Below are 72,089 nucleotides of genomic sequence, written 5' to 3'. Positions count from 1 at the left end.
TATTGTTCTCAATTATTGTGGATGAAACAGATGGTCAAGGATTATGGTATTGAACAAGATACCATGGTGCTTTATTGTGACAACATGAGTGACAACATGACGTCTAGATTCAAAAGTATACCCTTGACATATAAATGTGACTTTTTCTTGATTATGAGTTATTATAATCAATTTTGTCATCTTGTAGTATATTGTGTCATTTCTGATTTATTCACTCTCTCGACTTATATAACGTATGTATATTCTTGAGTGAGCATGACATCATGAAATATTTTCTTAGATAGCTCACTATTGACTTTAATTTGTATAGTTTGACCTCATGCTTAGTCATCGGTAATGTGTTCATAAATGATCAATGAAAAGGGCTACAATGAGTTAGTGTGAAAGCCATCTTGTTTAGAGTCTAGTTTGACTCAGTACATTGCTTGAAAGTTTTTCAAAAAAAAAGGGGTGGTTATATGCAAATATCTGTTTACACATTGTTCAATATGTACTACAAGAAAAGGGCTACCTACTCATGTGTGAAAGCCATCAGTGCACCTATATGGTTTCAGTTAAAAAAAAACAGGAAAAATTCTTGTCAAGTTCTGGATAATAAGGAAAAGTGCAAAATTATATACTAAGTCGGTTTGACTACTATATCGCATCATTGTTTAAATAGGAAAGTTTGTTTAAGAAGATTGTTTCATGTTGTCTATGCTCAACTTGCATATGCATATTGTTCTGATCAATCAAGATTAATTTATAATTTGAGTGATGCATTAGAGTTGAACATAATATGCTCTTGATGATTTGATTGATTTATGTACGATTTATTTCATTTGACTGTCATATTCTATGTCTTGAATCTATTTTAAATTTTTAGAAGTGCATCTCCAAAAATATTTTTGATTTTTTTTATATTTATTTTACTGATTTAAAAAAAAATGATGGCGTTCGAATGTAGGCTTCTTGAGTTCGAACGCAGGCTTCTTGAGTTTGAACGCAATGACTGGCGCGTTTGAACGTGCGGACTGGTGCATTCACGTTCGAACCTAGGGTTTTCATCTTCCTCCTTTCAAACCCTAAAACCCCTTCCTTTCCACTCTCCCAAAATTTCAAGATCTTCATGCTTTTTCACCAAAATTTTCACTCCAAACTCTTTCAAAGGCTATTTCTCCTTTGGATCTAGAGTTTTTTGTTTGAATCTTCAAGTTTTTCATCACATTTTGCGAGGTATGATCGTAAATACTTTCTTATTTTTTTTATTCAAATTACCTTCTTGATCTTTGGTTGATTTTGTGCGTTTTCGAGTTTTGATCACGATAGAGTTTATATCTTGATGTTTCTTGAGCGATTGAACGTTACAAAATTGTTTTTTTTCTAGTGGAAGATAGATTTCACTTGCAAAACTGACATCTGTGGCTCGCATGTTACATCTCACTCCGAAGACTCGTGATACGATTCAGACTTCACCGATGTCGTCTCAAGCATGGATTCACTTTAAGGGTGTCTTTGTTTCTTGATGTTTAATTCTTAAAAAAATAAGCTTTCTGTACGTCGCGTTCGAACGCGGGTGAAGTGCGTTCGAACGCAGTTGTGAACGCCTGTATCGCGTTCGCAAATCCAGAGAAGAGGGAAATAGGTGCGTTCGAACGCGATCGAGCGGGTTTGAACGCGGTTGGTGAAAATAGACTATTTAGGGTTATTTTTGAATTGTTTGGTTAGCCTCTAAAGGATGTGGATGGCAACCGTGGAGTCATTATTGATGAATTGAGTTTTTGCCTTGTCTCCTTCGTCCTCTTCGCTCCCGTTCTCTCAATCCCTGGCAACGTTGCTTCTAACCTCCCTCGACCGACCAATCACCTTTAGTCCCTTAGGGGGGCGGCCCACTCCTCCCCCTTCTTCTAATCTATCCCATACTTGCCCTAACCCTTCCATCACCCATAACCCTTCCATCACCACTTATTCACCGGTGCCACCCAATTAACGCCGATCCACCACCATCCACCATCATCTAGGATCACGTGCCTCCATCCATGGATCCTAAGACAACCTCCCCAATGTTCGTCCACTAATCAGATGATATCTCGAGATCCCAACCTCCGATTTGCCTGAAACTTGATTTGTTGAAAAGCTCTTTTTTAGGGCTACAATATATTAAAAATATCACATCAATCTGATAGCAAAATCTTTCAGGATATATTTTTAAAGTTCCGTGTCAGATTCTGTCCAAATTAGGAAATCGGGAGAGATCGAACCTTAGCCTAAAGGGGAGATCGTATCAAGCTAGTATCAGAGCCACCGTTCCTCGGACATGCACTTTCTATGACGACCACCAAAGCCATGGTTGCATGGTGAGATGAGGAAGAAGAGATTCTCCCAATAGAGGAGGGGGAAACGATCGCGGGGACTTCCACCCGCGGAACCGCTCGACTAAATTGAAATACGGAAGAGCCTAGTGTTCAAGCCATGTTGGGATCTCTTTCTAAACAAATGGCCATCAACAATCAGATGATGATGGAGATGATGCGAGAATTAAGGGCGACAAGAGAAGCCATGGCGAACGGGAACACACCATCAACGCCACGACACGAGTCCACTCCCATGAACCCGCCGCAATCGGTTCAGAATTTACAATCACAAGAGCCACTGTTGCCACCACCTGATGGGCAAAGACAAGCAAGGATGGTTCCACCAGGCCCAGTTGCAGGTGAGCCCATCCGACAAGCTAACCACTATGGAGATCACCTTGGAGATCTAGATCCGTGGGCGGGGCAATACGAACATGAACCATGGCGAGTTAATCAAAATCGAAGGAGCGATCATCAACCATTCATGGTGCATCCTCCTCCGGTTAGACAAGGACTTGGACATGATCCGGATTGAGACAACGGCATCCGTGGGCAAATTGTGCGTCTCGAATTTCCCAAGTTCAAATGTGGCGATCTGATTGATTGGTTGTATAGGGCAGAGCAATCCTTTGCATACCAGGGTACGGCGGAAGAATACAAGGTGACGCTTGCGAGCTTCCACCTTGAAGATGCGGCGCTTCATTAGTTTCGAGCAGCCAATGCTAATGAGGCTATCGAAACATGGGCTGACTTTTGCGCCGATATCACGCGGCGATTTGGAGCGTTGGGATATGAAGACTTTGATGCTCTTCTCTCAAAGACGGTGCAAAAGACCACGGTTGGGGCATAGCAAGAAGAATTTGAGAGGATAAGTAGCCGATGTCATTCCCCATGGACGGATCAGCAACTTCGCAGCACCTTCATCTCCGGGCTGCGAGGAGACATACAAGCCGATGTGAGGGCTTTAAGGCTTAGGACTTTAAAGGAGGCCTTCGAAGATGCGGTTGCTCATGGAAGACAAACATAGGGCCATAAAGTTACACCTGAAAACAGAGTTGGATGAGCCAAGGAAGCCGCAATTTGGTTCAACCAACCATAGCAGCAAGAAATGTTACCGGAGTACCAAGAACCGCTGCTGCAATGGTGCCTCCTCGAGCACCCCTAAAGCCATCCTAAGATGTGAAGTACGCACCTAAAGGTCCGGGACGAGCACTCACACCTGCTCAAGTGGAGGAATGAAGGGCCAAAGGCCTATACTTTCATTGTGATGAGAAGTTTGTACCCGGACATCGTTGCGCTAAACCGATGGGATTGGTGATGCTAATAGATGGATTGGAGATGTGGAGGATGAGTTTGCAGCTGAAAGGGAAGGTGTGGTTGGACATCAAGGAGAAGTAGTCGAGGAGCAACCCATGGAGGACATGATAGCGAAAATCTCCCTCCACACCTATTCAGGGATAGCCACGCCAAAGATTTTGCGGGTGAACGGTGTAGTCAAAAAAACCACAGTGAGAATCTTGATCGATACCGGGTCCACCCACAACTTCATTAACAAGAGGCTCCTTAGGAAGATTGGGCTCGAGTAGGAACCCACGGAAGGGTTTGATGTGACGATTGGAGATGGCACCACATTGTGAGAGGATTTTATTTGTGGAGGTGTGGAATTGAAGATGCAAGGCCAAACTTTCACATTGGATCCTTATTCGTTGGCCTTGTGAGGTGCCGACATTGTCTTGGGAACCCAATGGCCTTAAAGCTTAGGGCCTATAACATTTGATTTCTCAAACCTCACATTGACATTTCAGAGAAATGGTCAAAGGGTGTTGCTGGATGGAAATCAACCACGGCAAGGGCCGACATTGCAACCTATTTTGGGCCTTCCTTGTGTAGGGGACCGAGCTCTACTATTGCAAATGGCTGTTGTTGAACCAGAACATCCACCACCAAGGGAAATAGCTGCTGACATGCAAGAGCTGCTGCAGGAATTCAAGGATCTCTTTGCGGAACCCCAAGGACTGCCACCGACCCGTTTGGCACGACCATCGCATCTAGATCATTCTAGGGGTTGAACTAGCAAATGTTCGGCCCTACTGATACCCGCACGTCCAGAAGAAAGAGATCAATAAATTGGTGGTGGAAATGCTCGAGCAAGGGATTATTCAACCGAGTAGAAGTGCCTACTCATCGCTGGTGCTGCTGGTCCGGAAGAAAAATGGGAGTTGACAATTTTGCGTCGACTACCGAGCCTTGAATGCGATTACCGTGAAAGACCGGTATCCAATACCGGTGATCAAGGAGTTGCTGGATGAACTCACGAGATCGGCTTACTTCAGCAAACTTGACTCAAGGGTGGGGTACCATCAAATCTGCGTCGACCTGGAAGATGTGCATAAAACGGCGTTTCGAACTCACGATGGCCACTATGAGTTCCGACTCATGCCGTTTGGGCTCACCAATGCACCAGGCACCTTCTAAGGGCTGATGAATGACCTTTTCCGCCCGCTCTTGTGTCGGTACGTGCTCGTCTTCTTTGACGATATTCTAGTCTATAGCAGGAATTGGAGCAAGCACTTGCGGCATGTGCATGACATGTTGAATATCTTGCGAGAAAACCAATTAAAAGTCAAGATGAGCAAGTGTCTTTAGGGAGAGCCACGAGTGGAGTACTTGGGACATATAATCTCAGCAAGAGGAGTGGAAGCCGATCCAAGCAAGATCAAGAATATGGTGGATTGGCCGATTCCCACTAATCAGCGGGAATTGAGGGGATTCCTTGGGTTGACGGGGTACTACCGGCGATTTGTTGCCAACTACGACAAAATTGCTGCCCCGCTGACCTCCTTTCTCAGAAAAGGTGGGTTTCAATAGACGGGCAAGGCGACGAAGGCCTTTGAAGCCTTGAAGACAGTTATGGTTCTAACACTACTGGATTTTAGCAAGCCCTTTGTGGTGGAATGCGATGCTTCGGGTGAGGGCATTGGAGCAGTTTTGATGCAAGAGGGCAGACCTGTGGCATAAATGAGCAAGACATTGTCAAACTGGTTGCGATAGCTATCCACCTACGAGCGCGAAATGCTAGCAATTCTACACGCCGTCACCAAATGGCGACCCTACTTGATTGGCCAACGGTTTACTATTCGCATGGACCAGCGTAGCTTACCTACTTCATGGAGCAACGTGTGCACACCCAGGCACAGCAACGGTTTGGTTTGCCTCTAAGGGATGTGGATGGCAACCATGGAGTCATTATTGATGAATTGAGTTTTTGCCTTGTCTTCTTCATCCTCTTCGCTCTTGTTCTCTAGATCCCCGGCGACGTCACTTCTAACCTCCCTCGACCGGCCAATCACCCTAGTCCCTTAGGGGTGCCCGCCCACTCCTCCCTCTTCTTCCAATCTATCCCACACTTGCCCTAATCCTTCCATCACCCATAACCCTTCCATCACCACTTTTTCACCGGTGCCACCCTATTAACATGCCCCCCAACCATCCACCATCATCTAGAGTCTCGTGCCTCCATCCATGGATCCTAAGATAGCCTCCCCAACGTTTGTCCACTAATTGGACGATATCTGAAGATCCCAACTCCGATTGACCTAAAACTTGACTTTTTGGAAAGCTCTGTTCTGGGGCTACAATATATTGAAATCTCACGTCAATCCGACGGTGGTATATTTTGGGATCTATTTCTAAAGTTCCATGTCAGATTTTGTCCAAATCTGGAAATCGGGAGAGATCGATTCTTAGCCTAAAGGGGAGATCGTATCAACTCGGCATTCCAATATCAGTCAGGACTGGGCCTTCCTCCTTCATGCGATGCTGTCAGGCATTTCGATTGATTTGGCTGCTATCATATATGATTCCATTGTGACAGCTACACAAAAGGAAGCCCCCCATGAAGGTTTGCCATTTGGGATCTTCATCTTCATATTGTGCATGCTCAGAAACCATTGGATCGAATCACAATTAAGAGGAGTCAAGCTCATGATTCACCGTCTCCTTATAAGCTGACCTCCTTTTCTTTTCCGCCGTTGAACATCGATTACACCAAGAACTCTCTTCTGAGGACAGCTCCGATGATGAATCCTATCAACTTGAGGGAGAGTTTCCACATATCACTAAACGGTTTGATCAGCTTAGCACTCAGGTGCATGACTTACAGTTGGCCGTGAATGACTTAAGGGCTGAGCAAGCTCGTCAGGGAACAGTGCTCGACTCGGTGTTGTCTATTCTTCATTGTCAGTTTCCTCTTAGTTCTTAGCCTTTGGTAATTTGTGTCAAAAGGGGGGAGAGATAGTTTAGAAGAGATCATGTGTTTAGTGGGAGTAAGGAGTGAATTTAGGAGTTTAGGGGAATACATTGTATGCATTATTGTGTTTGAATTGCTTGGTGACTTTCATTATTGTTTAGTGAATTGTATGATCAGTTATTTTTACTTGATCTTGGATTGGTATGTTTTTTATTTGCAGGGATTGAAGGTTTAAAACTTTTAGACTTGTTGAATGCTCATTTAGGATTCTTTATAATTATTATAAACTAGATGTTTTGTCACAAATTACCAAAGGGGGAGATTGTTAGGCTTTTAGTGTTGACAATTGTGTACAAAATATTCTAAGTGTTTTTATACATGTACATGAGCATTTATACAAGTCTAGGAAGTATTTGGATTGAAGAATTGCAAAATCAAAGGAAAAAAGTTTTCGTGTTCACACCACGTTTGAATGCTGCGTTCGAATGCGAGCACTTGCACAGATAGAGACTGGTGTTTTTGCGCACGTTCGAACACAAGCACTGGCGTTCGCACAGACAGAGAGTGTTGTTTTTGCGCACGTTCGAACGCAGTCAAGGGTTGTTCGAACGCACCTTGCATATGTTCACAATGCGTTCACATATGCAGAGGAGTGTTCTTGCCCATTCGAACACAACCTGTGAAAATCAAGCCGTCGCGTTCGAACGCACTTGGGCCCATTCAAACGTACCTGAGATCAAGTCAGGCCGTTCGAACACACTCGGGCCGCGTTCGAATGCACCTGCGTATTTTGCAATTTTTGGACTTTTGTGATTATGGATAAAACTTGGGATTTGGCTCTATCTTGGATACATATAAAAGCATTGTGAAGCTGTAACTCTAGAGAGGTTGGTAAAACAATTTGAAGGAGAATTCTTAAGGCTACATTGTTTCTTCAACTAACAAGGTCCGACTCTTCTACAAGGCTTACACTTTTGTCTTAAGGGCTATCTAGACGAAAGATCAATCTTGAGGGCTACTGAGGTTGGATATCAATCACGAGAAGCAGTAAATCGTGGGTTCTAGCAAGCAAGACTAAGAGGAACAAAGTCATGGGGATTGATGGGTTATTTTGTGAGTCAGTCTTGTAATTGCCATTATTCTAGTGATTGGTTTTGACCCGAGTTTGGATCCATAGTTTTTTTCCGTTTGGGTTTTTCCACGTTAAAATCTTAGCGTCCATCTTTGCCTTTGTTTTTTAATATTTCTTTCACTTTTTACTTAAGCAAAGGAGTGATATCATTGCCTAGGGTTTAGATACATACATGTGTCTAGCTGATTCTTTCAAATATACATCATATATGGTTGCATTTGGTACAATAGCATGGTCATGATTGGCATGCATCATGTGTCAATTTGAGAGAGAGTTATGATGATAGTATGACATGGTGATCTGTTTATTCATTGTCGAGGATTATATACTTTTATCAGTTATGATATGTTATCTACTTTTCATTTATATATTATTAAGGATACATTCATATACTTATTCATAATATAATTTTCTTTCTGATTAATATTATCTAGTACAAGATTTACTTTCTGTTTGCATCATTGATTCGGGGTAAGGTATATTCACTGAGCATTTTGCTTATAACTCTCTTTATTTCTTTTCTAACCCTCTCAGATATGTGGTACATGATAGCAACTTGAGATATTCCGAGAAGATATTTTAGATTAATGAGGTGAGCTATAAGTGCGAGACGGTATAGATGATAGTTTGTATAGAAATTGAGTTGTATCATTATTTGTTATATTTATACTTTATTTGTATCAGACGATGATTTATATAGTACATGTCAGATTATAGTGTACTCATGTATCGGTTGTTTAGTTGTATCTTGATGGTTTGTCATGGCCTGTGTGGGTCCTACCAGATTATGTAGTGGTCTTGTATATATTATTATGGACTTGGATATTCATATGTTAATAAGTTTATTTAGTTGATAATATGATTTATTTGGTGTTGGATTATGTGAGCATGGATATGTTAGTAGGTATTATTTGATGATGTCATGATTATATGTGCACAGGAGTGTATCTGCACGTGACGGGCCTTGCCCGTCCTGTCGCATGAGCCGCACTTGTCGTGTGGATGCGTGGGTGTGCACGTGCCCGTGCCGGGTGAGGTTGTTACAATCGACCACCACCATGATAATCGATCACCCTTGGATAGTTGGTAGGCCTTCAATGAAGTTCATTGAAATATCTTCCCAGATCTGCTCGAGCATGGGAAGGGGTTGGAGAAGGCCGGCTAGTCGAGTCAAATCTGCTTTGGCTTGTTGGTAGACTTCACATGTGCAGATGTAGTCGCGCATGTCTTTCTTCATGCCAGTCCACCAACAATTGAGGCACAGTCGCTTGTGGGTCTAAAAGATGCCCTTGTGGCCGGCGAGAGGTGAGTTGTGGAAGTGGCTAATCAAGGCGGTTCGCAAGTCTGCATTAGTTGGGATTAGGATCCGATCCCTTTTGAGCACTAGTCCGTCTCTCATGTTGTACTCGATCTGACTTGATTGGTTTTGTGTCACCTGAGCCACAAGTTCCACTAGGCTTAGGTCCTTCAAGGTGGCATCTCTGATCCGGTCCAACAAGGGGAGGGTTGGAATCAATAGGGTGGCTAGCTCGGTGGCATCAGGCTGGCGCGAGAGTGCATCGGCTGCGTCGTTCTCCAAACCCTTTTCGTAAATCAAGTCATAGTCCCACATCCACACTTTGCCACAACGTGGAGAAGAGTGGCTCAGTGGAGGTGCGTGGCACCCCACCGCACCACAGCATGCAGGGCATGCTGGGCACGAGGTCGGCCACAGCGTGGCCGGTTGCATCGTGCCCAGCAAGCATTAGTTTTTTTTTTAAACCTACTTGGGTTGTTACATAATTAGTATCTCAACTTGATGCTTCTTGATCAAACCCTCTACCCGTAGGGTTTGGCTCGAATTTGGAGGGCAACGGAAGAGCCTGAATAGGCATGTAAGCTCAACTCGGGATGCACCTCATCCTTATGGTCCGCGGCCTCCATATCCGCTACCTCCTCTTCATCGCCCTACGGCTCCATTTCGCCCTCCTCATTCCCTCTGAGGAATATGATCATCGTAAGTTGTCTTCTACACTTGTGGCCCGGAGCAAACTTCTCATCGTGGTAGAAGCACAAACCCTTGGCCCTCTTTTCCTCAATTTGTGCCAGGGTTAGCCATGGGGAGAAGCTCTTCCATTGCCCTCCAAATTCGGTGAGAGGAGCACTAGGTGGTAGGGACTTCCCTCCTTGAGGCCAAGTGGGAGGACCAAATCCAGCATTGCTAGATGGAGCCGGCCGGGATCCTCCCCAATCCGTAGGGTTCCATGGCGTCTTGGAGCTTCTTCGTAGCTCCTTGACCTTCTCCTCCTTCATGGCCGCTATAGAAAAGGCCTCCAACAATGTCCTAGGCCTCATAGCCTTGACCTCTGCTTCTATGTTGGACCTGGGTCCACTGATGAAGGTGCTATGGAGGGCTGAGTCTAACCAACCCGGTACGTAGTTGCAAATTCTCTCAAACACTTCTTGATAAACTCAGATCATGGTCTGTTGAGTTAGCTTAGTTAAGATTGCTTGGAAGTTTTCATACTCAATCGGATTGAACCGAGTACATAAGGCGGACGCAAACTCATCCCAAGAAGGAAATGGTTGAGTTCGTTGTGCCCCTTGGAACCATCTAATCGCGACATCCTCCAAGTGGAATAAGGCTATTAGGACCTTATGGTGGTCTAAAGTCCCTTGGTAGGTGAAGAACTGATCCTCTCGATACAGCCGGTCTAGTGGATTGCCTTCCGCAAACTTGGGGAAATCGAGTCGTATGGTCCGAACTTGAGCCCCTGCAAATAGCCTATCTTCATGGATGGCATGTCCTCGTTCCCCACGTGGGTCCCTCCTGCCATGTGGAGGGGGGCCCCACTATGGCATCGGCTTCATGACCAATCGGTTCAGACCATTGCCTACCCTTGCCGTAGGTGGCTCGGGCCAATCTCTAGTTGTAGGTCGCTCAAACCCTGGTATTGGTGTAGGCAGTTCATGCCAGGGTGTACCTCGCTCTATTTCAGGCCAGACCCTAGCTACGGGTGGCTCGGTCCAAGCCCTAGGTGTAGGTGGTTCAGGCCAAGCCCTAAGTGCTGTCAGGTTAGACCAGGCCCTAGCCGTTGGATGGGGTGGAGTTTTAGTGCGCCAAACTCCATCTCATGCGCCTAACCTTGGTGGGTTCGTCTATTGGTGTGCACGCCCAAGGGATGGTTCCACCCCAAACCCTACGATATCCTCCTCTTTAATCGATTTTGCGTTCGTAGGTTCGAGAGCTGCAACACTCCTCTCTATTTGTGCTCATGAAGTCCATTCATCATGGAGTTCGTGAATAGCGAACACCATCTCAGCCACGAATGCTTGTATTAATTGCACGGATTGAAGCACCTTCGGCTGAGATGTCGAGGGTGGTGGGGTTGGTGGTTTCGGTAGTGGACTTTTGTCCTCGAGTAGTCGGGTAGTCGTCGTCGTCGGTGGTGGATCCATGACCGTCATCTGGTCCAAGGATAAAGATGGCTCTAATCCCAAATTATTACGAACCACTAGAGATTATCCACAACAAGGGAGTGTAGGCTTTGATGGTAGATGGAGAAGGTGAAAGGAGGGATGATGGCGGTGGTGATGGTGAGGAAGATGATGGGCAGCGATGGTGGTGATGAAGGAAAATTAATTTACTTCTACTCCTAGGTTATCTTACTGTTACTCCTAAGATAAACTCAAGGCTAGAATACTTTCTCAATGCTTGCATGCTTAACAAAGAAGCCCAACCCCTCTATATATAGAGGTCGGTTACAACGAGTCCCACTAGTACTTGCCCTAAAGGCTAACATAACTCAAATTAAGATTTTTCTTAAAAGCTTATGTTACTTAATTGGACTTGTCTTAAATGCTTACTTGACTTAACTAGACTTGTCTTTAAGGCTATCATGACTTATTTGGACTTGCCTTAATAGCTCACATGACTAAACTAGACTTGCCTAAAAGGCTTACATCATGAAATAATTAAAAAATAAATAGACTTGATCAATCGAGCCCAATGTCGCTATAAATTGATCCGATTAGATGCAAATCACATCAAAAAATTGATTCGAATAGGGTTAAGCTAGTTCGTTCCACATCTGTTGATATGAACCGGCATGGTTTGATTTGTAATGGTTATGGACAAATTTGAATGATTTATCCATTGGATATTTCTAAAATTTTGATATATGGTCACACTAGAAGAGGGCTTTCAAATGAACCTAGATCTCATGGTTTTGACTGCTTAAATATGGAGTTATCAGCCAAACAATGGCTAAAGGTTAAGATGTAAACTACTAGCCGATAGGAAGAGAAGATAAGGGAGAGAAAGCTGACCCTTAAGGACAATGGTGGTACAGATGAGGGAGATTAGGAGCTTGAGATATTGCCAATGGAAGTGGTGGCATCGGTTGGTGAAACAGGAGGGAGGAGGTGTAGCCTTGTCTAAGATGAGAGGGAGGAGATAAACAATAGTCAATAATTCTTCTTTAATTCATTGATTGAACATCAGAGCTATATATATTATTGGCTACACTCCATATATATATAGAGGCTAGTCTTAAATTGACTTAAACTAGGATTTGACTTAAGGGCTTAAATTGGAGATAAATATGATTAGGGAAAAACATGACTTAGTTAAATCAATCTTTCTTATCCTGTAGATTATTTCTTTGTTCTACGATAGAGGCTAAATCATATAAATTTTGTATACAAAAGTTGTAGATCATGATGTTGCTAATCTTATCTAAGTGGTTTCATAATATTTGGACATCGGATGAGTATCATCTAAATATTTTCTTGAATTGCACAAAAGTTACCTAAACTGAACTTAGCTAATTAAATAAACTTTAACCTACTTAGACAGACAACTTGATGCAAATGGACTTAAGGTGGAAGGGAGATCGATTTGGCTAGAGGAGTTGCGGTTGAACCCTAGGGTTAACTTGCAAGCTCTAACTAGGCTACCCAAGCCAATTGCCACAACATGTTGATATGGCTAGTCTCAACCATAGAGGAACCGAGCCCAAGTAACCCTACGGGTGCAAACTTAGACTCACTTCTTTAGAAGCTCGCCCAAGTCTTCGAGGAGCTACACGGTCTTCCACTAATTTGAGACCATGATCACCAGATCGAGATCGCACTAGGTCAAGACCAGCCAATGTGAGGCCCCACTAGTACCTACACGCCTAGAAGGAGAAGATCACATGACTAGTCTGCTAGATGCTTAACTTGGTGATACACCTTGCGAGAGTCTTTTCTTATTATACTAGTTATTTATTTTAGAAAAAGATAAGGTTTCTATATGTCGCGTTCGAACGTGGGAGGGAGCGCATTTGAACACCCTTCCAAACGCCTACAGGCATTCACATCGATAGAGAACGCAAATTATCCATTTGAACGTACTCGGCCACATTCAAACGCCCACGTGAGAATGCCTGCATACGTTCGCATCGACAGAGAAAACAATTTGTGCATTCGAACGCGGTCAACCCCGTTTGAACGCGATCAGCGAGAATCCACTATTTCTAGGATTAATAATTATCATTTTTGCCTTGTTTGGTTAGCCTCCTAAGGTGTGGATGGCAACCAAAAAAAAAATTATGATGAATGAATATTGATTTCTATCTCCTTTCTATCCTCTCTACTCTAATCTCCCTCCCCCTTCCTTCAAGCCCTAGCCGTGCGCCATCTCAATGTCGATGTCTTTCTAACCTCCCTTATCTATCGAGTTCCCCCTCTTCCTTGGGATCTTGGTCATTTCTCCCCCTTCATCCTCATTCCCTAAACTCTAGAAACCATCCACCCTCATCTCCATTATCATCCCTAACCATATCATCACCTCCACCCGTCACCACCACCATCACCCTACTCTTGCGTATTTTTGTCCCAGTTAAAGTTTGAATCTGCAAAGGGCGTAGTACCAAAAATATAGATCAGGAAGTTACGGATTGACCAACCTTAGTTTCGTAATTTTTTGACTATCGTAGAATATTTGGTGAATAGTTTACCTCGACTGCACAGGCTGCTTCCATTCAATCGACCTAGATATTGAAGAGGATGTTCCACTCCTATTAATGGTATCAAAGCCCGGCGGACCTTGGACCTCCGTTAATGGTGGAGACAAGGAAGATGGCATCATTAAGGAGATCAATAAAGGGCACACCAATAACGAAAGACTCGACCCACGAAAACCCTAACCGAGAGGTCGATCCCCTTAGTGCAGCCACAGTAGGACCGAGTCAACTGATGCCCGTGGGTGTGAACATGGGCTTGGTGGATGAACTTGAGGGCATGTTCCAAACGTTGCTGCAACGAGTGGATGCAATGCAGAACACTCATAATGTCTTGAAGGAATACGTCAAGAACTAGTTAGCTTCTTCATCTGCTCGACGAAGATCGGTGCCGCAAGAAGGACCAACGGTGGAACAATATCGAACCGATACCCCACAAGTTCAGGTACGATATGTTTATGTTAATGAGCCACTTTTACCTATTTCTACACAACATCCCCCACCTCAGATCTTTCACGAGCCCGATAATTCGGGGAAGAACCACAAGCTTGGATTTTCCAAAATTCCAAGGCGGGCATTCGATGGATTGGTTATTTCAAGTGGAGCATTATTTTGATTGTCAAGGGACAGCGGAGGATGCAAAGGTACAATGAAAAGCTTTCACCTTCAGGGAACGATAGTGCATTGGTCTTGATCGGCCATTCGAGGTAGAGGATTTACCTTGTTAGAAAGCATTGCGTGCACATCCTTATCAATTCTTGGAGTACACAAAATTTTCTAGATGAGAGGTTGATGAGAAAGATGGGCTTGGATGTTGAAACGACCGTAGGGTTTGAAGTTGCTAATGGAGACAACACGAAGCTTCGGGCAGAGAGCTTGTAACATATCTTCTTCAGTTAGAACTAGATAGAGATAAGCCTCAAATGAGTCCAGGTACTACAATTAATTTGTCTAATTTATTGAATAAATTTGCTGGACTATTTGAGGAACCAAAGGAGTTGCCGCCGACGCGAACAACAGACCATCACATAAAGATTATGCCCGGGGCTGCACTAGCGAACGTGAGACCGTATCGGTATCCACATGTGCAGAAGGAGGTTATCTCCAAAATGGTGGCCGAGATGTTGGAGCAAGGCCTCATACAACCAAGTCATAGCTCTTACTCATCGCCCATGTTATTAGTGCGAAAGAAGGACGGGTTGTGGCATTTTTGTGTCGACTATCGGGCACTAAACGCTATCACCGTCAAGGACCGATATCCAATTCCGATAATAGGGGAGCTGTTGGACGAGCTTGTAGGGGTGACCATATTCGACAAGCTTGACTTGAGGGCCGGGTATCATCAAATTAGAGTTCACCAGGTGGATGTGCACAAAACCGCATTTCGGACTCCGGATGAGCACTACAAGTTTCGGGTGAGGCCGTTTAGCCTCACAAATGCTCCAGCAACTTTCCAAAGCCTCATGAATGATATTTTTCAGCCTCTGCTGTGACGGTATGTTTTGGTATTCTTTGACGACATTTTGGTGTACAATAGGACTGGAATAGAGCATTTAAGGCATTTAGAGGATGTGCTGAATTTGTTGAAGCAAAACTAACTGAAGGTTAAGAAGTCTAAGTGCCTATGGGAGTACCACAAGTGGAGTATTTAGGCCACATCATAACAGTGGGAGGAGTGGCGGCAGATCCTCAAAAGGTGGCGTGTAGCCGATCCCTAATTCCATTACAGGATTGCACGGCTACTTAGGGCTGATCGGGTATTATTGCCACTTCATCACCAGGTATGGCAAGATCGCTGCTCCTCTCACTTCATTGCAGAGGAAGAACTCTTTTAGATCGACGGAGGAAGCCACTGCAGCATTTGAAGAATTAAAAATAGCAATGACAACGGCGCCCGTTCTAGCTCTACCAAACTTCCCCAAAGAGTTCGTTGTGGAATACGATGCATCGGGGGTTGGCATATGAGCTATACTGATGTCCCATGGCCTTTCTTAGCAAGGCTTTTTCACAAAAATCTCAGCAATTGTCGACTTACGAGAGGGAAATGTTGGCAATCCTCCACACGATGACAAAGTGGAGGCCTTATTTGATCAATAGACGATTTATCATTCGAACCGACCAAAGGAGTCTTCCATACTTTATGGGATAACATATTCACACTCTAGCATAGCAGAGGTGGGTCACAAAATTGCTGGGGTATGATTATGAAATTCAGTATAAGAAAGGGACGAAAAATAGAGCGGCGAATGCACTATCGTGCCAACCCGATTCTATCGAGCTCGTAGCCTTTTCTTCTCCCACTTTTCCTTTTCTTGACGAGCTGAGGTATGCATGTACATCTAACCCAGATGTTAAGAGGATGTTACAGGAGGTGTTGGATGATCCGGAGTTGGAGAACCGAGGTGGTTTGCTGCTAGACCGCGGGTGCATTTGGGTGCCTATGAATGATACGTTGTCACATAAATTGTTGGAGCACTTCCATGAAATTTCGGAGGCCAGTCATGAGGGTGTTTTGAGGACTTATAGGAGGCTATCATAGAGCTGCACATGGCTAGGACTACGGCCAAACGTGAGAATTTTTGTCCATGCTTGCGAAGTCTATCAAAGGGCGAAGGTAACCAAATTGAAACCGGCCGGATTACTTCAGCCTCTACCGGTACCGAACCAGAGTTGGAGAACCAATACCGATATCAGTAGAGGCTGAAGTAATCCGATCGGTTTCAATGTGGTTGCCTTAGCCTTTTGATAGACTTCACAAGCATGGACAAAACTCCTCACATCCTGCCTCAATCTTGGCCATGTGCAACTCTATGATATCCTCTTATAAGTCTTGAAGACACCCTCATGACCAGCCTCTGGTGTTTAGTAGAAGTGCTCTAGCAATTTCTGCCGCAATCCATCATTTGCGGGCACCCGAATGCACCCACGGTCTAGCAGTAAATCAACTCGGTTCTCTAACTATGGATGGCGCTCCGGATCATCCAATACCTCTTGTAAAACATTTGGGTCAAATGTATATGCATACCTCAACTCATCAAGGAAGGGAAAAGTAGCATAAGAAAATGATACAAGCCTGGCGGTATTAGGTTGGCGTAATAGTGCATCTACCGCTCTATTTTTCATTCTCTTCTTGTATTCAATTTCATAGTCATACCTCAGTAATTTTATGACTCATCTCTGCTATATTAGAGTGTGAATACATCGTCTTATAAAGTATAGAAGACTCCTTTGATCGGTTCGGATAATGAATCGCCTACCAATCAAATAAGGCCTCCATTTTGTCACCACATATAGAATTGCCAACATCTCTCTCTCGTAGGTTGATAATTGCTGAGATTTTTGTGATAAAGTCATGCTAAGAAAGGCTATGGGACATCTTCCTTACATTAGTATGGCTCCTATGCCAACTCTCGATGCATCACATTCTACAACGAACTCTTTGGTGAAGTTTGGTAGAGCTAGAACGGGTGCCATTGTCATTACTGTTTTGATTAAAGGAAGCAGTCCACACAACCGAGAGAAAATATTCACTAAATATTCTCTCGTAATCAGACAATTACGAAACTAAGTTGGATCGATCCATAACTTCCTAATCTACGATTTTTGTATTTACGCCCTTCATAGATTCGAACTACAACTAGGACGAAAACATGATAGAGTGTAGGTGAAGATGGTGGTGATAGGTGGAGCGGATGATAGGGTTATGGGTGCTAATGGAGATGATGTGGATAGTTGATGTTGTTTAAGGGATAAAGACGAAGGGGAAGAAGTGGTCGTGATCCCAAGGAGGAGGGAGGACTCGACAAACGAGAAAGATTAGAAGTTAGATGAGACCTTCATATAGGCTAGCCAACAAGCCAAAATAATAATTATTAACCCTAATTCTAGTGAACTCTTATCGATCGCGTTCGAACGCTCCTCGAATGGTACAAAAGGCGTTCACTGTCGTTGCGAACTGATGTAGGCATTCACACGCGGGTGTTCGAACGCGCCCAATCGCGTTCAAACACACATTTTGCATTCTCTGTTTTTGCAAACTAATACAGGCGTTCGCAAAGGCGTTCGAATGCGCCCTTTCCGCGTTCAAATGCGACCTATAAAAAAATTATTTTAATGAAAATAAATAAATAATACATTAAGAAAAGACTCTAACTAGGTGTATCAAGAGCCCATCAATTTATGCACTAATCCAGCCATTAAGGGCAGCAAGTGTGCAATCCGATCCAAGTAGATCTAGTTCGGACCTTCATCCAGCAAGTTTGTCTCTTCAACCTTCGTCCATTGATTCGAAGATATCACTAGATCTAGCCATCCAAATATCGAGATATTAAATTCATTAGAAATCTCTCTTCTAGAGCTACGACATATCTAATTTTCAAGAGCATCCAACAAGTAGAACTGTTAGAATATTCCTAAAAAGTTTCTTGTCCAGATTTATCCAAGATTGCATCTTATTACGATCTCATCTTCCTTGAGGGTGATCATAACAAGCTGGTGCCACCATCTCCACGAAGCATGATTTACAGACCGACTACCACCAAATCATAGTTTGGGTGGACGATCACCACAAGATGGCCTTTCCAACCCATGGCGGGCATTATAAATTCTTTTGTTCGGCCTCACCAACACTCCAATGAATTTTGAAGGGCTTTTGAATGATGTATTTTGTCTGCTCCTACGATGATACATTTTAGTGATTTATGATGACATCCTTAATTATAGCCAATTGAGGAAGGATAACCTACAACACCTACGAATAGTAATGGAGATCTCACAAACACATGGGCTGGAGGTGAAGAAGAGTAAGTGCCTATAGGGGACCTTTGGTCAAGTTCCTAGGGCACTTTATCTGTTCTGTAGGCGTGGAGGTAAATCCAGCAAAGATGGCAAGCATGGTGCATTAGCCATGCACGAGGATGCTCAAGGAGCTCTACAGCTTCCTTGCCCTCACCAACTACTTCCATCGATTCATTCACAGCTATGGAAAGATCTACGGCCCCACTGATTACCCTACTCAACAAGGATGAGTTTGGTGGAATGACAAAGCAAAATGGGGGTCGAGGAACTTAAGTAAGACATGATCGCGCATCCATGTTAGCCCTACCCGACTTCACCAAAACTTTTGTGACTGAATGTGACACATTCGGGTTAGGGATCGGTGCAAGCTTGATGCAAGACGGTTGGCCTATAGCCTACATGAGCAAGGCCCAAATTGATTGTGCAAACTATTGATATAAATAGTTATCGCCCATGCGTAGGGGTGTCAAAAAATAAACGAGTGGCTCAAGCTCGGCTTAGTTGAAGCTTGGGCAAGGATTGGCTTAGCTTGAGCTGACTTAAGCCTAAGCCTTAATTTAAGGATTGATTTGAGTTTCGAACCGAGCTTGAGCCAAAGCTAGCTCACTCAAGCTCGACTCAGTAGGCTTGCTAAAAACGACGATTCTCAAGGCTCAAACCCTAATCCTATAAACTCCCAATAGCTCCACTAGTCAGTCTACTTGCTTCGATCCCTTTTTCTTCTAAGCCATTAGCCTGCGCTGCCTCTTCCTCCTCCTTCTCCACTATTGGTCCACCTCCTCCTCCTTCACTAAGCCGCCTCCTTATCTTCCTCGTCCTCGTCCTCCTCATTTGGCAAGCTAGCTCCTCCTCAAGTCGTCGCTTCGTCCTCATTCTCGTCGTCGTCGTCCTCCTCCTCCTCCTCCACCATCAACAAGCCTCCTCTTGCAAGTGTACATTTCTACCATATGAGTGTTCTATATAGAGCCTGATCTCATATCTTGAAGCATTATGATGCTAGTTCTCCACCTCACATTCTTGAGGTAAGTATATCTGATGATTTGACTGTGAACATTGCACTCTCGTTGAGATATGAGATCAACAGGAGCTTTGCTATTCTAAGGGAAATCACGTCTGGATGTAATCTGAAGATGTCTCTTGGTGTATGCCTTTTGATGTTTTCTTTTGATGGACCTCTCAGTATTGTTGTTGTAGTTGGTCGGTCCTATATCTCGTAAATTTGTTGACCTCTTAGTTTCTCAAGTGATTGCAGGGTTGTGGGTTATTTCAATTCTTGGAAGTTGCTGCAATTTCTTAGCCTTGTTTTACATTGGTAAGTCACATTTATATATTCGATGTTAGTATAATCTTTTTTTTTTTTTTTTGCATTTAGTTTTTCTTCTTTATTTATTATTTGTTCATTGGAGACAACATTTGTTTTGCTGCACACTTTGCCTATTTTGTATGAGAAGTATGAGGACAAAGTTGACTCCTTTGCCGAGAAGGGAACTGTTGAGTTCAAGAAGCATTGTGTAGGGGGCTATTGAAAGGTAAGAAATTTTAGAAGAAGGTATATTGCGGTTCTAGTCGCTTCTAATGGTTAACCACTATCTATTGTTTTAGATGGATTGCTATCTGTGTTTATCCATTTGTCATTTACGACACCATCCTTAGAAATGTCTCACTACTCAATTCGGACAATTCTAGTATGCTTAGTAGGAGTTGTTTCAAGTTCTCATAATGTGATCATGTTAACAATACCATCATAGTGTGGTTTTCTTGTATGCCATTTCGTATGATCCTTTAATTGCTTCACCTGGAAGCTATGGATGCTCACATGAGATATTTATTTTTATTTGGATTTTGTATTGCTTCCATGTGGATTGTCTTGGTGCTATCACTTTACTGTGATTTTGTTGTATGCCATTTATTTGGTATTCAATTGCTTCCTGTGGACCAAATGGATAAGTGAGTTGTTTACGTTAATCTTGATTTCTTAACGCTTCTGAGGTGAGGTTGCGATTAGTACTATTAATTTAATCATTGTGATCAATTTATCAACTTAAATAGTTTTTGACTTGACTTGGGCTTAGTTTTGCTCAATTTGGCTCGGCTTGATAATAGACTTATTCAAGCTTGATTTATCAGCTTAAATTATTTTTGGCTTGGCTTGGGCTTGGTCCAGCTTGATCTGTTTCGGCTTGATAATAGGCTCGAGCTCGGCTCGGGCTCAGTTTGGCTTGGCTCGAGCTAAGCCTAATTCTCAAAGTAGACTCGAAAGTAATTTCGAGCTGAGTTTGAGTTGAAGTCGGCTCACTTAGGCTCAAGTCATTTACACCCATACCCATGTGGTTACGAAGTGGCTCTCATAACAAATTGGAAGATGGTTCATCGTGCGCACTGACTAAAGAAGCGTACCCTAACTACTTAGACAGTAGATCCACAACACGGCTCAGCCAAGGTGTTTGCAATTCTTACTGTGGGTGGAGTCGACCTACAACACCACCCACCATCATGGGTACTATGCTGCTCGAGGCAGTTTACAAGAGATTGCTGACAACCTTGGTTTCCCACGCATTGACCTAGCAGACAGAGCACACAAAAGTTGAGGAAAACCCTAGCAAATCAGGATGCCAAGATTTGACGACTGAGAGCTGATGTAGCAACTATCTAGAACCCGATGGAGCAAGTCTACAATTCTGGCATTAATATTGGACATTCATGGTAGGAAATTGGGTCTACATCAAGCTCCCAACCCTACTGTCAGCCTCGATTTGGCCCATCACAAAGCAAAGCTAGCACATTGGTACTTTGGGTCATACCAAGTGATCGAAGGGGCAAGCGAGGTGTCCTACTGTCTTAACCTTCCAAAGGACTCGCGGATGCATCTAGTGTTCCTTATTTCAGCTTTGTGGGCTCGAGTTATGGCTGACATGCCCAATCTAGCTAGATGTGACCAAGAACCCATGCCACTTTGTTATCTAGCCAAGAGAAGAGTGGTAAGACTTGGGTCAAGCCAAGTCGCCTTAGTCGAGCGCACAAGGATTGGATCCCTTATTTAATTTCATTTAATTGCTATTATTTACTTATTGAATTTTAGTCCATTCATTAGAACTATTTCTTTTAAGCACTTATGAGTCCAATCCAGATGGGCTTGCTGAACTGGCTTGATGGTAGCCACCTATATAGCATTATGGTGCGCACTGTAATCAATGATCTGTTGTATTGAATCTCTTGCCCTAATCTTCTACCTCTCCTTCTCCCTTATTCCCTCCTCCCTCAGCAGCAGCCACCACCTCGACACCACCGCCTCTAGCCCCCATCTTCTTCTACTCTCTATACCGTCGCCCTAACCACCTCCTCCATCTCTAACATTCCACCACCACTAACCCTACCAGTGCCACCCCATCATAATCAGCCTACCACCACCATCCCTCACCTAGAAGACTATACCTCCACCCACATATCCGAAAACCCTCTCAAACTTGAATCACGTAGGTTTGACCCTCTGACCTTCGTCCACTATTTATGAGGATATCTCTTGGTGTAGCCATCTGATTCCTGAATATTGGATTCATTGGAAAGCTCTCTTCTAGAGCTATAACATTTCCAAATCTCATATTGATCCAATGGAGAGATACTATGAAAAATCTCTCGAGAGTCCGTCATCATTCCTATCCAAATTTGGTTGTGATTTGGATCAAACCTATTCAAGGGGAGATCATATTCAAGTGGATGAAGTGGGTGTGGGGTGAGCCACGAATTGAAGTCAAGATGAGCATTGTGCTAGCATATCTTGCACCATACCAAATTTTCGAGTGGTCATTATGCATCATATGTGGTTGCATTTAATATCATAGTATGGTCATGGTCGGCATGCATCATATGTAGTATATTTGAAAAAGTTATGATGATGGTATGACATGAGAATTTATTTATGCATTGTCAAAAATTATATACTTGATTTGTTATGACATGATCTATCATACTTACATATTATTGATGACTCATTCATATACTGATTTATAACATGATGCTCCTATGTGATTTATATTATCTAGTACATGATTTACTCTTTGTTTGGCATCGCTGATTTCGGGTAAAGCCTATTCACTGAGCCATTAGCTCATGACTCTATTTCTTTTTTAACCCCTTAGATGTATAATATGTCATAGTGACTTAAGATATACTAAGAAGATATTTTAGAGCAAAAATGAGGTGAGCTATAGATGTAAGACGGTATGGATGATAATTTATATAAAAATTGAGTTGTACTATTATTGGATATTTGTACTCCATTGTATTAAACGATGATTTATATAATACATGTCGAATTATAGTGTATTTCTATATTAGTTGTTTTAATTTTATTTTGATAGTTTATCGTGGCCTATGAGGACCGTACCAAATTATGTAGCTGCCTAGTATGGTTGGTGTAGATTTAGATATGGATATGTTAACAGGTTTAACTTGATGATGTTGTTATGTATGATGGGCCCCGCCCATCCTGTCATGTGCGCCGCTGCGCGTGCCGTGTGGGCACAGGGGCATGACAACATAAACAACATGATTGATTGTCCGCCACCGTAGACTAAAGACCTCCCTCAATCGTAAGCCCATCACATAGGTTAGTATCGTAATCAATACTACCATCCGAGCCATCGCTCCACATCATCACACCCTCGTGTAGGAATCATGAGCCGTCGTCACTCATGAATGCCCTCACCTTATGTCATCAAGTACTGCTAGATCTACAGTATCCTACCATTCCCTCTCTCTCTTTCTATTTTAAATACTCAAAAGGATATGACTCTCGTCGACTGATAGTAAATCACCCATCGTCCGGCAAAATGGCTACCTGATTGTCTATGATCAATAGATTGAGAACTAAAGCGTGGGCCATAATATATAAGTATAATAATATCCCCCGCCTAGTAGTTACCCATTTATGATTGTGCACGTGTACAAGTGGCATGACATTATATAGCACAATAAACAATTAAACACTCATCATTATCATGTATTACGTGCTAATATACATGCTCATGCCCGATAAATATGCATAGAAATTATGATACGCAAAATTTTTACCAAACAGCAAAATAAAATTAACATGCACGACGTACAATAATAATAGTAAGGAAAACGTATGTGTATGCATAATATGTATGTGATGATGTCATAAGGTAAGTTATTACATTCCCTACGCTGCTCCTAGGTTATAGAAGTTTCACTTGCTAGACATTGCTTTCTTGATACTAGTTGCAACTACGCCACAGGATTATTCTCATAGGGTAGGGAATCCACCTCGTAAAGAAAGTAATAAAAAGCATGCACAAAGACCTACCACTTATTTATTAAATAACCCTACTGATGTTCGCATAGGCTTGAGTAGGTCCTTTTAAGAAATCATTGCATTTAATAACCACGTAGGGCTAGCATAGCTATACGAAGGCCTAATGCGTTATTAAACATAATTAAAAATATTTTTCCTCAAATAATCACCCAAATCATTTTTATAAAATTTGTATATATCACATAGATAACATATAATTAAGAAGTTTCGTTAAATAATGCAACTTGCTTAATACTATTTTTCTACACTAATCTATAATAATTCTCTAATAAGAGCAATTAATACAGATACACTGAACCCACCGACTCCTCTACTAAAATTAATTTAACCAATATTAAAATAAACCATGCTAAACGCTACTTAGAACTAAATCCTTATTTAGAGTAATTATTATAATTAACTAAACCACTATTTATTGGTAATTAATATTAAAGCTCATGATGACAAGAATAATAGAATAAGAATGGCTAATATAATTAAAATAATTATGGTGCAACTAATTAGCTTGAGCCAGCTCAAAGCCGAACACAAAACCCACCAAGATTAGGCCCAAAGCCCTAAGGCAACTAGGCCTAAAAGTTTCACAGGCTGGGCTGCAGCCTAACCCACCAACAAACTTGGCTGGGCTGTTAGCAGCCCAAATTCACGATAAACTTGGGCTGAAATGCCAACAGCCTAAACCTATAACAAACTTAGGCTAGGCTACTAGTAGCCCAAACCCACCATAAACTTGGGCTGAGTTGCTTGTGGCCAAACTGCGACACTTGGGTTGGGCTGCTGTTACCCAACTAAGCCCAAGTTGGGCTAGACGGCCCAACTCAACAACACCCCATCCCACCACCTCCTTCCTCTCGCCCGATAGAAGACCAATCAAAAGGAAGGAGGTGGTTGCCGGTGTGCACCACCACTGGCAGCCGAGGTTAATGCGTCAACCAACACCCACAGTAAGGATGGCACCCGAATTGCAAGGAGTCATCTTCGCGAGGAGGGCTCCACGATGAGAGAGGGGACACCGGTGGTCCCCGCCATTGACATTCCTAGTTGATCGCACTAAATACACCCACGCAATGCACACAGTCCACATAAGGTGGCGCATGGCTGGTCAAGGCAGTTGACAACGGTTAAACCCTATAGTAAGGCTGGCAGCTAGGGGATGAGTCACGTGACAAGCCCAACCAAGAGGGCATGAAAGGGCGATGCTAGAAGCTTTGTCTCATGAAGAGAAATTTTTTTGACCAGCCAGGGGGAGGAGGTGCCAGCATTGTCCAAATTCGCTCGCGAAAGCTTGTGGGAAGAGGCCACTTGGTTTGGCATCTCCCAAAGGCGAGAAGAGCCCACAAAGGGCCCCAATAATGGTGAAGCTCCTAGGACCGATGTAGCGACAATTCGAGGTCGCCGACGGCCAATCAATCGATGAGACCGAAAGGAGGGAGGGAAAAACACCATGGGATTAAGTTAAAGAAAATTAACTTCACAAGATAGGAGATGACTCATTGGCGAGCATCTCCGTGATGACGGCAAGCTCTGACGACGCTCTCGCGCGGCGAGGAGCTAAAGGGGGAAACAATTGTGGGGAGGGAGAGAAGAAAAGAAGGAAAAGAAGAAAAAAAAAAAGAAAGAAAGGAAAGAAGAGGTAAGAGAACGTGCATGCAGGTTTTTTTTTTTTTTTTTTTAGGATGTTACAAAATTAATTAATTCTGACCTCTAAGTTATCTTATGTTTAGTCTTTTTATGATGTCAAAAACTTTCAACTTTTATGATTAAATTGGCTGTTTAGTCTTAAATCAATATTTATATAGCTTCGTGACTTGTTAGATTGCATGCTATAACCTATAAGATATGAGAAGAGCTCCATACTTCTTGACGAAAGATGGTAGGCCACTTGATGGTTTCAAAACTCAATGATAAAGTCATGAAGAGTACAACATATGTCTACTTTCTGAATTTGTTCATATATCCAAAGAATATATATTTGGATATAATTATAAAATCATTTCCTATAGTTTTAGAACTATCACTAAAAAAATTTCAATCCATGATCAACCGAAGAATTGGCTCTCCTCACTTTCTGAGTTCGTCATACAACATTATTTAACTAATACTAGATTTACTAATACTAAATTGAAAATATGAGATGACTGTTGTTCACATTACTCTAATTCAAGTTCAAGATATAAATGAAATCAATAAGGCAGATCATGGACACATTGTATTTTGTTCTCTACTATCTATTATAAAAGCATTATTATCTTTTCATTAAAATGGTTTTATTGATCACTCATTCACAAGTTAATAATCGAACATAAATTTTACATAAATTTATTCAAGATCATCATTACAGTTTCATTTACATTTTACAATTAAATAATAAAATATATAAGTAAAATTATAAACATACTGTATTTATATTTAAATAATAGTACATAAAATTATCTTTAAAAATTCTTATACACAAACCGAACGTTGCCTCACTTATTACCATCTCATTATGACATATTAATTATTTTATATTATTGCAATAAGTTGTACTTAATTTTATATTTTCGCAATATGTTATATTTAATTTTACGCGATTCAACAAGATTTTGGTTTGTGCCGATTTATGAAATACTATGAGGAAAAGTCAACAACAACGTGGCAAAAATGTAAAAGACGCGCCCGATTCTTTAATCCAAAGCAGCCACTTTCTACTCTATACTTGCAATAATTCAAGAGAAGCACATAAATACACATGTATCTAGATCATATTACAATCTCAAAAATGGGAGGAGATGAAAACCCTCAACCCCTCCAAATCAGTCATGTCGATCAGCCCATCGCTACCATCAACCGCCTCCAAATCCTGGTCCACTCATCGGCCCTGCTCGCCGTCATCTACTACCGCGCTTCCCGTCTCCAATATCTACTCTATCTCCACCCGTGGTCTCCCGCCACTCTCTCTTGGCTCCTCCTCTTCCTCGCCGACCTCCTCTTGGCTTTCCTCTGGACCCTCGCCCAGCCCTTCCGGTTGCGCCCGGTCACACGCACCGTCTTCCCCGAACGGCTACCAGAGGACGGCAGCCTCCCGCCCATAGACGTGTTCATAGTAACAGCAGATCCAGAGAAGGAACCGGCGGTGGACGTGATGAACACGGTCTTGTCGGCGATGGCTCTCGATTACCCTGCCGATAAGCTCCATGTATACATATCGGACGACGGCGGATCGCCGATCACGCTGTTCGCGACGAAGAGGGCTTATTCCTTCGCAGAGAAGTGGGTCCCGTTTTGCAAGAGGAATAACGTAGAGGTGAGGCGCGCCGAGACTTACTTCTCTAACGAGGGAAGTAACGAGGGGAGTAACGATAGCATGGAGTTTTTAGAAGAACGTCGGAGAATTAAGGTACGATTTGTGAATTTATTTAGTATCCTTTCTTGCTTGATTCTTGTAGTGATCTGCTCTGCAAATTAAGTTCGATTCTCTACCAGCTGGCATAGATTGAATATATCGGAATAGCGATGTGACAGTATTATTGATTTATTTCCCATCTAGCTGTTTGCTGAAATAATGACTACATAATTGGAAATGCCTGGCTGATAGTTGTGCTAGGGCCTAGGGGCAAAGTAGAATTTTTGTGGTCCCGGTTGGTGCTGTATTGGCCGTAGGGGTGTAAACGAGCCGAGCCTGAGTGAGCCGGCTCAGGCTCAGGCTCGGCTTGGCTCAGCTCAACTCGAGCCGAGCTTGAGCTGAGCCTAACTAAGCCCGAGCTATGCTCGGGCTTGATTAGAGGATGAGGCGGTGGCAGTGTGGGCGGTGGCGACATGGATGGCGGCTTGCCGAAGGAGTCGGAGGCGGATGGAGGAGGAGGCGACGATGAGGAGATGGTAAATGAAGGAGGAGGAGGAAGCCGATGGAGTGGATGAGGAGGAGGAGGAGGAAGCTAACGGAGTGGATGAGGAGGAGGCTGACAGAGGAGGAGGAGGAGGAGGTCGACGGAGAGGAAGTCGTGGCACCATGGTGGTGGTTGCCGTCGTTGCCGATGGAGGCTGACGAGGAGGGAGGAGGTGGCGGCGCGTGGGGTGAGGTTAGGAGTGGTGATCGGGTGGATGAGGGTGAGGGTGAGGGTGAGGGTGAGGGTGAGGGTGAGAGTGAGGGTGAAGGTGAGGGTGGGGTGGGTGAGAGAATTGAGGATAAGGAAGGTGACCTGATGGTCAAGGTGAAGTGATGGATGAGAGTGGGGTAGGTGAGGGTGGGGTAGGTGAGGGTGATGAATATTGAATGGGTTACGTGTAAGGATGGGTTAATGAGAGACATGTGGCAATATTTCTTTATGCCACGTGTAGTCAGGCTATCGAGCCTATCGAGCCGAGCCTGAGCGAGTCGAGTCTAGCTCAGGCTCGACTCGATATTAATTTTGAGCTTATTATGATGGCTCGGGCTCGGCTCAGCTCTGACCGAGCCGAGCCGGACTCGAGCTTCACCCGAGCCGAGCCCGAGCTACTCGTCAAGCCTGACAGCCCTAATTGGCTGCCTGTAGGACAATTTTTCTTATCCAAAATTTAAAAGGGCTTATATATAAAAATACTGTAGACTTGTACATAATTGGACACTATCCACTTAAGTTTAGATCAATTTAGAGTAGTTAGTTTTATATTTTTAACTTTGAATAAAGTACCTTTTGCAACTTATAAAAATTGGATGTGTAGTATAAATTAGAATATGTTATGTACTAGCTTGATCTGATGTGTAACGGTTCTGGACTAGTTTGAAAATGTGACTTTTTAAGGTAACTGCGGATGATCTAGCTATTGGATCTTACTGAATTTTGGATATAGACAGCCTTTAAAGAGAGCTTTCCAATGAATCCAAGATCATAGAGTTTGGATGGCTAGATATTGAGATATTGGCCGAACAGTGGCCAAAGGTCAAATGAACCTTAGCTTGTTAGCCTTCAATGGCTAGATAGGTGTTAGGTTAATTCTTTCGGAGTGAAGGGGGGAGAAGTTGCTATAGAAAGAGGGGGATTAGAAATTAGAGGAAGTCGACTAAGGACTTAGGTGGTGGAAAAAAGGAGATGGGAGAGGGCGTCGATGACTAGAGCAAGAAGAAGAAGATAAAGGCAATAATGTCATTTCAATTATCAGATTAACTCCAATTAGGGTTTTCTTCACATATTTATAGAGGCTCACCCTTGTGACTCAAACAACCAAATTAAAACTCTAACAAACCAACAAGTTTTGCCGCGATGCGTTTAAACATGCCCGATCACGTTTGAACACACAACTACCGTTATTTATTGTTGCAAACGCGTGCAGGCATTCGAACGGGGGTCCTTGCCATTCGAATGCTCTTTTGGCAAAATGCTTTATTCTCTCGAGCAAATATAAACTAGATAAATAAGCTCATCTATGAACCCAATACTGTGAGTAGATCCAATTCAACCTAGTTGTATCAGAATACTAGTGTCATTATTATCTTTCACTTGACATGAAAAAGTAATGGATTAAAAAAAATATTTTATGTCAAATAACTAAAATATCATATAATAGATGGACACAAATATTAGGGAGAAATAACAGTTAATTAAAATAATATTATTTCAAGAGCAAAATGATAATTACACTTTATTTGTAAATGTAGAATAGTTCAATGGATAAGTAGACAGAGAAGAATAGGTTTAAATTGGTAGCCTTTAAATAAATGATGTTTGGTTCTCACAGTCAGTGTTAGTGATTATTATATATTCGGGGATAGATGGCTTAGCATCTAACCTATCAATATATGAGTCAAATTTGTCTGGCGACTGGTGATATGTACGACATCAACAATGGCCGGAAACATTCATCAAAGATTATGATGACACCGAAACTTTTTATGTGGCGTTTAGATTTATAATAAGAATAATTTAAACTTTTTTGTGACGTATAATCATCCATCTACGTACGATGGATATGGTTAAATTAAGACGCCAAGAAATGCACGGCTCCAAAAGGATACCACGCACGAATCAAGAAATGCACGGCTCCAAATATAAAATTCCCTTTCTCTCGCTCGATAGGAAAGAAATGAGAAGAGTTCTTCGCGGTTACGGTCTTAGTTCCCGTGTTTGACCGCAAGTATTTACCTTCTCAAATCCGTCAGTCCTCAATATCAGATTTTGAAGCTCTAGTTCTTAACTCAACTCTGAACTTCTACTTCCAAGGCCTTCCAACATTATTATTTTTTTATTTCTATTTTTCATTCTCTTTTGGCTATATCTCGCATGGAGAGTTCTGCACATAGGATAACTCTAATATATATATATATATATATTTTGATTAGAAGAGATAAATATCTCTAATAATATATAAATACTTTTATATTATCTATTAGAATAATCTAATTAGAAATATTTTAGGTATAGAAAAAGGAGAAAACATAGCTAAAGTTTTCTCAATTAATCAAATTTGAGTTTCCTAATATTTTAATTTATAATAATAACTTATTAAGAAATTAAAGTGCATGGAAGTATTTCTTTATTTTCTTTAGGGGGAATAAGGATGGGACAAAGGTTAAATATTACATTAGAAACAAAAGGGAGAAAAATCTATAGAGTTTTGATGTAACACCTACCACTAAACCAAATACACGTGCCCCTCGCATTGGTACAACTCATGTGATTTTCATGTGATCTATTGGTTAATGTTTTAACACAATATATATAAGGAAAGCTCAAACTTTCCATAAATTATATAAATAAAATAAGCCCAAATACTAAAGACGTAACAAACCCTAAAATACATATCCAGAAACAAATGCAAATGCCAAGCATGGGCTATAAACAATCGACTTAAATTTAGATGAGAATAAATAATTAAAAAAAATGAAATAGATCTTCGTCAACTTTTCTACGAACTCGGGCTTATCTACAAGCTAAAAGTATTTCCACCAAAAGGTGGTGAGTATAAAGCCTAATAAGTTTCTACTTATACAATCTAAAAGTAGTATAAATAAATATACGATATTAGGTAAATATGAATATACATATCATGATTAAAATCAATGCATCAGCATAACATACTCATCATATTTATCTAATGCGTAGATGCATTAGTAATCTACAACATAACATGCAAAAATTTTGGTTAGTCAAGTCCTCAAACTCGAGCTCACACTAAGCTCAGCTCATATACCATGTTAACATTATACAACAAGATATACACATCCATTTAGCTTATTAAGTCTTCAACTTAAGCTCATGCTAAGCCACGCTCGTAGGCCACAACAATGCTAACAACCGACCACATAATACTCACAAGGGATGATAATCATAGTAGTAACTCGCCAGCCGATCACTCGACGAATAGCATGATTGGTTGTCTACCACTACAGACTGAGGATCTCAATCATAAAGCCATCACACAAGTTAGTATCATTCTAAGCCACGTTATGTGGTCATAAGGCCATTGCACATTACAATCATTTGAGCTCTCGACTCCATATCATTGCACCACCGTGTGTAAAATCATGAGTCGTCACTCACAGATGCCCTTACCTTATATCATCGAGTACCGCTAGGTCTTCTTCATCTTACATTTTGCTTTCTAACTTAAATACCCTGAAAGATTTAACTCCGACAATAAATTGCCTATCACTTGGCGAAACAATTGCTTGATTGTGTGTGATCAATAGACTGTCTAATATATAAATATAATTGCCCTTAACCATCGCTAGGGAGGTGACAAATACTATCAAGAAGTAGAAGTTACTCCCTTTTATGATTGTACACGTGTGTGAGTGGCATAATATTATACAATATAATAAGCATAATGAGACACACATCATTATCATATATAACGTCCCAAACATGATCATGCCTAATAGATATGCGTAGAAATTAAGATACGCGAAATCTTGCTAAATAGCAAAATAAAATAAACATGCACGATGTGCATTGATAATAGTAAGAAAACGTATACACATGTATTATATGAACAACAAAATAAAATTAACATTCACGATGTGCATTAATAACAGTAAAAAAACGTATGCACATGCATGATATGAATGCGATGATGCCATAAAGTAAGTTATTGAATTCTCTACACTATTAGATTATAGAAGTTTTACTTGCCTAACATCGTTTCCTAGATAACTAACTATAATTGTGCCATGGGATGTTCCTCGTATAGTACAGAATCCACCTCGATAATGAAGTAATAAAAATAATCACCACATTTCTAACATCGATTAATTAAATAATCGTACTAACATTCACTATAGGCTTGGATAGATCTATCTAAATTTTTTTATATTTATTAATCAAGTAGAGTTGGCATAGCTGTACCGATGCGTGACACGTTATTAAACATAATTAAAACAATTATCTCAAATTATTGTTCAAATCATTATTATCAATTTACAATAGATCATATAGACAACATTTAATTAATAAGCTTCATTAAATAAGGTAACTTGCTTAATACCATTTTCCTACACTACTAATCTCTATAAATTCTTCAATAGGAACAATTAATACAAATACACTTAGACTACCGACTCTTTTGCTAATACTAAATTAACCAATATTAAAATCAACCACACTAAACTCTACCTAGAACTAAATCCCTATTAAGAGCAATTAGTAACAGCACTCTTAGGCCATAGTCTAACTATTTTAAAATTAATTTACAATAATTATTACGAATAGCAAGCGACCCTCTAAAATAATTAATTAAATTTCTCGTTGACATAAATAATTAGATAAAGGATTAAAAGTATATTAAAACAAATGAAAAATAATTAATCTATCTAGGTCAGTCCAATGCCCAAAGAAATGAGCTGGGCTGCAACCAACCAAAAAACCATCAACTTGACCCACTAAGCTTGGGTCTAAATCTCAAACTATCCAATAAAGCCACTTGGGCTAGGCTAACCCCACAAATTTGGGCTAGGCTAAACCTCCCACTTGGGTTGGGTTGTTCGCGACTCGGCTAGGGATAGAGCAAGGAACCATCTTGACAAGGAGGGCTCCATGATGAGGGGAAGGATCGCTGGCGGTCCCTGCCCTAACACTCCCAACCTATTGCAGCAAACCCACCCACACAATTAACACAATCCACATGAGATGGCACACGGCTAGCCGAGACAGTTGACAATGATCAAGCCTCACACCAAGGCTAGTCACCAAAGGGATGAGTCACTTGACGAACCCGACAATGAGGGCACCAAAGGACGACATCGGGAGCTTTGTCTTGCAAAGAGGAAAACATTTTGACTAGACGAGGGGAGGAGATGAAGCCGACAATTGTTGAATTCTCCCTCGGAAGTTGACAGGAAGAGGCCACTTGGTATGGCCTCTCCCAAAAGCGAGGATAGCCCATGAATCGCCGGCTGACCAATTGATCGACAAGACCAAACAAGAAAGAAAGAGGGGGGGGAAGGCTAATAACACAACTATAATTAAATTAACTTGCACAGGTTAAGAAAGACTCATCGGCGAGCCATTTTGCAACAGTGGCATGCTTCAACGACACTCTAGCTGGACAAGAAGCATGAGGGAAAATAATTGTGGGAGGGAGGGAAGGAAAAGAATAAAGAAAGAAAAGAAGAGGGAGGGAAAAAAGAAGGCAAGAGCACGCATGCTCATATTTTCTTTTAACAAGATGCTACAACATACCAACGAAATAGAAAATTTTGTCCTCGAAATTAAAAGATAAACCTCCACTGAGCAGGTTTGATTGAAATTTTTTTTTCCAAGATCAGTATTTTAGAAGCTAACATTTAGAGTTAAAGATTTAACCAACTAACCAATTTTAAATCACTGATTGAAACAAATTATTAATAGAGGAATAAAGTGCACCAATAGCTAAACTATTTACATTCGGACTCTGCTAAGGAAACAACTAGATCTAGTAGGGCCAAAATCTAAGGACCCAGAGTAACAAACCAACTAGATTTCATCAAGAACTACAGTTACTCAGTATCATCGAAAACTAAACATCATACATCTTATCCTCGTAAAACTAAATTATACACTTCCGGCTAGTTTTCAAAAGATCCAATAATTTGCAAATCTTGGGAAAATTATACACTTCCGGCTAGTTTTCAAAAGATCCAATAATTTGCAAATCTTGATTTCCTACTTCTCTAATTTAGAAGCCTATCTGTCTACCAACAACATCAAAACACCAATATGCTCTCAAATAATAAAATTTTCAGATAACCGCTTACTAGAATAATAGTCTTACAGTTGTACATGAACATGACTGACAACATAATTGATCTAGTGTATAAAATCAAGAGAAATTTATATATAACACCCTGCCTTTTAGCTAAATTTATATTTACATCCTACATTTTTATTATTTATAGATCAAGCCCTATGATTCAATTAATATTTGCAGAAAACACCATGTTGTTAGTTCTGTTAGCTTAACTTAACCAAACCCATGGTTAAGTTAACTACACTAATATGATTACCAAAATACTTTCGTCTAAGTTACCCAACATATATACAATTTAACCCAAACCCAACCCAACCTAACAAAGCCTAACCTAACCTAACCTAACTTAACCTAACTAACCTCAACCCAACGAATACCCAAATCTATCTCAGATTTTAGAAAACCCTCAATGCGATCATTGTTGATGGTGGATCTCCGGCTGCTCTTCTCAGTCGTAGTAGGTTGTGCTATATTCTTACCGGTTGTCTAGTTGGCCACTCTCCACTAAAGTTGGTGATGCTCTCTCTCCCGGCTAAGTCTCCGGCTAGTCGTATTTTTTCACAGAGTTGAAGGTTAGTAATAAGAGGGTTTATTGTCTTCCTCGCTAGATCTTCCATTAGATTTGGGAAAAGTAATGTTGTAAAACATCTTTCCTACTATCATGTTTCTTATATGGTCCCTACATACTACATTTAAGGATGACATGTTTTCTGCTGTCAAGTTGTAGAGCATTTGGTCGTATATGATCATTTTATTAATTGTATTTCTTTTATGATCCCTATAGAGTAATTAAATATTTATATATGTTATCTCTATAGTCCATATATAGTAAAATAGTTTATTAATTGTATTTCATATGTGGTCCTCTATAGAAGTTTGTTAGTTGTATTTCTTGTATGATCCCCATAGGGAGGAAGAAGAAGAAGCATAAGGATATTTTTATCATTTAAGAAAATTAATTGTAAATTTTTTGTTATTGCATTAGCATTTATTTTTATTAAAATAATTTTTTGCAGGTCGCATTCGAACGCGGGAGGGTCGCGTTTGAATGCCTGCATCAAGTTTGCAAAAATAGATAACGCCTTTTGTGCGTTCGAACGTGATCGAGCGCGTTCAAACGCAATCGGCAGGAGTCCACTAGAATTAGGGTTAATAATTATTATTTTGGCTTATTGGCTAGCCTCTATAAAGGTGTGGATGGCAGCCAAAATCATAATGCTATTGAATTATTGGTTTCTTACTTCTCTATCTTCTCTCTACCCTAATCTCTCTCCTCTATCTTCACCAACCTACCAGCTCTATTGTTGGTAAGGTGTCTCCTAACTTCTAATCTCTCTCGTCTGTTGAGTTCTCCCTCTTCCTTGGGATCTCGACCACTTCTTTTCCTTCGTCTTTATCCCTTAAACAACATCAACCATCCACTCTCATCTCCATTATCATCCATAACCCTAACATCCACTACCCGTCACCACCACCATCATCCGCACTATATCATATTTTTGCCTTAGTTGCCATTAGAATCTATGAAGGGCGTAAATACAAAAAACATAGATTAACAAGTTACGGATCGATTCCATTTAGTTTCGTAATTTTATAACCATGGGAGAATAGTTGGTGAATATTTTTCCTCGGTTGCGTGGACTGCTTCCTATAATAAATTCAGATCTTAAAGGAATTGTTCCGTAGCCTATCATTGGTATTAGAGCCAGACGAACCTCATACCTTCATTAATAGTGGAAACAAGGAAGATGATATCAACAAAGAGATCAATGGAGAACACACCAACAAGAGAAGACTTAATCCACGATAACCCTAACCGTGAGGCCGATTCCTTTGGAGCGACCACGGCAGGACTAAGTCAGCCAACGTCCATGGGTGTGAACATGGGCTTGGTGGATAAACTTAGGGGAATATTCCAAACATTGCTGCATAGAGTGGACGCAATGCAGAATGATCATAATGCTTTAAAGGAATATGTCATGAACTGATCGGCTTCGTCATCTCCTCGACGAAGATCGGTGTCTCAAGAAGGACCAGTGGTGGGACCACACCGATCCGATACTCATAACATTATAGTCATCTCTAATCATCTCTATATTTCACCAATATACTCATAACCTAAATCAGTCTAATCAAATGCATGATAAAATATGCTCATATGAAATCATCTCTAGATAAAGTCATATAATCATGCTGGAGGCCAAAACATGCATATACATAATTATATAATATATCCTAATTTGAGAAAGGCGTCTATGGTACAAGACTACTCACCATCTGATCAAAAGACCCAACAAACGTTTCTCTCACGTCCATCGATCAACCGACACTCATCGCTAATAAGATCCCTAGGGTCTCAAATAAGGGGGTTCAGAGTCTAAAAATATTTAAGTAGTGTGAAGTTAGCCGTTTATCTGGTCATAATCCATTCGAGTAAAAATATGATAATTTATTAGGTTTGAAAATTAATTACATTCATAGAATAAATTTAATTGTGATAATATTAATATGCTAATACGATAATTTATATTTATTAATAAGAATCCTAGTTTGCTAATTATAGAGTACGGAATATAGTAATTTATCTCTTTTTATATATAACAAATGACAACCATATATGATTTATAAAAATATAGTTATAAATATAATCTTGTTAATAATTATATTGTGATACTTACTCTTATTTAATTAATCATAAATTATATGAAAAGTAGCCACTATCCTATTATAAAAAAATAATATGCAAGTTTAGTATTTCATTTTATACAAAGTACTACACAATAATAAGATGCTAAAAATAGTTATATAAAATATAAATATAAATATAAGATTATTATTAATACAGCTACAAGTATTAATCTAATAAATAACAACAAAACCATAAATAAATTTATAGGCAATATTTTATAATTATAATTAATAAATTATTAGACTAAAAATACTTAGATAAAATTATATAAGTGAGTGTAAATTATCAAAATAATTAATTATCTAAATAAACTAATTTAGCTACAATGTTGGGTTCGTAGCAAGAGGAGGAGGATGAACCGAGAGGAGGAAGAAAAGAAAGAAAGGAAGAAGAAGAAGAAGACTGCGGTGGAGGGGGCTTGGCAGCGACTGCGGTGGCGACGGGGCCTACCTGCCACTACATGGCACGAGGCCGGCCACGTTGTGCCACGCAATAATTTAATTTACTTTTTTTTTTCTAAAGATAGGTTATTACATTTTCCTTCCCCCTTTATAAAAACTTCTAGTTCCACTACCTTCTAATCAAATCAACAATGGTTTAATCTCACTTTTTCATATTCATAACTCATACTTTGCTTACTAATTTACTCATTTACTTTTAACATTACACAACCACAAGTAACTCTCATAAAAATAAATTTCCAGATCTAGGTCAGTTAGATAATCATACTATATCCATAAATATTAATAATACCACTAGTTTGCAAGAAAGAACGTACACTGATTCTAAAATATAGAAAGTGCTATCTATTAATCGTATCATGTTCTACTCCAAAATACCTCAACCTGTCTAAATCTATCACTTTTTTTGCTAATTGTAGTCATATAATAGTGAAATGACATCATTTCCTATGATAAAACAATACAACTTATTTAAGTAAATTATCTCTAAGATCTATAGAATGTATACTCTGATACCAAACGTGCTTAAACTATTATCCCTGAATACTATCACTAATACTGGGTAAAACGATAAATACAATTAATTTCAAGAACATCCAAAATACTTAAACTCATATTTCTCTTTCTATACAAATTATGTCACTAATCTAAACATACACACAATCATCCGATATCCTCTTAAAACTTAGGCAATAGTACAAACTCTCTTATTTAGAAATGCACTGCTCATATTTTTAAATCATTATACAAATTACTAAATAAATCAATATAAGAGATCACACCTATCCATATAAAACTACTACTCATAATACATTCTTCAAAATAATATATAGCACATTTGATCTAGCCTATTAATATTAATCATATTATAACATCAAATAAAATTTATACAACCTTCTGATTCCCTACATGAGCTTCCTTTTTAACCTACAATATTTGGATGATTAAATCTAGACTACCTCAAGCAACATACATGTTAAAAATTTATAGTGATCCTTCTATCAATTATTTTCTATATCCATACTATCTATTCACTGATTCATATAGCTCTAATCCAATCATGATCAACTCAATCACTATTACTACTAGTATATCTACCAAAATATCACTTTGCGATAATGATGTTTAGATTCAATGACTATATACTGAGTTTCACCAAATATTCCAACAGTCTCATAAATAAATTGACAGTATCACACAGCTCATCATATCAATCTATTTTTACGCAACTACTAACATATACTCAATGGCATCATATAACTAAGAAAGTTCTAATAAATCACTAATCCATCATACTTGATCATTAACAATATATAAAAATAATTTAGATACATCTGCAAAAGTTCTATCCATGAACTATAAAGCTACTATAATCAATCTCCCAAATTATTCATGCTATTACGATCCGTCAATAAAGCATCTGAAACCAATTAAATCATAAAAATAATAAGACGTTCAAAAGTATTAACTATCCAACCTTTATAATATATCTTCTTTACTTTAGATCAACTCACATCCTTAACCTTGCAATTCATTAGAAATTAAAATTTCACAATTATAATGGAATTATTAATCCTATAATTATTATCTCTCAATCAAATACTTTTACCTTAAGACTCAAATGCAAACCTATAAGTCATTACAATTATCAAGATCAATCTCATCATTCCAAAAGGCTCACTCAATAACTTCTAGTAATAATATAACATATAAGTCAAAGGCTATATAAATACTAATATAATCATTTTCTATACATCATTATTTGTTTATCATCTAGAAGTATAATAAATATCCATCGATACACTATATTTGAAAGATCATAGTCCTCCATATTCCTTTCATTACCATCATATGAAGCAATTAGTTCAACTTTCAAATTGATCATAATGCAGTCATATCTGTCATATATTGTAACTCCCCCGCCCGACATGGATGGGCACATGCATGCTCACGTTCCCACAAGGCGCACGTGACAGGTCGGGCGAAGCCCGTCACGCATATACACCCCTATGCTCAAATAATTCATCACCAAATAAATTATACTATTAACCCAAATAACCATATTAACATATGAATATCCAAGTCCACAATAATATACACTAGACCGCAAACTAAATCATGTCATCATCAAGTTAAACCTGTTAACAAATTCATATCAATATCCACAACAACCATACTAGACAGCTACATAATCAGACAAGGCCCACATAGGCCACAATAAACCATCAAGATACAACTTATAATCACTAACACACAAGTATAATATAATCTGACTTGCATTATACAAAACATCGTCTAATACAATGGAGTACAAATATCAAATAATTATACAACTCAATTTCTATATAAACTATCATCTATATCGTCTCGTACCTATAGCTCACCTCATCATCACTCTCCTTAGGATATCTCAAATCGCTACCATGTACCCTAATATCTAAGGGTTACAAAAGAAATAAAGAGGGTCATGAGCTAAAGGCTCAGTGAATATACCTTACTCTGAATCAGTGATGTCAAACGGTGAGTAAATCATGTACTAGATAATATGAATTAGAAAAAAGTATAATGCCATGTATGAGTATGTATATATGTATCCTCTATGACATGTATTATAAATGAAATCAAGATTATCACATGAATGAGCATAATATATCCTCAACCAAAAATATATCTCATGATGAAATTATAATATAATATCATCGAATATAACAACATATGATGTATAACAATCATGATCTAGTGATACTAGTCACATCAATGATGATGCATGATGCATGCCAACCACTACATAATCTTATATGTCAAAGGGAGATACAATCCATATCTCTCATTATCACAATCATCTGTCTCAACTTTGAATATCATTCACCATGCTTGACTATGGTACTCGGCCCCAAACTCGATACACATCATGCCATAAGCTCAGAGCATACCCTGTCATACGTGCTAAGAGTATCTCTAGAGATAAATCATATTCTACCGAATGCTAAGGGTATCTCAGAAGAAAATCATACCCTGCTATACGCTAAGAGTATATCAATGATAGTTGTACCCTATCATACGCTAAGAGTACAACCATCAGCCATCACCATACTCTACCATATGCTAAGAGTATATCCCGTACTAGTCCGGATCAGATATCGTTCCAATCATCATATCACATACACAAGTATTTTCATGATTTTCTAATATACGATAGATCATATGCATATATCTAATACTACAATAGATCATGGAACTTAGGAATTTAGGTAGTAAAGAAGCCAAGAAAAAGATGGTGCGATGCAGACTCCAACCATGTATCTTACACATACATACTCCTGCTACAGATCATATGAACATAAAATTATAACAGTATAGTCATCTCTAGTCATCTCTTATATATCATCATAATACTCATATCCAAGATCACCCTAATTATATGCATGGTAAAATATGCTCAATTGTAATCATCTCTAGATAAAGTCATATAATCATGCTGGAGGCCAAAATATACATGTACATAATATATAATATAACCAAATTTGAGAAAGACGTCTAAGGGATAAGAATACTCACATCTAATTAGAAAACAACACCACATATCCCTCATATCCGTCAATCGAGAGTCAATTTATCGCTAACAGGATCCACAGGGTCTCACATAAGGTAACATAAAGTTAGTCGTTTATCCGGTTGTAATCTATTCGAGTAAAATATGATAGTTTATTATGTCTAAAATTAATGAGATTCATAGGATAAATTTAATTTTGATAATATTAATATGCTTTACCATAATTTATATTTATTTAATAAAAATCCTAGTTTGCTAATTATAGAATAAGTAATAGGTATATAGTAATTTATCTCCTTTTGCAAATAACTGACAACAACCATATATAAGATTTATAAAAATAAAGTTATAAATATAATCTTATTACTAATTATTTTGCAATGCTTACTCTTATCTAATTAATCATAAATGATATGTAAAATAGTCATTATCCAATTATACAAAAATAATATGCAAGCTTAGTATTTCATTTTATACAAAGTAGTAGACAATAATAAGATGCTAAAAATAGTTATATAAAATAGAAATATAATATAAGATTATTATTAATAAGGCTACATGAATTAATCTAATAAATAATAATTAAATCATAAATAAAATTTATATGCAAATATTATAATTATAGTTAATAAATTATTATACTAAAAATACTTAGCTAATAATTATACTAGTGAGTGTAAACTATCAATATAATTAATTATCTAAATAAACTAATTTACTTTAACATTAGAAAATAAATTAAATAATTAACCAAAAGGAGAAGAAAAGAAATCTTTGCTACACTGCTAGGCTCATTCCCAACACTATCTGCTAAAGTGATGGGCCGAGCCCATCACTATAGCAGTCATGAAAGAGGAACTAAGGAAGAAGAAAAGAATGGAAGAAGAAGAAAGAAGAAAGAAGAAAGAAGAAAGAAGAAATAAGAAAAAAGAAAGAATAAGAAGAGAAGAGAAGAAGAAAGGAAAGGAAGGGTGGAGGAGGACTGGCGCCCGTAGGGAGGGCATCGGCCACTAGTGGCCAGCCAGTGGTCGGCCTCTCGTCGGCGGCTCAGCTCCGACAAGCCGAAGCCCATGGGCAAGAAAGAGAAAGGGAGAGAGAGAGAGAGGGAGAGAGGAGGAAGAGAGAGGAAAAGGAGGAGAAGAAAATCAACATGCCTAGTTCCACCACCTTCTATTCAAATCGATAATTGTCTAATCTAACTTTTCAGATCCATAACTCATACTTCGTTACTAACTTATTCATTAACTCGTAACATTACATAACCACAAATAACTCTCATAAAATTTTTTTTTAGATCTAGGTTAGTTAGGTAATCATATTATATCCATAGACATCGATAATATCACTAGTCTGCAAGAAAGAACATACACTGATTCTACAAGATAAAAAGTGTTGACATTTATTAGTTGTATCATATTCTACTCCAAAATGCCTCAACATGTCCAAATGTATTACTTTTTCTGCTAACTACAATCATAATAACAACGTAATGCCATGATCACATATGACAATAAAATACAACGTATTTAAGTAGATTATCTTCAATCTACTAAATGTCTACTCTAATACCTAAATGTGCTTAAACAATCATCCATCACTATTATCCCTTATATTGGATAGAACAGTAAATACATAGTATTTCAAGAACATCTGAAATATTTAACTCATGTTTCTCTTTCTAGATAATTTATGCCGCTAACCTAAACATGCTTACCATCAATTGATATCATCATAGAATTTAGGCAATGGTACAAACTCTCTTATTTAAAAGTGTACTGCTTATAAGTTTAAACCATTATACCAACTAGTAAATAAATCAATATAAGAGATCACACCTATCTATATAAGACTACAATATCACTTGTATTCATAATACACTCTTCAAAATAAAATACAACACATTTGATCCAACCTGTTAATGTTAATCATAATACAACATCAAATAAATTTATACAGCCTTCTGATTCTCCACATTATCTTTCTTCTTAATTTGCAATATCTGAATAGTTAAATTCAATCTACCTCAAGAAACATACATGATAAAATTTACAATGATTTTTCCATCAATCATTTTCTGTATCCAAACTATTTATTCCTCGATTCATATAATTCCAGTTTAATCATTATCTATTTAATTTTCTATCACTACTAGCATATGCACCAAAATATCACTTAATGATAACAGTATTCAGATCCAAAGACTATCTACTGAGTTCTACTAAGTAGTCCAATAATCTTTTCAATATTTCGACAGATATAATACTCAATTCATAATATTAATCCATTGCCACACAACTATTTACTAATCCATCATACTTGATATTTAAAAATACATACATATAATTTAGATAAATCCACAAAAGTACCATCCATGAACTAATAAGCTATTAAGATCAATCTCCCGAGTTGTTCATTCCATACAATCTGTCAATGAAGCATCTAAAACCAATTAATTCATATAAATAATAAGACACCCAAAAATACAACTATCCAACCTTTATAATATATCTTCTCTTATTTTAAATCAATTCCCATTCTTAACCTTGCAATTCATTAGAAATCAAAATTTTACAATTATAGTGGAATTATGAATCCTATAATCATTATCACTCAATCAGATATCTTTACCTTAAGATTCAGATGCAAAACATATAAGTCATTACAATTATCAAGATCAATCTCATTATTCTAAAAGGCTCGCTCAGTAACTCTAGTAATAATTTAACATGTAAGCCAACGGTTATATAAATGCTAATATAATCACATTCTATACATCATTATATGTTTATTATCTAACAGTATAATAAACATCCATCGATATACCGTATGTAAAATATCATAGTCCTTCGTATTCCTTTCATTGCCGTCCTATGAAACAATTAGTTCAGCATCCAAATCATCTATCAGTCATAATAAATAATCATATCTATAGGTTCTATGAATAACTCTATCAAGTTATCTCTCCAATTAGTATCTTCAAAATAACTAACATGTCAAAGCACATAATATCCCAATTTAACATCTATGATTAGAAACCAACATATCTCATTTCTAATTAAAGCACTTAAACCTTATATTTCTTCAAGAGTCTCAACTTAATATCTACCACTTCCTCTATACAAATTCCACCATATATATTGAACAATTTAATCTTATAGCATCATCAAAATCTTTCTATAACATCATTAATATCACCTAATAATCATAATAAAATAAATCTGTATATTTGTAATTACAATTCTTCACCCAAAATACACGATCTTCATGCTATAATATTCTTATCCTATAAATCAATGTTCAAAACTAAACTAATAATCAAAATATATTTTCACTGTCATACAAGATATGTTATGAGGCTATCAACTTAGCAATTATCATCACTCTATATAATTTATTTCATTATCATTCTTTCCATCTAATAAAATTCACATAATTAGCAACTTCTAAGCTAAATCTACTGTTATGTCATCCAGAAATACATACATCGTCTCAACTATAGAAATCATTCTTAATCCAAAGCTTATATCCATGCCATATTTCCTATGCTCATTACTTTGGTGATCATCAAGTTAAGATTTAAAAAAACGTTAATCCTCTAGCAATATTATTGGACAAACGTATCCTATTAAACCACATATTTGTTAGTACAATCAAAACTTACCAGTATCTTGCAATAACAATTGATCACACCAATTTTTAAAAATTCTTTTATATTTACAATCCATAGTCATCTATCATATCACCTCATATCTTTTCACCACATAGAATCATCATAAATCTTATTCTTACCTAGAAAACATATTAATCATCTATCTATAATCAATAATTATAACCTTAATAAAGAATGAAGATAGTCTCCCTGTATATATACATTTTTACATCATCTCCTAATCCCAAGTGTATCTATAAAAGAATCAAAAATCCATAATATGCAATATCTGTTCAGAATAACCTCAAATACACTAATAGTAATCTTTCTACATAAAATAAATATCTTCACATGTTTACGAATTTCTACACTCTATCACATCATATGAACATGTATACATCTCCAATATTATACTCCACAAACTATGACACCTCGACATCAATAACATCAATGCATGATTTAGTAATATTTCTTCCTATTTATGAGTCACTTAGATAAATTCTCAATAAACCAACATCCTAAATTATTTCTATCAATATCGTCAAGTGTCTAAACTTAATAATTTCAACATCACAACATAGACCTCTATCACAACCAACTAATATCAAATTCATCAAGATCGACTACTAGCGCAATCCTAAACAAAATCGACAACTAGTGTACTTGATGGTTTGCTAGATTATCCTTAAAATCTAGGCTCTGATACCACCTGAATTATAACGTCCTCGCCCGGTATGGGCACGTGCACTCTCACGTGCCCACACGGTGCATGCGATAGGTTGGGTGGGGCCCGTTACGCATAGATACAACCCTATACTCAAATAATCCATCACTAAATAAATTATACTATTAATCCAATTAACCCTATTAACATATGAATATCCAAGTCCACAATAATATACACTAGACCGCAAAATAAATCATGACATCATCAAGTGAAACCTGTTAACAAATTTATATTAATATTCACAACAACCATACTAAACAACTACATAATCTAGTAAGGTCCACACAAGCTACGAGAAACCATCAAGATATAATTTATAACCACTGACACATGAGTATAATATAATCAACTTGTATTATACAAAACATCGTTTATGGAGTACAAATATCAAATAATTATACAACTCAATTTCTATATAAACTATCATCTATACCGTCTTACATTTATAGCTCACCTCATCATCGCTCTCCTTAGGATATCTGAAGTCGCTACCACGTACCCTAATATCTTGGGGGTTAGAAAAGACAGAAAGAGAGTCATGAGCTAAAGGCTCAGTGAATAGGCCTTACCCTAAATCAGTGATGCGAAATAGAGAGTAAATCATATACTGAATAATATGAATCAGAAAAAAATATGATGCTATGTATGAGCATGTTTATATGTATCCTCGATAACATATATATAAATGAAATCAAGATTATCACATGAATGAGCATATTATATCCTCAACCAAAAATATATCTCATGATAAAATTATAATATAACATCACGGAATATAATAACATATGATGTATAACGATTATGATTTAGTGATACTAGTCACATTAATGATGATACATGATGCATGCCAACCACTACATAATCTTATCTGTTAGAACCAGATACAATCCACAGATTTCTCACTATCATAATCATATGTCTCAACTTTGAATATCATCTATTATGCTGGACCGGCTCCAAACTCAATACACATCATGCCACAAGCTCACAGCATATCTTGTCATATACTAAAAGTATCTCTAGAGATAAATCATACCTTACCATAAGTTAAGGGTATCTCAGAAAAAAAATTATACTCTACCATACGCTAAGGATATATCAATGATAGTTGTACCCTATCATATGCTAATTTCAACATCACAAATAGACCTCTATCTCAACCAACTAATATCAAGTTCATCAAGATAGACTACTAGCGCAATCCTAAACAAAATCGACAACTAGTGTACTTGATGATTTGCTAGATTATCCTTAAAACCAAGGCTCTCATACCACGTGAATTATAACGTCCCCGCCCGGTATGGGCATGTGCACTCTCACGTGCCCACACGACGCACACGATAGGTTCGGTGGGGCCCATCACGCATAGATACAACCCTATACTCAAATAATCCATCACTAAATAAATTATACTAAATAACCCTATTAACATATGAATATCCAAGTCCACAATAATATATACTAGACCGCAAAATAAATCATGACATCATCAAGTTAAACCTGTTAACAAATTCATATCAATATTCACAATAACCATACTAGACAGCTACATAATCTAGTAGGGTCCACGCAGGCCACGAGAAACCATCAAGATATAATTTATAACCACTGACACACGAGTATAATATAATCAACTTGTATTATACAAAACATCGTCTATGGAGTATAAATATCAAATAATTGTACAACTCAATTTCTATATAAATTATCATCTTTATCGTCTCGCATTTATAACTCACCTCATCATCGCTCTCCTTAGGATATCAGAAGTCGCAACCACGTACCCTAATATCTTGGGGGTTAGAAAAGACATAAAGAGAGTCATAAGCTAAAGGCTTAGTGAATAGGCCTTACCTCGAATCAGTGATGCTAAATAGAGAGTAAATCATGTACTGGATAATATGAATCATAAAAAAATATGATGCCATGTATGAGCATGTATATATATATCCTCGATAACAAATATATAAATGAAATCAAGATTATCACATGAATGAGCATATTATATCCTCAATCAAAAATATATCTCATGATGAAATTGTAAGATAACATCACTGAATATAACAACATATGATGTATAACAATTATGATCTAGTGATACTAGTCACATTAATGATGATACATCATTAGGGGTGAAAACGGGTCGGATTAACTCCGACCCGACCCGCTATCCGACCCGACTCGAATCGGATTCGGATAAAAAATTTCTTTCCGACTCGGATTCGAATTCGGATACGGATTCGGATACAGGTCGGATAAATTTTTCGGATTCGGATACGGATATCGGATATCCGTTTACCCGCATATTTTTTTAAATGATTTATAGTTTTTAGTTTGCTTATTTAAATAGTAAGTATTAATATTATTACTAATAATACATTATATATTATTTATAGAGATTAATTTCTCTAATTTTATATATTTGACGTACAAAAAAATTATTTGTTGTAAAACTCTTAATAATTTTGTGTTAATTATATTTAAATAAAACATTATAATTATTTTAAATTTAATCAATATCCGTTTAAGATCTGATCTTTTATCCGAAAATTATCCGTATCCGTTTAGTTAGGATATGGTTTTAAATTTTGCTATCCGTCTAATATCCGTATCCGAATCCATATCCGAACTAAAAATACGAATCCGGATATGGGTTGAGCACTATCCGATCCGTATCCGATCCGTTTTCACCCCTATACATCATGCATGCCAACCACTACATAATCTTATATGTCAGAGCCAGATACAATCCACATATTTCTCACTATCATAATCATTCGTCTCAACTTTGAATATCATCCACTATGCTCGATCGGCTCCAAACTCGATACATGTCATGCTACAAGCTCAGAGTATATTTTTTCATACACTAAAAGTATCTCTAGAGATAAATCATACCCTGTCATACGCTAAGGTTATCTTAGAAAAAAATTATACCATACCATACGCTAAGGATATATCAATGATAGTTGTACCCTATCATATGCTAATTTCAACATCACAAATAGACCTCTATCTCAACCAACTAATATCAAATTCATCAAGATCAACTACTAGCGCAATCCTAAACAAAATCGACAACTAGTGTACTTGATGATTTGCTAGATTATCCTTAAAACCTAGGCTCTCATACCACCTGAAGTATAATGTCCCCGCCCGGTATGGGCATGTGCACTCTCACGTGCCCACACGGCACACACGATAGGTTGGGTGGAGCCCGTCACGCATAGATACAACCCTATACTCAAATAATCCATCACTAAATAAATTATACTATTAATCCGAATAAATCTATTAACATATGAATATTCAAGTCCACAATAATATATACTAGACCACAAAATAGATCATGACATCATCAAGTTAAACCTATTAACAAATTCATATCAATATTCATAATAACCATATTAGATAGCTACATAATCAAATATCAAATAATTGTACAACTCAATTTCTCTATAAATTATCATCTATATCGTCTCGTATTTATAGCTCACCTCATCATTGCTCTCCTTAGGATATCGGAAGTCGCAACCACGTACCCTACTATCTTGGGGGTTAGAAAAGACATAAAGAGAGTCATGAGCTAAAGGCTCAGTGAATAGGCCTTACCCCGAATCAGTGATGCTAAACAGAGAGTAAATCATATACTAGATAATATGATTTAGAAAAAAATATGATGTCATGTATGAGCATGTATATATGTATCCTCGATAACATATATATAAATGAAATCAAGATTATCACATGAATGAGCATATTATATCCTCAACCAAAAATATATCTCATGATAAAATAAAAATATAACTTCATCGAATAATATATGATGTATAACAATGATGATCTAGTGATACTAGTCACATTAATGATGATACATGATTCATGCCAACCACTACATAATCTTATATGTCAGAGCGAGATACAATCCACATAATTCTCTTTATAATAATCATCCGTCTCAACTATAAATCATACCTTACCATATGCTAATGATATCTTAGAAAAGAATTATACCCTACCATACGTTAAGGATATATCAATTATAGTTGTACCCTGTCATATGCTAATTTCAACATCACAACATAGACCTCTATCTCAACCAACTAATATCAAATTCATCAAGATCGACTACTAGCGCAATCCTAAACAAAATCGACAACTAGTGTACTTGATGGTTTGCTAGATTATCCTTAAAACCTAGGCACTGATACCACCTGAATTATAATGTCCTCGCCCGGTATGGGCACATGCACTCTCACGTGCCCACATGGCACACATGATAGGTTGGGTGGGGCCCATCATGCATAGATACAACCCTATGCTCAAATAATCCATCACTAAATAAATTATACTATTAATCCAAATAACCCTATTAACATATGAATATCCAAGTCCACAATAATATACACTAGATCGCAAAATAAATCATGACATCATCAAGTTAAACCTGTTAATAAATTTATATCAATATTCACAATAACCATACTAGACAGCTACATAATCTAGTAGGGTCCACGCAGGCCACGAGAAACCATCAAGATTTAATTTATAACCACTGACACACGAGTATAATATAATCGACTTGTGTTATACAAAACATCGTCTATGGAGTATAAATATCAAATAATTGTACAACTCAATTTCGATATAAACTATCATCTATATCGTCTTGCATTTATAGCTCACCTCATTATCGCTCTCCTTAGGAGATCTGAAGTCGCTACCACGTACCCTAATATCTTGGGTTAGAAATGAAATAAAGAGAGTCATGAGCTAAAGACTTAGTGAATAGGCCTTACCCCAAATCAGTGATGCCAAACAGAGAGTAAATCATGTACTGGATAATATGATTCAGAAAAAAATATGATGCCATGTTTGAGCATGTATATATGTATCCTCGATAACATATATATAAATGAAATCAAGATTATAACATGAATGAGCATATTATATCCTCAACCAAAAATATATCTCATGATGAAATTATAATACAACATCACCGAATATAACAACATATAATGTATAACAATCATGATCTAGTGATACTAGTAACATTAATGATGATACATGATGCATGCCAACCACTACATAATCTTATATGTTAGAGCGAGATATAATTCACATATTTCTCACTATCATAATCATCTGTCTCAACTTTGAATATCATCCACTATGCTGGACTATGGTACCTGGCTCCAAACTTGATATACGTCATGCCACAAGCTCAGAGCATATCTTGTCATACACTAAAAGTATCTTTAGAGATAAATCATACCTTGCCATATGCTAAGGGTATCTTAGAAAAATATTATACCCTGCCATACACTAAGGATATATCAATGATAGTTATACCATGTCATATGCTAATAGTATAACAGCCATCACCATACTCTGTCATACGCTAAGGGTATGTCCAGTACTAGTTCGGACCAAATACTATTTCAGCCATCATATCACATACACAAGTATTTTCATGATTTTCTAATACATAATAGATCATATGCATATATTTAGTACTACAACAGATCATGCAACTCAGAAATTTAGGTGGTAAAGAAGCGAAGAGAAAAATGATGTAATGCAGAATCCAACCATGTATCTAACACATCCATACTCCTACTACAGATCATTTGGATATAAATTATAACAGTATAATCATCTCTAATCATCTCTATATATATCATTATTATACTCATATCCAAGATCAGCCTAATTACATGCATGATAAAATATGCTCGACGGTAATCATCTCTAGATAAAGTCATATAATCATGCTAGAGACAAAACATGCATGTACATAATATATAATATGACCTAATTTGAGAAAGACGTCTAGGGGATAAGAATACTCACATCTAATTAGAAGACAGCACCACATATTCCTCACATCCGTCAACTGAGAGTCAACTAATCGCTAACAGGGTCCACAGTGTCTCACATAAGGGGTTTAGGATCTAAAAATAAATAGGTAACATAAAATTAGTCGCTTATCCGATTGTAATCAATTTGAGTAAAATATGATAATTTATTAGGTTTTAAATTAATTAGATTCATAGGATAAATTTAATTGTGATAATATTAATATGCTATTACCATAATTATATTTATTTAATAAAAATCATAGTTTCCTAATTATCGAATAAGTAATAGGTATATAGTAATTTATCTCCATTTGTAAATAACTAACAACGACCATATATAAGATTTATAAAAATAAAGTTATAAATATAATCTTATTACTAATTATGTTTGCAATGCTTACTCTTATTTAATTAATCATAAATTATATGTAAAATAATCATTATCCTATTATATGCAAGCTTAGTATTTCATTTTATACAAAGTAGTAGACAATAATAAGATGCTAAAAATAGTTATATAAAATATAAATATAAATATAAGATTATTATTAATAAGGCTACTTGAATTAATCTAATAAATAATAAGTAAATCATAAATAAAATGTATATGCAAATATTATAATTATAATTAATAAATTATTATACTAAAAATTCTTAGCTAATAATTATACTAGTGAGCGTAAATTATCAACATAATTAATTATCTAAATAAACTAATTTACTTTAACATTAGAAAATAAATTAAATAATTAACAGAAAGGAGAAGAAAAGAAATCTTTGCTATAATACTGGGCTCGGGCCCAGCACTATCTACTACAGTGATGGGCCGAGCCTAGCACTATAGCAGCCATGAAAGAGGAACCGAGGAAGAAGAAAAGAAAGGAAGAAGAAGAAAGAAGAAAGAAGAAAGAAAAAGGAAGACAGGAGTAGGACCGAGATCGGTAGGGAGGGCACTAGTCGCTAGTGGCTAGCCAGTAGCTTAGCTATGGCGAGCCCATGCCACGGGCAAGAAAGAGAGAGGGCGAGAGAGATTTAAAGGGAGAGAGAGGGAGAGAGACTGAGAGATAGGGAGAGAGATTTAAAAGGAGAGACAGAGGCGGTTGGGGCGTCGGTGCTACAGTTGCAGCGCTAGCAGGCCCATCGGAGCTAGCTGGCCTAGCCCGATTGGCTGGGCCGGTGGCTGGGGGTGCGTGGCACCCCTAGCCCGAATGCAACCGGCCATATCGTGCCATGCAATTTCTTTTGTTTTTAGGATAGGTTGTTACATATACATACCTCTCTAGTTGTATCATCAAGACAATATCATAATACCCAATTTAATATTCATGTCAAAAAAAATTATCATATCTTATTTCTAAGGAACAAATCACTTAAACTTGATAATCCCTCAAAAGTTTCAGCTTAATAATCTATTACATCCTCTGAACCAAGTCAACTACTTATACTGAATAATTTAATCTTATAGCGTTGCTCAAAATTATTCTACAACATCATTCGTACCACATAATAATTGTAAATTAATATAAGTCTACATATTTTCGACTCAAATCCAACATCATAAGAAACACACAATTGGCATGTTATAACATTCTTATCCTCTAAATTGATACCAAAACTAAACCGGTAATACATTTTTTAGTCTCATACTAGGTATATCATAATGCTACCATCTTAGCAAATTACTATCACCCTATATGGTTCATCTCATTATCATTCTTCCACTTAATCATATCCACATAATTAGTAGTTTTTAAACTAAACTCACTTTCATATCATCCAAAAATTTTATATATTAATTTCTACCACTCAAATGACTCTTAACCTAACATCTATAGCAATATCGCCCTTGCGATGTTCATTATCCTCTTTGTAATCATCAAGTTAAGAATTTAAAAGAAACATTAATCCTGTAGCAATATTATTGGGCAAACATATCCTATTAAACAACCTATTTGCTACTATAATCAAAACTTACCAGTATCTTGCAAAAACAATATCACACCAATTTCTAAAAATTCTTTTATATTTACAATCTATAATCATCTATCGTATCACGTCATATCTTTTTCACCATATAAAATCATCACTAGTCTTATTCTTACCTAGAAAATATATTAATCATCCATCTATAATCAATAATTATAACCCACACCAAGAATCAACATAGTCTCTCTAAAATATACCTTTTTTACATCATCTCCTAATCCCATGTGTATCTATAAAAAGATAAAAAAAATCCAAAATATGGTATTTCTGCTCAAAATAACCTCAAATTTACTAATAATAATCCTTTTGTATAAAATAAATATCTCCACATTATTATGAATTTCTACACTTTACCATATCATATAGGCATGTATACCATCTCCAATATTACGCTCCATAGATTATAACACATCAACATCATACATGTCCTCTATAGTACATCAATGCATAATTTAATAATATTTCTTCCTATTCATTAGTAGCTTAGATAAATCCTCAATATACCAATATCTTAATTATCTCTATCAATATTGTCAAGCATCAAACTTAATAATCTCAACATTATAACTTAAAAATCTATCTCAATCAATTAATATCAAACTCATAAAGATCGACTGCTAGCATAATCGTAAACAAAATTAACAACTACTATACTTGATGGTTTGCCAGATCATCTTTAAACCTAGGCTATAATACCACCTGAATTGTAACACCCCTGCTTGGTATTGGTAAGTGCTCGCCCACACGCCCACACAGCATGCGCGGCGCACGTTATAGGACGAGTGGGGCCACCAAGCACAGATAAGTCCTGAGCTCATATACTCAATTACAAAATAAATTAGGACATCATCAAATAAAACCAGCTAATATATTCATATCAAAATCCTACAGGCCCATACAAGCCACAAGAAACCATCAAGATACAACAATTACAACTAATACAATAACGTCCGACCTGTACAACATTTCCTATTATACAAATTATGATCTAATATAATGGAATACAAAAATATACGTTAGTACAACTCAGTATCTAGATAAACTAACATCTATATCGTCTCGCACCTATAGCTCACCTCATTATTGTTTTAAATATCTTCTTAGGATATCTCAAGTCGCTATCACGTACCACATATCTGAGGGGTTTAGAAAAAAAAAAGAATCATGAGCAAAATGCTTAGTGAATAGATTGTACCCCAAATCAATGATGTCAAACAAAGCGTAAATCATATACTAAATAATATGAATCACATAGGAGCATTATATCATGAATAAGTATATGAGTATATCCTCAATACTATATAAATGAAAGGTAGATATCATGTCATAACTGATCAAAGTATATAATTCTTAACAACGTATAACCAAATCTACATGTCATATCATCATCATAACTATCTCTCAAATATGACACATATGATGAATGCCAACCATAACCATGCTATTATATCAAATGCAACCATATATGATACATATTGACCACTAGATAATTAGGTATATCAAATGATAATGAAATCATATGCATTACTTAACATCTCAATCATCAATGTCATCTTTGAATATCATCATCACACTAGACAACTGTGCACAGTCAACACCCGATACTCGATCTCATTAATATGCCCGAAGGTTCAAAGCATACCTTGCCATCCATAAAAAGGTATCTCAATCATAATCATACCCTGCCATATGCTAAGGGTAACATCCATCCAGACCAAGAACCCTTCTAGCTAATAGAACTACGTGAGGATAACTTACCACATATGCCCTAGTGAATGGCATGTATCCAAATGTCTATTGCGCACACAAACTAACGACCTCAGATGCTAGGCCATAGGATCGCGACTACAATCATTCACAAGTGCGTCCTAATCCTCGTGCTCATTAGGGCATCCTCACACTTTCTATCAACTATATCAGATTTCATGCTTTTCTTTTAAATGATAGATCATATGTATTTTATCCAGTACTACAACAGATCATGCAACTCAGAAATTTAGGTGGTAAAGAGGCCAAAAGAACAATGATGCATTGTAGTTTTCAACCATGTATCTAACACATGCATCCCCATACCAATATATCGCATGCATACTCATGCTAGAGATTATCTCGATATAAACTCATAATATTATAGTGATCTCCAATCATCTCTATATATCACCAATATATTCATATCCCAGATTAGTCTAATCAAATGCATGATAAAATATGCTCATTTTAAATCATCTCTAGATAAAGTCATATAATCATGCTGAAGGTCAAAACATGCATATACATAATTATATAATATATTCTAATTTGAGAAAGGTATCTAGGGTATAAGACTACTCACCATCTTATCAGAAGACCCAACACACGTATCTCTCACGTCTATCAATCAATCATCACTCATTGCTATTAAGGTTCTCGGGGTCTCAAATAAGGGGGTTCGGAGTCTGAAAATATTTAAGTAGTATGAAGTCAGTCGTTTATCCGATCATAATCCATTCGAGTAAAAATATAATAATTTATTAGGTTTGAAAGATAATTACATTCATAGGATAAATTTAAGGGTTATTTGCACCAAAATCCTACTTGGTTTTCGATTTGGCAGCCCAGGGTCATTTTCAGTTTTCCTTGCACTTGAGGCTTTTTTTCATATTTTTCTTCCAACTTTGCCCTTCTCGTACTTGAGTATTGCATTAAATGCCGTAGATAGAGAGCAGAGAGAGAAATCAATATTTTTTACGTGAAGTTGATTGACTAGACATTGTAGGAACGGATTGAGCTACTTCTTCTAATTTGTGCATTTGGGAACTTATCTTCATTATATCCATAAGAATGGAACATCTATCTGACTGTAATGTGAGAGTTTCGTTTCACTATAATAGTGCTATTATTTTGGACGATAAGAAGAGATTTTTGCACTAAAAGTCGGTTGTATCATTCACAGAAGTATAAGCAGATAGTGTAGTTTGTTAGTTTTGAAGTCGAAGTTCTCCAAAGTAATGTGAATCCCTCCAAGTAAGTTTGAAGTCTTTTTGAAAGTACCTATTCCCTTCGGACAACCACGATATATTTGTCGATATCTTCGAAGATAATTATATTGTAGAGATGTATGATCTGTCATCATTATTTTGTTGAGCTATACAAATTTTTGGAACGAGGAAAGAGAAGGATTTATCCGGGTGAGTTAATATTTTTATGTTCGTGATCACATTGAACATACGTAGGGAAATTACTTTTTCTTACTTTAATGATGACATTGAATATAAAAGTCGTTATTGATTAACATATGTCGTACTTTAATGATGACATTCGTAATATAGCTATGAATTTCGTAATTGAACTATGAATTTAGCTATGAATTTTACAATTGAACTACGAATCTCGAAATTGAACTATTAGTTCAACTATAAATTTCATAAATGAAGTACGAATTTGGCTATCAATTTTTCAATTGAACTACGAATTTAGCTACGAATTTTGAAATTGAACTATTAGTTCAACTACGAATTTCGTAATTAAAGTACGAATTTAGCTATGAATTTTGCAATTGAACTATGAATTTAGCTACAAATTTTGAAATTGAACTATTAGTTCAACTACGAATTTTGTAATTGAACTATGAATATAATAGCTAAATTCGTAATTGAACTACGAATTCCATAATTGCACGACGAATTTCGTAATTGCACGACAAATTTAGTTACAAATTTCATAATTGAACTATGAATTTAGTTACGAATATTGTAACTAAATTACGGTTTCCTTAATATTTTACCATTGTCATGTTATTGATGTTATTTTACGGCAATCCATATGAAAAATTCTATGAATGAGTAGCTGCCTATTGTTTCAAATGTTCCAAATCCTAGCAATATTAATTTGGATACTTTAGGGGCAAGAGGATCATCTCTTTTCAATCATCTTGCTGATCAGCCCTTTGACGTAAATAGATAGTATGTACCCAAAGTGAGGTTGATTCTCCTATACATGATCCTGGTAACATTGTCACAGCAAATGTTATTGATTATATCGGTTCGTCTTTAAATAAGGAAACGGATCCCAATCTTCAAGAAGAATTCTCTATCTTTGATTCTATTGATCCATCTCTAACCAATAAAGGTGATGTGCCGACAAGCTTGTGCATTCAACCTCATGGTGATAATAAACATATTTCAAGTACTATTGATTATGTAGAATCTTATGTACAACATTTAAAAATCCTTCTAGCTGAAGTGGCACAATATATCACATCAAATGATCTATTTATAGGACAGATGTTTCATAACTCATCAGAGTTTGCAAAAGCACTGAAATCATTTGCTATCATGAGTAAATTTGAATTGAAGCCTATTAAAACTAACCCTCAAAAGTTTATTGTCTGATATAGTTTACAGGAATGTCCATAGAAGATAAAGGTTATAAAGATAGCAGGTGTTGATACATTCAGGATAAAGTATCTTATTGGACAGTACGCACACAGCAGAGATATATTGGGAGGGAATATAAGAAATGTATAAGATTATTCATACGTGATGAAGTGCATGAGTAGGTCCTAAAGAGTACTAAAGCATACACTCCAAAGATAATTCAAGTTGAAATGCAGAAAAAATTTGGTGTTTCAATAGGTTACTATAAGGCATATCATGCTAAACGGAAGGCAATATAGATCTGTAGCAACTATGAGGAATCTTACAAGTGTGGTTGCAAGGCTACCTCCGTGAGTTTAAAAAGAAAGATCCTGATATAGTAACTAAATTTCAATGGGCTAACTGTGGACGTTTTAAGCGTGTATTTTGGGCTTTTGGTGTATTCTTGCATTCATCCAAGTCACACTTGCGGCCATTGCTCAGCATCAACACTACTTTCTTAACTCGCAAGTATAGAGGTTGCTTACTTGTTGCGACAAGTTTGGATGCCAATAATTAAATCCTTCTAATAGCATTTTGTGTTACTCAAGCTGAAAATATTGAATCATGGACCTAGTTTTTATATCATCTTCGGGTATCAATTGAACCATTCGAGCATATGACGATATTATCAGATAGGCAAAAAGGGCTGATTCGTGCAGTGGATGATGCATTTCCTAAAGCTTGTTATGGATATTGTATGGTGCACCTCTCCTAAAACCTGCCAAATGCTCCAAAGGGTTCTCCTCAGTATAATAAGTTTTAGGCAGCAGCACAAGCTTATAGGGAGATAGAGTTCAATTACCTCATGGAGCAGATGAAACAAGAGTTTCCTCAACAGTATGCTTACATAAGTAAAATTCCTACAAGTATGTGGGCTAATTATTATTTTTTGGGTAGAAAAATACTCTACACTAACAACCAATATGTCTAAAAGCCTAAACAATGTTATTCGTCAATTGAAGGCTATGCCTGTATAGTATTTGATGAAGATGACAAGACAAAAGATAACTGAATTCTATTTTAATCGAATAGCACTTGTCGAAAAATGCAGTACTAGTATGGTTAAAAAAAATTGAAGATGCTCTAGACATTTCTCGTGAAAATGCTCGATTTGTGAATGTCATTCTATCCTCTGTTTCTGAATTTCAGATCAACACCTTTGATGGAAGTTATGTTGTGAACATTGAAAAAGGAACTTGTAGTTGTCACGCGTGGGATATCTTTGGAATTCCATGCACACAAGGTGTTGCTGCTCTAAGCTTTAGGCATCTTGATCCTTATGAGTTTTGTGAGAGATATTTCACTAAAGAAATATATTTAGCTACATATTTAGACTCAATTCCACCTACTGCATCAAAGGAAGTGTGGCCACCGAGTCCCTTGAATGAGATTGAAATGCTACCTCCCTTAGTAAGACTTCAACCTAGTTGAAAGCAAAAGAAAAGGAAACCGTTGTAGAGTGAAAACCAAGGAGTATGAATGATACCTCACTTTGGATTTTTCGTCTTGTCTTTATTGGTTCATTCACATCTCCGATCACTTGTGACAGTGGGTGATTTAGTTTCACTCTAGCAGATGGTTCTAATACGGTGCAGTCATCTTTGTTCATTTCAACCCTATCCTCGTCTTGTTTCTCAATTTCCAGTTCAAGATCCTTTCCAATGTCTTCATCATGTGTACCTTTCCAGATTTCATAAGTAGTCATTTTTGTACTTAGTCTTATATAAACACGATTTATAACATGTACCGCTGTATTTTGATACGATTCGGACTTCACCGACGTCGTCTCGAGCATGGATTCATTTTAGGAGTGTTTTTATTTCATGTTTTAGTGTTTATTCATTCAAATAAGTTTTCTGTAATTCGCGTTCAAACTTGGGTGGAGTGAGTTCGAACGCGGTTTGTGAACGTGGGTGAAGAGAGTGCACTATGCGTTCGAACGCACTGTGAACACCTGCATCGCGTTTGCAAATACCGAGAGGGGCATTCAATCGCGCGTTCGAACGCATGCATCGCCTTCGCAAATCCAGAGGAGTGAACTCAGTACGTTCAAATGCGGTCGGGCGAGTTCGAACGCGGTCGGCGAAAATTATATTTTTAGGGTTAATTTTGAGTTGTTGGTTAGCCTTTAAAAAGATGTGGATGGCAAGCAAAGTCATGATTGATTATTGAATATTGAGATTGAGTTTTGCCTTGCCTCCTTCGTCTTCTTCGCTCCCATTCTCTCAATCCCCGGCGACGCCACTTCTAACCTCCCTCGACCAGCCAATCACCCTAGTCCCTTAGGGGTGGCCCTCTCCTCCCCCTTCTTTCACTCTATCCAACACTTGCCCTAACCCTTCCATCAACCATAACCCTTACACCACCATTTTTTACCGGTACCACCCCATTAACGCCGGTCCATCTTCAACAACCATTACCTAGGATCACGTGCCTCCATCCACGGATCCAAAATAGACCACCTGACCTTCGTCCACTAATCGAACGATATCCTGGGATCCCCATATCCGATTCGCCTAAAGCTAGATTTGTCGGAAAGCTCTTTTCTGGGTCTACAACATATCAAAGTTTCACGTCGATCCGACGGCGACATATTTCGGGATCCTATTTTAAAGTTCCGTGCCAGATCTAGTCCAGATCAGGAAATTGGAAGAGATCGAACCTTAGCCTAAGGGGAGATCATATCAAGTTGGTATCAGAGCTCCATAGACTGAGGCGAGATCGTATCATATTGACCACCTCTGCCCAAAACCTTTGAGGAACCTTTTTAGCGTGAAGCATAACCCTAGCCATTTCCTGCACAACTCGGTTCTTCATTTCCATAATCCCGTTCTAAGAGAATCACAAAATATGAAAAAAATTTCATTTTCAAATTCTCTACCATGACCAGAACGAATCCTAACTAGGGTAGTAGATTTTTCATTCTGTAATTTCAAGCATAATGTTTTAAAAACTTCAAAGGTTTCAGACTTCTCACGTAAAAAGGCAACCCAAGTAAATCTGGAATAATCATCGACCGTTAAGAATATATAGCATTTACCTCCAAGACTTTCTGATTTTATTGGACCCATTAAGTCCATGTGGACTAATTGTAGCACACGGTCAGTGGTAGCTACATTTACCTTCTTATGTGAGATCCTAATTTGTTTTCCAATTTGACACGAACTGCACACTTTTTCCGACATTTTTATCATCTTAGGTATTCCTCTTACCACTTCTTGTTTGGACAGATTAAATAATTTCTTGTGATTCACATGTCCAAGACGTTGATGTCAAAGATCTGCAATATCGAAAAAGGCACTGTTACATTTCAATTTATGTGAAGTTCCAACAACATAGCAATTATCAGATGTTCTAGATCCATAGCATATAACATTACCATCATTATCTAAAATAGTAAAATCATTTTTAGAGAATTTTACCTCATAATCTTCATCACAAAATTGACTGATGCTTAGTAGATTTGCTTTCAAGCCCTTAATATAAAGAACATTCTCAAGACTAGGAACACCTGGAGTATTTACCTTTCCTTTACCTATTACTTTGGATGAATTACCATCTCCGAATGTCACAACTCCCCCTTCATGTTTTTCGAGATTAGAAAACAAGGACTTGTCACTCGACATATGTCTTGAACAGCCACTGTCTAAATACCACAAATCAAAATTTAAAGCTTTCAAGGTTATATGCACAACATAACATTTCAAATCACTTTTGTTGACCCATATGGCCTTTGTTTTCATCCCATAAATGAAAGCACTTCTAGGTTTTTGCAAAAATTTGCAATGAGGTCGAATATACCCTAGAATGCCGCAATGATAGTATGTCGGAACAAACCCTTTTCTACTCACTTTTTGTCGAGGAGTGTGACTAAAGTTTACCTTTGGTGCCGTTGAAGATTCACCAATTTGTAGATTCAACTTCAATTTAGAAGCATTCATCCAGGATTGCTTTGTAAATATGGTTGATGACTTCAGATATTCTTCCTTTTGTATACCTGCAAAAACGAAGACAGTTTTGTTATTATTTGAATTACCAGTGTATCCAACACCATACCTGTCTTTTCCAGAAATCTGAGTTTTTAGAATCTCGTTAAGCTTGTTCTTTCCTTTTAGAAATGTCACTTCCTTATGCAATCACTCTAGTTCAATTTCATCAGCCTTCATTTTATTTTTTGCATTGTCAAGTTGTTCAGAAAGGTCTCTAACACGTTCAAGTTCCAATTTGTACTTCTCCTCAAATTGAATTCTTTCTGATTCGATTACCTTGAGTTTAAGATTGCTTTTCTTGAGTTTAAACGACTCTAGGTACAAGTCATTATATGCCTTTTGAATTTTAGATTCATCTTCCTTAGCTGGTAACATATCAAGATCATCTATACTATCAGTATCAACAATAGAGTCAGTATTAAGTAGAGAAGAGGTAAAGGCTACAAAGTTTTCTTCGTCTTTTTCAGAATCATCATCAGATTCTTCTGAGTCATCCCAAGTAACTTTCATAGCTTTACCCTTCCTCTTAAAACGATTAGGGCATTCTTGTGCGATGTGTCCAAAATCAGAATATTCAAAATATCGAACTTTATTCTCAGAATTCTTATTTTTCTGTTTGACATTGTTGTTACCACCTGTATTCAAACTCACAGTATTCTTCTTTTTCACAAAGGCTTTGCTTTTCTCAAGTTTTTCAACATTCAACTTGTTTGGCTTCCGAAAGAATTTATTGAACTTTTTGACAAACATGGCCAACATCTCAACATTTAAATCACTTTCATCATCAAACTCCTCTAAATTTTGTTCAACTATGGATAGGGCCATCCGTTTAGATTTCCTCGGTTTTGAAAGACTGGACTCAAATGTTTGTAGATTTCCTACCAATTGTTCAACTTTCATAGAATCGATGTCCTTACTTTCCTCAATAGCTGTAACTTTTGCTTGAAACTTTTCTGGAAGAGACCTAAGGATCTTACGGACAATTCTATTTTTAGGAATTTTCTCTCCTAGGTTGAAACTGGAGTTGACTATATCACTCAATTTTGCATAGAACTCATCAAATGTCTCATTCTCCTCCATACGTAGAGTTTCAAAACTAGTAGTCAACCTCTGAAGTTTCGAAAGTTTTACAGCAATAATTTCTTCATGAGTTGTTTCTAAGATCGTCCAAGCTTCTTTTGCTATCTCACAAGTAGAAATTCTTCTAAATTCTTCCGAGAAAACACAACTAAAAATTACATTTATTGCTTTGCTATTCCAACCAACTTTTTCATAATCTGTCTTATCCCATGACTCAATCGGTTTCTCAACAAACTTATCATTCACCATGTACATTGGTGGACTCCAACCGTTCACAATGGCCATCCATACTCGCTCATCTATAGACTTCAAATAAGCTCTCATCCTAGCTTCCCAATATCCATAATTTGATCCATCTAAAATAGGAGGTCTAATAGATGATGATCCATCTCTATGAAAATCCATGCTTATCTGATCTCTCTCAAAGGGTGAGAGAACCTGCTCTAATACCAATTGAAAAAACCCTAGACACACGTATGTATCTAACCTTTAGGCAATGATATCGTTCGTTCGCTTAAGTAAAAGTCAAAAGAAATATTAAAAATGAAAGTAGAGATGAACGCCAAGATTTTAACGTGGAAAAACCTAAAACGGGAAAAAAACCACGGATCCAAACTTGGATCAAAACCAATCACTAGAATATTAACAGTTATAAGACTGACTCACAAAACAACCCGTCGATCTAAACGACTTTGTTCCTCTCAGTCTTGCTCGTTAGAACCCACGACTCACTACTTCTCATGATTGAAGTCTAACCTCAGTAGCCCTCGAGATTGATCTTTCGTCTATATCGCTCTTAAGACGAAAGATTAAGTTTTTGTAGATGAGTAGAACCTTGTTAGTTGAAGAACCAATGTAGTCTCAAGAAGTCTCTTTCAATAATGCTTCTTCAACCACCCTAGAGATAGGGCATCACAATCCTTATATATGATCTCCAAGATAGAGTCAAATCTAAGTCTTATCCGTACTCACGAAAATCTAATAAATTGCAAACTTCATAGATGCGTTCAAACGAGCCCAAGTGCGTTCAAACGTGATAGCTTGAATTCTTTAGGTTGCGTTCGAACGCATTTGTGAACGCTACTCTCGGTCTATGTGAACGTAGTACCCGCGTTCGAACGTGTTTGTGAACGTTGCTCTCGGTCTGTGTGAACACACCCGCGTTCAAACGCGTTTGTGAACGCATTGCGTTCGAACGTGTTTGTGAACGTGGTGTAAACTCAACAGCTTTTCTCCAATAATCTTGCAATTCTTCAAACCAGAGATATTCTAGACTTGTATAAAGCTCATATATATATATAAAAATACACTTATAATATTTTATACATAATTGCCAACAATTAAAAAACCTAACACTTTACATTATATCTCACTTACCGCAGCCATCTTTATCTTCCATGACCCCAACTCATATTTCACTATCCATATTCATTCGGCCACTATTGACATTTGATCATTCCACCCATTTTATTTTTCGATCTACTCATCCGATCGACGAGAGGAACAACATATCTGAATCACAACTTTTTTTTAGACGGTATCGATTAGCACTATTCAGAGTGTATGTCCTTTCAAAAAAGACATATTTTCATATGGAATAACACATTTTTAACAAAAAAAATTTAATTATTTGGTAAAAATAAGAATACTCATTCTTCTAACACACATTTTTAATAAAAGGGTACTATCATAAAAGAACACATCCTTTCATATAGAAAGACGCACCTCTTCAAATTCAACGGTCGCTTTAAAACTGATTCTTTTTTACTTTTTTCTATCAAATTGAATAAGTAAATACATTATATTGAAATAGTCTTTGATCTCTTTCAATTCCACCATCGACCGAATTGAATAAGTTTGTCATCACCAAAATATTATTAAGAGGATATGATCTAGAGTTCGTTCCCTTAAATATGTTTATTATTTCACCCTTGAGAGGCCTACATTTTTTTAGTCATGCTATCTTCTAGAAGTGACATTAAGGGTTCCTCATATAGGATGAGTAGTACTAGTGGTTAATAAGTCAGATTATTAGATTCACCTGGTTAAGATTCCTCTTATACCCATTTAAGAGCTTCATGCAACTCTTAAAGGCAATATAATAAAGAGGTCAAAAGATCACTTCTAAAATATAATACATATCCGTATTTTATCTCATTGTATTACTTTTTACAGAAAATTTTCTTATGCACGATTTGTTCTATATGCGGTAAATATCAAAATTGACATCTACATATGAGCATCAAAAACAACACAGTTATGAGATCGATGAATGTCAATTATCACAGCTTGAATATGACAATTTCAAGGAGAGCATAAAGAAGGCAGTTGATAATGCCAGAAATACTAATGGCTTGACTGGAAAGGGCAAAGACCGTCTTCCTTATATTGAGGTAAATTAATCTAGTAACATTTAGCTTTTGCTATGAAATGAAAATCAATGATTTTCATCATAAAAGATCTTACTAATTTCATAATACCTGAAAGTGTGATGTTTAGTGCTATTTTAACAAGAAAAGATGGCTTCTAAAAATCGATGTTAATTCTCTGACAAATTCAATTGTTTCAGCCTTTTGGATTTGCTACAGCTATTGTATTTTTCGTTTCTTATATTTTGGTTCTAATCTAGTTTTGTTTACACTCTAAATCTAAATATAAATATTTATATATATATATATATATATATATATGTACTTGCTCTAAGCTACAACTAAGATTTCCCAAAGTTTATGCACCAAACAAGTGTTATCATCATTGCCAACCTCAGATATTTTTTCAAATTTTACTGTCACATAGCTTTCAAACTTTGTCTTACAATGCTATAAAAGGTCTATTTAACGAACTTTAGTCATATTAAATTAAGCTGAAAAAGCCTTAGCAATTTATGACGGTGAATCAAATAAAAATCGATGTTACATGGAACCAAACATTTGTTTTATAAGGAAAACTTTATACTAGACAAACTATATAGATTGATACATAGATTCATTACTAGATGATTTGTTTGAAAACCTATCCAGCAACCCCCAATAGGTAGTTTATCATTAATCTTTTATTTATGATTACATTAAGTAATCCAATCTTTCCCCTTCGCACGGCTGTCTTCCAGATTATGAAGGATGAGGAACAAAGAATGACAGAGTTAGAGAAACAACCTCAGATTCCTCCATTAATTTACATCTCTCGTGAAAAGAAGAAGAGCTATTCTCACCAATTCAAGGCTGGTGCATTGAATGTTCTTGTGGGTTAAACTCTTATCTTCTCATCTCCTCCATTTCTATGTTTTACAAGCACTAATAAATTAGAGTTATTGTGGTCTTCTCTCCAGCTCCGCATCTCAAGCATCATCAGCAATTCCCCCTATATTTTGGTACTAGACTGTGACATGTACTGTAACAACCCTATTTCCGCTCGCCAAGCGATGTGCTTCCACCTTGATGCCCAAGTCTCCCCCTCTTTGGCTTTCGTTCAATTCCCTCAGGCCTTCCACAACATCAGTAAGAATGACATATACTCTTCTGGACTAAGAACATACTTCAAGGTACAATTATTGGAGGGAGCAAAAGATTCTGTGTAAGTTTTTGTTTAAAAAGAAATTTAAGCCGGAATGATGTGACTAGTGCTCTCCATCTACAGATTCTATGGAAAGGCATGGATGGTTTCAGGGGTCCAGTTCTGTCTGGTACTGGATTTTACATCAAGAGAGATGCATTGTATGGTGCAGAACCCGGCCATGCATCAATAAGAGAAGGTAATATCATCATTTTAATTAATAACTCCTTGAAGTTCATTGGGCCACTGTACTTGCGCTTACTAAGTTTAGCGGCTTGCAGAGTTCAACTCCGTAGGGATCTCAGCACTTAAGCAAATCTTCGGTTCTTCCAACGAGTTCATTGTATCCTTACGCGAAAAAAGGAGTAACAATGCCACTAGGACTAAAGCTTACTCACTTCTACAAGAGGCAATCCGTCTGGCTTCATGTTCTTATGAGAATGACACACAATGGGGTCACCAGGCAAGCTTAAGCAGTCTAAACGGATAAACGTCATAGATTCATAACAATCTTATCAAATCTTATCTTCTTCAGGTAGGGTTCTTGTATGATTCAGTAGTTGAGGACTACTTCACAGGCTTCCATTTGCACTGTCGAGGATGGTTATCTACTTACTTATGCCCATCAAAGCCGGCATTCCTCGGGACTGTACCGATCAATTACAGTGATACGCTGGTTCAAAGCAAGAGATGGGCAGCCGGATTGCTTGGAGTTGGCTTATCAAAGTATTGTCCTCTCACATTCGGGATTTCAAGTAGGATTAATTCTGTCCTTCAATGTATGTGCTATGCCTGGCTCGCTCTGCTCCAACTCTTCCCCTTTGCTTTATTTTGGTACGGTATCATCCCCCAGTTGTGCTTGTTGAATGGCATTCCCTTGTTTCCTAAGGTAAGTAAAATATCCGTTGTTATTTAAACTCCATTAGTTGGCACTTTTAGTACTTCACCAATGATTGACAAAGTCTTCCAGGTTTCAAGCCCTTGGTTTGCTGCCTTTGTTATAGTTTATGCTTCATCCATATCTCAACATATAATGGAAGTCATCATCTCTGGGCAATCCCTCAAGGCATGGTGGAATGAGCAAAGACATTGGTTGATAATTGCAGTCACCAGCCAGTTCTTCGCATGCGTGAATGTGATCATGAAACTGGTCGGCGTCAGAGAAGTAGACTTCGAGCTGACAAACAAGGCGATCGACGAGGACCAACTCAAACGGTATGAGAATGAGCAGTTTGATTTCCAAGGAGCCTCATCGATGATCCTTCCTGCAACAACACTTAGTCTCCTAAACATGGCGACGCTGATCCGAGGAGGGTGGAGGATGATCATGGAGAACAGCTTTGATGAATTGTTTGCACAGCTCTTCATTTCATGCTATATCTTGGCACTTAGCTATCCATTGCTTGAAGGGATTTTATTTAGGCGCGACAATGGAAGAATTCCGACCCGCATTTCTTTATGGTCGATTGCAATAGCAATTGTACTGTCATGTTTGATTGGTCAATAGAATGATTAAACCATGTCGTGTTTTCAGATTGGATCAACAATTAAATCTGGGTTTGTACAAGATAATCTGTTATTTGAGACGATCCTCTTGGGTTATTAGAAAGTCAAATAAAATTAGATCTTTCATCTCTAGTTCACTTCCGGATTATAATTTTCCCATTCTAGATTAGGAAATACCATGGAGGCCGAGGAAATAAAGTTTGGCAGAGAACGAAAGTTTGGAAACCAAAATAGACACCTGTAGGGGTGAAAACGGGTTGGATTAACTGCGATCTGACTCGCTATCCGACCCAATTCAGATTCGATTTGGATAGAAAATTTTTATCTGATTCGGATACGAATTCAGATACGGATAGAGTTTTTGAAAAAAATTTGGATATGGATTCGGATACGAGTTGGATATATTTTTCAGATTCGGATATGGATATCGGATATCGTTTACCTGCATATTTTTTTGAATGATTCACAATTGTTAGTTTGCTTATTTAAATAGTAAATATTAATATTATTACTAATAATACATTATATATTATTTATAGAGATTAATTTCTCTAATTTTACATATTTGACATACAAAAAATTTATTTGTTGTAAAACTCTTGATATTTTTGTTTTAATTATATCTAAATAAAATATTATAATTCTTTTAAATTCAATCAATATCCGTTTAAGATCTGATTCTCTATCAAAAAATTATCCATATCCGTTTAGTTACGATATGGTTTTAAATTTTGCTATCCGTCCAATATCCGTATCCAAAATCCGTATCCAGACTAAAAATATGGATCCGGATATGGGTTGAGCATTATCCGATCCGTTTTCATCCCTACCTTTAGGACAAGATGGACGGAAGCATAGTGGATTGATGCGATCGAGGTTAGATTAGACATTATAGGGACATTGGGCTCGATGAATCAAGTCTAGTTATCTTATCTTCTTATTTGGTTTAATTAGAGTCCAAATAGGTTAGAGTTTATTTAATTAATTAAGTTTAGTTTAGTTAACTTCTGTGCACTTTCGAAAAAATATTTAAAAAATATTCTTCACCGAATATTATGAAATCAATTGGAGAAGATTAGTGATATCCTAATCTAGAACTTTCATATTTGAAGCTCAATCAGATTCAGACTCTATTTGTGGCAGAACAAAACACTAATCAAAGCTAGATAGAAGACTAATTTAGCTAAGTCACATTTATCTCTACTTTATGCTTATCTCTAATGTAAGCCCTTAAGGCAAATTCTAATATGAGTCAATTTAGGACTAGCATCTATATATATGTGCAATGCAAGCCTAAATAAATCAATAATGTGATCCGAGTCTGATTGGGACGATCCATGGGGATATTGGGCTTGATGGATCGAGTATATATATCTTTTAATTATTTCATGATATAAGCCTTTAAGGCAAATCTAGTTTAGTTATGTGAGCCATTAAGATAAGTCCAAATAAGTCATAAAAGTTCTTATGGCAAGTCTAGTTAAATGAAATAAGCATTTAAGCCAAGTCCAATTAAGTTATATAAGCCTTTAAGGTAAATCCTAATTCGAGTTGTGTCAGCCTTTAGAGCTAATTTTAGTAGAACTCATTATACTCGACCTTTATATATAGAGGGTTGGGCTCCTTTGTTAATTATCCAAGCATTGAGAAATTATTTTAGCCTTAAGATTATCTTAGGAGTAAGAGTAAAATAATTTAGGAGTAGAAGTACAATAATTCTCTCTTCTACACCACCACCGCCTATTGACTCTCTCTCTCTCTCTCTCTCTCTCTCTCTCTCTCTCTCCCCATCATACTCCATATTCTTCCTCCACTACCACCACGACCATCATCCCTCCTACAACTAAGATCCACCATCTTCCATCATCTCCATCAATCATTATTCACCCTAACCGAAGCCTAGATCCCCCTTGTTGCAGATCAACTCTAATTGGTCCGTAACAATTTAGTATCAAAGTTATTGTTATTTGCGGACCAGATGACAACCACATGAGGGATGGCAACAAGAGTAACCGAGGAGACGTCCATGATCATGGATCCAGCACCGGCGACGACTACTCGATTGCTCAAGAACCTAAGCCCACTACTAGAACCACCAACCCCACCACTCTTGATAGCTTAGTCGGAGGTGTTACAATCCTTGCAATCAATACAAGCATTCATGGCAGAGATGGTGATGCAAATTAGGTCAAATTAGGTCGCATAATGAGGACGTTGGGCTCGATTGATTAAACCTATTTATCTTTTGGTTGATTCGTACTTATGTAAACCCTTAAGGTAAGTCTAGTTAAGTCATGTAAGCAATTCAGCCTCTAAATCAAGTCCTAGTTCGAGTTTTATAAGCTTTTAGGGTAGCTAAGTCCGAGTAAGACTCATTGTATCCAACCTCTATATATAGAGGGGCTGGGCTTTTTTATTTATTAATCCAAGTATCCAAGCATTGAGAATTAATTAAGTTTAGTTATTTTTTTTATCATAGTCGTTAGAACGTCTTTATCTTCATAGGAGTAGATTATAACCGTAGAACCCTTCCAAGCACCGAAACCCTAGCCACCACCTTTCTCCAATAGCGACCCTACTATACGGCCATCCACCACCACCCTTTGCCGTCCGCCACCTTGCGACGGTTGCTACAATATCGAATATTTACCGTTCTAGTCTGTTCTGACCTTGCTCCACTATTTAAATTATATCTTTTCATCAAAGATATTTAATTAGTGTGAAATTAGAGCCATTAGAATCCTATATCATGATGCTACGACGACCTAAATTTTCATAATTTTCTTACGTCCGAATTGATTCAGATCTGGTTCATAACATTAGGATCAGAGTTGATCCTCCAACCTTCATCCATATTTTTAAAGATATCATCTAATCTAGCCATCCAATATGCGGAAAATTAGATTCACTAGAAAGATCTTTTCTAGGGCTACAACCTATTAAAATGTAATATTGATCCAACAACTAGGTCTACCAAAAACTCTCTTAGGAGTTCCATACAAACTTTTGCCCAGAAATTGATTTGAATTAGGACAAGCCTATTCATAACGTTGGTATCAAAGGAAACATTCCTCGGATAATGGTGAGCATGTGATTTTTAAGCTAAACTAGGGGAGAGCATGGCCATGGAGGACCAAGAACTCATCTCCATTCCTGTGGAGTTTTTCTCAACACCATCAGCCACCGTCGACGATGAGCCACTAGTGTGGGCGAAGGCACTGGTAGAGTCCATGGACTCATTGCAAGAATCATCGAAGAGAGCAACAAAGAGATCTGAGAGGATCGAGAAATACCATAATAGATTTATCCTACTTAGTTAGTGAAACACCCACTTTTAAAAATTACGTGTTCCTCACATGGAGAGTTCCACGTGATTCTCACGTGACCTGTCAGTAAAATAATCTCACAAAGTATTTGGATAAATCTAGAAATACCATAATAATATTCCAATAAATAATCCAAAGTTACAATTATTACAGGCCTCAACAAGCCTCTAGGAATACAAGTACATACACAAATTTTAAAAATAAAAACCCTCGCAGGGGCTAAGTCTAACTAGAAATAATAGAATAAACAATACTAAATAGGAAAATGAATCTGCTACTCCTCGATATCCACGTCCTCCATAATTAGCTCTGAAATATTTCCACCACAATGGCAGTGAGTACGGGCCCAACAAGTATAATCCAATAGTAATCTATGAATATTGTATTGCATGATAAATAGAAATATAAATCCATAAACATATCAAGGAAATGTGTACAGTACAATTTTTAATAACTTTCATCATCATAGCTCAATATACATAAAAATCTACATAGAAACCGAATCACTAATGACATATCTCATAAAGCAACATAATATTGAGGGGGACTAGTCATCTAGCGATATTATCGCCCATACATGCCTGACGACGCTGCATATGACTGGTTGTTTGTAGCCATCAAACTAAGGACCCCAATCGTAGGCCCATCAACACTGCTCTAGTAAATCATCGCATAGAGCAGAATCATTACTTGTAGCTGAATCATCGCACAGAGTAGAATCATCACATACGGCGCGTAAGAGCACACAGCTCGATAGACATCCTGACCTTGCATCCTCGGATACCGCTAGAACTATAACCCTACCTCTTAATCATCTTTACCAATATCATACTAGACTAGTCTCCAACTAGGGCAGTGTAATCACCTGAATGTTCCACTAGCTAATGACCTCAGGTGTAGACCGCTAATATAATACTATATAATACACTCTACCCTTAACCCCGGGTTGAGTGGGTGAGAGGGGCACTGCTTAGTTGGGACTCGACTAACAATGATACGTGCATGTGGTGCCATGACTTTTATTATTTATTATATCATGATCATCAAAGTAATATGTATTATAAACAATGCATGGAGCCTATCATACCTTTGCAATAAGTAGTAATTAATGCAGGTAAGAATTGACATGTAATTAATACAAGTAAAAAATGACATGCAATTATTGCAAGTAAGAAATGACATGTAATTAATGCAGGTAAGAAATGACATATGTATACATTATTCATAGACTAATATAGGATCTACTCGCCTGGGATATCTCTGGAATCCGTCTCTCCTAATTAGTCGGCTCCTCCTGAATT

The 72,089-nt window shown here is 37.4% G+C and overlaps 1 protein-coding gene across 2 annotated transcripts; it reads left to right on the top strand.

Annotated features, from left to right (window-relative positions):
* The first annotated feature begins 26,499 nt into the window (after positions 1 to 26,499).
* LOC140779401 (cellulose synthase-like protein G2) lies at positions 26,500 to 67,597 on the top strand. Of its 2 annotated transcripts, XM_073124443.1 has the most exons (8): positions 26,500 to 27,209; positions 64,693 to 64,797; positions 65,514 to 65,645; positions 65,733 to 65,945; positions 66,041 to 66,155; positions 66,238 to 66,419; positions 66,492 to 66,845; positions 66,927 to 67,597. In XM_073124443.1, exons 1-8 carry the CDS (start codon positions 26,562 to 26,564, stop codon positions 67,461 to 67,463), a joined length of 2,286 nt encoding a protein of 761 aa, XP_072980544.1. In that variant the 5' UTR covers positions 26,500 to 26,561; the 3' UTR covers positions 67,464 to 67,597. The 2 variants fall into 2 exon arrangements, with proteins under 2 accessions (XP_072980544.1, XP_072980553.1); XM_073124452.1 differs by lacking the exon at positions 64,693 to 64,797.
* The last annotated feature ends 4,492 nt before the right edge of the window (positions 67,598 to 72,089 follow it).

Source organism: Typha angustifolia, chromosome 3, assembly GCF_048772165.1.
Source record: "Typha angustifolia cultivar Huaian chromosome 3, ASM4877216v1, whole genome shotgun sequence".
NCBI lineage: Eukaryota > Viridiplantae > Streptophyta > Magnoliopsida > Poales > Typhaceae > Typha > Typha angustifolia.
The sequence above is the reverse complement of the archived record's forward strand: the minus strand, read 5'-3'. Positions and strand labels throughout refer to the sequence as shown.

What these genes read in the sequence shown, in the direction of transcription:
- LOC140779401 (XM_073124443.1), top strand. Translation starts at nt 26,562, where the DNA reads ATGTATCTAGATCATATTACAATCTCAAAAATGGGAGGAGATGAAAAC. An exon ending in GACTAAGAACATACTTCAAG is followed by an intron (nt 65,946 to 66,040) that starts GTACAATTATTG and finishes CTCCATCTACAG; the next exon opens with ATTCTATGGAAAGGCATGGA. An exon ending in ACACACAATGGGGTCACCAG is followed by an intron (nt 66,420 to 66,491) that starts GCAAGCTTAAGC and finishes TATCTTCTTCAG; the next exon opens with GTAGGGTTCTTGTATGATTC.